The sequence below is a fragment of the Manis pentadactyla genome, chromosome 13 (assembly GCF_030020395.1).
Source record: "Manis pentadactyla isolate mManPen7 chromosome 13, mManPen7.hap1, whole genome shotgun sequence".
Lineage (NCBI taxonomy): Eukaryota > Metazoa > Chordata > Mammalia > Pholidota > Manidae > Manis > Manis pentadactyla.
The window spans coordinates 8,128,803-8,200,891 of NC_080031.1; the positions used below are offsets into that span (position 1 = coordinate 8,128,803).

Below are 72,089 nucleotides of genomic sequence, written 5' to 3' on the forward strand. Positions count from 1 at the left end.
CTACAGGGTCTTGGAACTGATAATATAGATGATTGATATTGGGAAAATACTCTGAGGCATGTGGTTTCTGTCTGCACCCACATACGTTCACATGCACCCACGTCCCAGGTGGTTTCCCCCACAAACACGTGCATATACCATTGGAGCACTCATAAGCACGTGCAGTGAAACTTCTAGAGTCCCCCAGGGAAAATGCCTTTACGGTATATCAACTGTTCTGCATTATAGCATGAATACAAAGTAGAAGACACCAAGAAATGAAGGAAAATCTGCCACTCACAAAGTGGGGACCTACTACATGCGATGTGTTGGGCCGAGCACGCCTTTATATTGAACACCGCCATTCGTTGAATTTGCAATCTGCTTTTAGCACCATGTTTTAAGACAGTGTACATCTGAAACAACCTCTTCTGGTAAACTGTCTTAGAGAGAGTCCATTTCTGTGTGAGAAGGCAGCTGTGAGGAGCTGGAAGGCCTGCAGCTGCAGACGGCTGGGGCGCCGGGGCTGTAACGGAATCCTCGGAGCAGTGAGCGCCGGCTCACAGGCTCTGAGGCTGCCTGTGGGAAGGCTCGTCAGCGCAGAGGCGCTGCTTCCGCATTTGCTTGTCCAAGGCTTCCTCTGCGTTTCTCATTTACCTGATAGGACGGAACCCATCAGTAGGACTCAAAGAACCAGACTGCCTGAGAACCAGAACACGTTTTTCCCAAGCCCTCATCCCAACCTTGCGGTAGATTCCCACGTGGAGTGTTGTGGCTTCACCCCGTGGCCCCTTCTGGCTTGTGGGATTATCTCACAAGATCTAGAAGATGCTCTCTGTGGGCTCCAGCAGAAATGGGGCAAAATCCTCAAAGCTAAAGGCAGTTCTGGAAGAATGTTGGTGCTGATCGCCCGTGAAATATTTACCCCAGGCATGAGAAGGGAACCTAGGCTCATTTCTCTCCATTCGGATTTTCTAGAGAATAAGAGCGCCTTGAGGTCTGAACACATTGCCTAGTGGTTTGGCCTCACGGGAATTCCCTCATCAGAAACATAAAAAACAGCACAGCCACAGAAAGCTCATAACCCTTTCCTGCATGAACTGTCTTCAGGCTCTGCTTTCGGAATTTGTCGTGAAGACTTATCATTGGCAATAGAAAATTCTCTTAAAAGCCTGTTCTGAGCAAGGAGAATACAGAGGCAATAGGTCACAAAATGACCGGAGGAGATGCTGCTCATTGGATGTGCATCTTGGTCCATGTGCTGGGTCTGTACACCAGCCTTGTCACCTAAGATGTGATGGAAAGTTCCTGCCACTCCCACTGCCAGAGTAGCACGCTGGAGGACAGAGGTCAGACATCAGTGATGGGGAGAATTTCAGAATACAGACAGGAATTGGGTCCAGGGGCGAGGGGCCAATGACATCAGCAGTAGGTCAGGAAGTAGACTGTGAAGTGGGCCCAAATCAAAGAGGCCCAGGATGTAAGCTGAGTATGTGGCAAGAGTGGGATATATATTCTGAAATTTTTAGGCATTGGCCACGTGTGTGTTGGGTCCCACCCAATTTTTTATCTTTTATACCAATGGAAATGATCTACTGACCAGAAATGGGGGGCAGGGTATATTAACGTTTTATATGTGATTTGTAGTTTACACATCATCTCATTGTGCCTTCAGCAACCCAACAAGGTAGGCAGAAGCAGTGGTATTGTTCCCATTCAACAGATACTGAAACTCAGACTAAGGGAGATGGGGTTCGCCCATGGTTGCTAAGGGCAGAGAAAGACCTAGAACTAGGGCTGGTGATGCCCAGTTCAATGCTCTATCTCCTATATCACATGACTTTGGTAGTTTCTTCAAACGGCAACATCATCAGAAAGAATTTATTTGTCCCATCTGGTCATGTGATTATCTTTGAGCTCAGAAGGCATCCTGTGATTGGCAGCTGTACATCAAGACAGACAAGGGCATTTCTCCCAAGAAGGCCTGCCTTAGCTCTCTCTAAGGGTTAGTGGAAGGTGCCAATGTGACCACATTGTGAAGCCCTGTACATATTCACCTGTGAAATGGGGAAAACAAAATATCTTCAGTGCCTACATTCTGCTAGATACCATGATAAGTGCTGGGCATGCAAAGATGAACAAAATATACACGAAGAGAGAAATTTTTGAGAAATGCGGTGGATACAAGCAACTTGCCTGGTTATTTCTCCCCACACTCGGCCCAAAGCTCCGGATGTAAGTCTTTTTATTCTTCACTACACTCCAAGGAAACAGTGATTATTTACAGATTTGCAGATGAGGCATGAGGTTAAGTAACCCACCCAAAGAAGGGGACACCTGGATTTGAAGCCTGGGATTTTCACTCCAAGGCTCTGGCCTCCGGAGATGAGCTATGAGAGAATCAGAGATGCAGGCCACAACCAAAGGGCAGTGATGAAGGAGCTGGGACAGGCTTTACAGAGAAGGGGTGTTTGAAGGTCAGTGAGGAATTTACCAGGAAGCAAAGCGATAGCTGGGGGTCCACTCCAGGCTGAAGGAAGAGCTTGTAAACTGGCATAAAGTAATTGTGGGCATGGGAACCAAGGAGAAGGAGCAGGCAACAAGAAGCTTCATTTTCTTGGTTCATTTCTTACAGCTTAATACCAGTGCATAGGAAACTTCTGCTTTGCTTTGCAGTGTTTGTCTTTCCATGGAGTAATCATTCCATGCAAGGAAAAGCCATTTTGGGTAGTAAAGAGGGTCACTATTTATTTATTTAAGATGTGGGCAAACCCTTAATCAAAACTCTTGCCATCATCTAAGCTGGTGTTTCCCCTCATGTGCTTTGTGAAAACTTCTGCCTGAGGCTTTCAGAGTTGATTTACTAGTGAAAATAATATAATATGGCAATCTCTGAGGCTTTGCATGCATGTGTGGTGGGTTTAAGTGGAACCTCCTGGAAGGCTTGGACACTCCGGTCCCAGCTTTAGAGCGACCTCCCCTTGGGAATGCATACTAGGATCCCATCCCTCTCTGTTTCCGTCTTTGACCTAGTGTCACTGTTTCCATCATCACTGCAGTCAGCATTTTCAGCCACAGGTTCTGTGGACCCCAGTTGTCCCTTTAGGACTGTGACTTATTCCCTCTGGGGGAAAACTGTTTGGAGTGTATATCAATATGGTCAAACAGAAATAGGTAGATATATATGCTGGATGCATAAATGAATTCAAGAAACGCTGACGTCAAGTTAGAAGGCGGAACATTTATAGGAGCTTAATTTGCAAGAGGCATTGGACGGGGCCGTGGGAAGTGGTGTTGATAGGGAAGCAAACTAGCAACATTGCATAATTCCTAGCCCCGCTTGAACTTCCACTGTTAATTTCATCTTTTAACTATTTAACATGCAAATCTACCATCTTTGGAAGAAATACTATGTACACCAAAGGTGCTTTATGCCTTGTAAAGTCCTGGTGAATGGTTTTTGGTTCCCACTTTTGGGACATAAGGCTTTTGTTTTGGGAGATGAGGCTTATGCTTGTCTTTTTCAGGCTCCAGAAATCAAATCTCAGGAGTTCAGCAGTTTGGACAGAATCACAGAAGAAATTAACAGAAAAGGATGGAACTAAAATTCAGTTCTTATGACTTTCCTTCCAGTGATTTTTATAAGAGGTCTTGCCACTGGTATAAGATTTTTATAAGAGATCTTGCTTTCATTGCGTAATATAGGATTTCAGGTAGAAATGTGATGGGCAGAACAGTTCCACTTGCAGAACATATTGACAAGACCAGACTCCTTCTTTTGGAGACCTGTGAGGAAAGTAATCTTGTGGATGGGACTTAGAAGAAGGCCTCCCTATCCTGAAGCAGGGGAATGTCTAAAAAGTTCTCACACATGACCTATGATCCTCATATTCTGTTGAGTAGGGTTTCTTTTCTTCACAATGATAAAGAAAACAGAGGAAAGCATAGCACCCAGCCATTCTTATGATCTCTATTTACCCAGGCAAAACGCTGACCTTGACCATTCCCCATTTCTTTCTATTGCCTCTACCAGTTGCATGTTCTTAATATTGTTGCATAAATGAGTCTAATTAGGAACATAAGTCTCAGAAAATCACTTCACTGCTCTCCATGAACACTGTGTTTTAAGGACACAGGATTAAAATGCAGCACAGTATCACAGGATTTGTTTCTTCTCTCTCTGTCCATCCTGCCCCCAACTTTCCTACCACAGTGATTCTCTTGATTCAGTATTTCTAACCCACATCTTGCCTGTTGGATTTTCATCCCAGCACATTCTTCTTTCACAGTCTTTTCCTGTGCCTTACAGAGAATGTGGAGCAGACATGTTCTAAAAGTCACTCTGCTTTGTGCGGTAAATCGTTTCCAGAGGCAAACTTTTCTTTTGTTCTGCAGGACTCCTTGTGTTCAGGTCTCATGTTGATCCTTCCATCCATCCATCTTAAGTAACAGTTTATCAAGAGCAGCTCCATTCAGACCAAGTGTTAAACAGCACGCAGGGAACGTGCTTTACACTTCACAGCCAACTCCCTCTGTGTCCAAGCTGGGGATGGGGAGCTGTGCTAAGTCTTCAGCTGAATGCACTATTAGGCTCTCCATAAATGCGCGATTTGTGGCCACATACTATCAATATTATCCTTTGTGGAGGCATAGCCAGCAGAAAGAGATTTTTTCAAAAGTGAATCCTTGTCTCTCTCTTAGGAGACTGATGTTTTCGGAAAATCATGAATCGATTTGAAATAGCGCATAATAAGCAATTGGATATTAAAACAGAGGCCTAAGAGGCTCTGCACATTTAGGGAAGTTTTGCATTGACCAAAGATAGCTCATTAAAGAATTAAGCTGGATTTTGAAAGTTGGGTACTATTGGGATTATTAAAGAGGAGGATGAAAGAAAATAATATGGAGAATGTACTACTTTCTATAATATGGCTCTAAGTGCTTGATATCTACATCTGTATTTATACCTATATCTACTCATTTAACTTCTATAGATACCTAGTTTGTGGGTGAGTGAACTGGAGAACAGAGAGGTTAAGTAACACAGCAGGGAATAGGCAGAGGTGGAGTTTGAACCAAGACAGATGACCTGCAGGGCACATGCTCTTAACCATCATGCAGTAAGACTCCGACAGGTAGACGTGATGGGTGGAGAAGGGAAGGCTAGACGGGAGAGGCCTGTGAAGACAGAATCATGGCTGAGTAAAGGACGGGGGGGTTAGTGTTCTTTACGTCACTAAATAGTTAAATAATTTCAAAGATTAAATAAAATCTCTCTGCCATCTCCCTGGGTTTTTAAAGGAAAACCTGGTGATCATCACAGGTTCAGCCCTGGGGAGTCACAACAATGAGTTAACTTTTCCCCTTGGTCTAAGTTTTATTTTTCCCCTGGTAAAAATAATATTTAATACAGAGCTCAGAGCATATAATTTATTGCCTGTTTGAAAAATCCTTTTCATCACTGTATATTTTACCAGTAAATATTTAATCCTTGGCACCAAATGCCACCCTGTTTATTAACTTTAGAGTTCATATTTTATAGTAAACCAAGTCCTAAAATATTCTATGAAGAGAAGGATTTTTCATCTCCATAGGCCACGGAGAAGTTCTGCCAAAGGCAGCCCCAAATAATACCGCTTGATCACCCCTTTAATTTTTGGAAAGCTTGGTCACTATAAAAACAAACTTTCCTTAATAATAATATCTATATTATATTACATTTGCTGTGGAACCCCAAGTTTTCATCCCGAACAATGGTCTTGTACCCAAACATATAACCAGAATAAATGGCCTGGCTGGAGGCGTTCACGCCTTTTGCATGGGTGGCCTCATGTGCCTGGTGATTCTGTTTTCTTGTCTTTGAGGCTTTGGTTTCAAAAGCTTAAAACCACCAGACTCTGAAAAGATCAATCTTTCTCAGTTGCCTCAGAAAATCTAAACCCAATAAAATTCACGTCGGTGGCTTTTGGAGAGAGTTCCTCATCAGTCGCTCAGGAATGGGCCTTTGGCCTCTCACTGTTCCCCGCCTCGACTGCTGGGGTTCTAAACGATTTCCCTGAGTTTCCTCTTCATTTTGTCCTTGTAATACCCTAGGCAGGCATTTGTTGTTTTCTTGTTTTTCCTTTCACAGTGCTTTGCAGATACTGTGTGTTTTTTTTTTTTTTGCAAATTGTCGGTTTGTACCCACCCTGTGCTGAGCAAGTCTATCAGAGCCATTTTTCCAACAGCATTTGCTCACTTTGTGTCTCTGTGTCACATTTTGGTAATTCTTGGAATCTTTCAGACTTTTTCACTATTGCTGTATTTGTTATGGTGGTCTTTGATGTTTCTATTGTTACTGTTTTGGGGTCATGACCTGCACCACTGTAAGATGGTGAACTCAACTGGTAAGTGTGTTGTTCTAACTGTTCCACTGACCGCTGGTCTGTCTCTCTCCCTCTTCTCAGCCTTCCTATTCTCTGAGACACAACAATATTGAAATTGGGCCAATTAATGGCCCTACAATAGCCTCTAAGTGGCCAAGAGAAAGGAAAAGTCGTGTATCTCTCACTTTAAATCAAAGGCCAGAAATGATTAAACTTAGTGAGGAAAGCAAGTCAAAAGCTGAGACAGGCTAAAAGCCTAGGCCTCTTGCACTAAACAGCCAAGTTGTGAATGCAAAGTTCTTGAAGGAAATTAGAAATGCTACTCCACTGAACACACAAATGATAATAAAACAAAACAGCCTTATTGCTGGTAATGGGGAAAATTATAATGGTCTGGATAGATGACCAAATCAGATATAATATTCCCTTAAACCAAAGCCTAGCAGGGCAAGGCCCTGACTCTTCTATTCCGTGAAGGCTGAGGGAGGTGACAAAGTTGAAGAAGAAAAGTTTGAAGCTAGTGATGTTGGTTCATGAGGTTTAAGGAAAGAAGCCATCTCCATAACATAAAAATGCAAAGTGAAGCAGCAAGTGCTAATGTAGAAGCTGTACTAAGTTATCCAGAAGATCTACCTGAAATATTTAAGAAGGGTGGCTAAACTAAACAGATATTCAGTGTATACCAAACAGCCTACACTGGAAGAAGATGCCCTCTAGGATTTTCATAGCTAGCGAGGAGAAGTCAATGCCCGGCTTCAAAGTTTCAAAGGATAGGCTGACCCTCTTGTTAGGGGCTAATGATTTTTAGTTGCAGCCAATGTTTGTTTACCATGCCAAAAATCCTAAGGCCCTTAAGAATTGTGCAAAACTTACTCTGCCTGTGCTTAAATGGACCAACAAAGCCTGGATGACAGCACATCCATTTACAACACAGCTTATTGAATATTTGAAACCCACTTTTGGGACCTGCTGCTCAGAAAAAAAGATCCCTTCTAAAATATTACTGCTCATTGACAAAGCATCTGGTCACCCAAGAGCTTTGAGGCAGATGGCTTGGGACGACAGCTCTGAACAGCAAGATTCATGTTGTTTTCATGCTTGCCAACACAACATTCATTCTGTAGCCCATAAATCAAGGAATAATTTCCACTTTCAAGTCTTATTATTTAATAAATGCATTTTGTAAGGCTATAGCTGCCATAGATAGTGATTTCTCTGATAGACCTGGCAAATAAAGATGAAAACTTTCTGGAAAGCAATCACCATTCCAGATACCATTCAGAACTTCCGTGATTCATGGGAAGGGATTAAAATATCAACATTAACAGAAATTGGGAAGACGTTTATTCCAACCCTCAAGGAAGACTTTGAGAGGTTCAAGACTTCAGTGGAGGAAGTAACTATAGATGTGGAGGAAACAGCAAGAGAACTAGAATTAGAAGTGGAGCCTGAAGATGGGACTCAGTTGCTGCCATCTTGTCATGAAACTTGCACAGAAGAGGAGCTGCTTCTTGTGGATGAGCAAAGAAAGTGGTTTCTTGAGATGGGATTTACACCTGCTGAGTTGCTTTGAAGGTTGTTGAAATGGCAACCAAAGAGTTAGAACATTACATACACTTAGTTGACAAAACAGTGGCAGGTTAGGATTAACTCCGTTTTGAAAGATGTTCTGGTTTGGGTGAACTGCTTCAAATAGCATCACATGCTACAGAGAAATCATTTGTGAAATGAAGATTCAATCAGTGGGGCAAACTTCATTGTCTTATTTTAAGAAATTGCTGCAATCATGCCATCTTCTGCAGCCACCACCCTGTGTGATCAGTCGGCAGCCATCCACCCAAATACCCACTCCACCACAAAGATTGTGACTCATGGAAAGCTCAGAGTAAAATATTTTTAATTAAAGTACGTACATTGGTTTTTTTAGACATAATGCTATTTCACACTTACCAGACTACAGTGGGAACATCACCTTTATATGTATTGGGAAGTCAAAAACTCATTTAACTCACTTTATTGCAATGGTCTGGAACTAAACCTATAATATTTCTGAGGTATGCCTGTGTTTTAGAATACACTTTATATTGCCTGTATTTTGTTTGTACCATTCACTTTGGAGGAACTTGCCTTTCATTCCCACCCTCCCCCTACTTTTGAAATGATAAATAACCACTATTTCACTTAAGTTTAATATCACTTAAAGCTTGCTCATCATTAATGAAGAGTTTCTGGTTTTAAGAAGTTAAATACATAGTCCCGTATACATATTTTAATTCTCAATACACTACCACATTTTTTGCCATTTCAATTCTTCTCATTTCTTTATACTTACTAGAAACTAAATTGTTTTGGTTTTTGAAATGGGGAAGATTTCCAGGAAATTGTATGGAGAAAGATTGAAGTTTTAAAGACACACCAATCCTCATAAAGTTAAGTAAAAAGAATGAGAAATAGCTGTAGTTTGTTACATTTAGTACACATATGAAAAAAGGATTTGCCAAGAGTGGTATGTTTGTGTTCCTGGAAGTGTATGTGCTAGCAAGTTGTAAAGTATAAAGAGTTTTACACAAGATATTTATTAATACTATTATGTATAGTAAGAGCTCTTTTCACACCTCTACCTAATTGAATTGTTGGGTTAATAAATATTCTTCATTCCCTCTGTTAGACATTCTGACTGCTGTCCCATAGCACAGTGAATACTCACAAATAGTAGGCTACTTTCTGGTAAGCCTATGTAATTCTGCTCAGGAAAATATGTGTTCACTAAGAGACAGTTTAGTTTATTCCCAAACCTACTTATTCTAATTGGAATTATAATTAGAAAATTAAATTTGATTTATATAAAGCAATAGACTATGAATGTGAAAACGTTTTTGAAAATGAAGTTAAAATATTTTCAGAAGACTCAATAAAGATGGATTATTTTAAGAGATTGTTATTGATTAGATGCAAGTGTGACAACTATAAAAACATTAACAAAAAAAAAAAAACCTAAAAATCTAGAATTCTGCATTTAGCTTTCTTTACAAACAACCTTAAGTTCTGGCTTCACATTAAAGAAACAAAAATGGGAGATTGTGGATGCTGCTTTAAAAGTGTATTGTTCTTCATTCAGCACAGAAGATTATACATTCTTCTCAAGTTCACATGGAACACTCACCAAATAGACCACATTCTGGGCCATAGAACAGCCATAACAAATTTAAAAGAACGGAAATCATATAATGTCTGTTCTCAGAACACAGTGGAATTAAATTAGAATTCAATAACAGAAAGGTAATTGGAAAATCCCCAAATATATGGAGATTAAACAACATGCTTCTAAATAATACATGGGTCAAAGTAGAAATCTCAAGAGAAGTTTAAAATACTTGCAATTAAATGAAAATGAAAACACTATCAATATTTGTTTTGATAAGGATGCATTGAAAGTACTCAAAGGAAAATTGATAGTACTGAATGCATATTTTAGAAAAGAAGAAAAATCTAAAATCAGTATTCTAAGTTCTACCTAGGTTCCAATTCCTTGGAAGACCCAATTTACCAAAACTGATACAAGAAGAAATGGACAATATGAATACCCTTATATCTATTAAATAAATTGAATCAATACTTAACAACCTTCTGAAACAGAAAACACCAGGCTCGTATGGGTTCAGTGGTGAATTCTATGAAACACGTAAGGAAGAAATCATACCATAACTCTAAAATCTCTCTCAGAGGATTGAAATAGAGGGTCTACTTCCTAACAAACTCTATGATGCCAGTATTACCCTAAATCCCAAAACAAAGACTTTACAAGAAAACTACAAATCAATGTCCCTTATGAACATAGATGCAAAAATCCTCAATAAAATATTAGTAAATAAAATTCAGCGATGTATAAAAAACTTATACACCATCAACAGTGGGATTTATCTCAGGTATGCAAAGCTGGTTCAACATTTGAAATCCATTACTGTAATCGATCATATCAATAAGATATAAAGGAAAAATTATGTGATCATATCAACAGATGCAGAAAACGCATGTGACAAAATCCAATGCTCATTTATGATAAAAATTTTTAGTAAACTAGGAATAGGGGGGAACTTCTTCACCTTGAAAAAGAATATCTACAAAAAATCCACAGCTAACATCATACTTATTGGTGAGAAATTTGAAGCTTTCTCACTAAGATCAGATATGAGGCAAGGATATCCTCTCTCACTGCTTCTTTTCAACATCGCACTGTAAGTTCTAGCCAATGGCACAAGACAAGAAAAGGGAATAAAAGGTGTACAAATTAGGAAGCAAGAAATAAAACTGTCTTTGTTTGCAGATGATATGATTTTCATCCAAAAGAACTGACAAAAAAACCTGGAACTAATAAGTGATTGGAGTGAGTTTGCAGGATACAAGGTTAATATGCAAAAATCAGTCATTTTCCTACATACCAGTGATGAGTAAGTGAAATTTGAAATTAAAAACACAATCTATATTAACACACCCCAAAAATGAAATACTTAGGTATAAATCTAATAAAATATGTGCAAAGTCTATATGAGGAAAACTGCAAAACTCTGATGAATGAAATCAAAGAACTAAGATGTTGTTCAGAATGTGTAGGGATAAATAAATTATATTACATCCTGAAAATGGAATATTATTCAGCACTAAAAAGAAATAGAGTTATCAAGCCATGAAAAGACAAGGAGGAACCCTAATTGCATATTACTAAGTAAAAGAGGCCAATTCGAAAAGGCTACTTACTGTCTCATTCCAACTATTTATTGCATAAATAAGACAATTTCTAAAATTAAGACATTGTTTAGAGCAATTTAAGGTTCATAACAAAATTGAGAAGGAAGTAGAGCAATTTCTCATATACTCCCTGCCCCGACACCTGCAGAGTGCATTATTTATGCAACAAACACTATGCAGAACTCTGATTAGCAGATCCCTACTCAACAAAAAAGTTGTGGTCCATATAAGATAGACAAGTAGGTTTACATTTCTATTGACTTTTAGTTAAAATTAGTATTTATGGTAATTTTTTGTTAAGTCCCCATTGATAAATCAGAATAACTGAGGTTTCTACTGGGGCATGTTTCTGATGAGCTCTCAGTGTTGGACAGAGCTTGGTCCTAATGAAGCCAATCCTGTCTGATACCTTCTGAACAATGACTCCTTAGGTACAGGAATATTTGGGCACTGGAGAGAAAAATCAAACAGTAACATATATTCTGAGAACAAAACCACAGGAAGTCTGTCTCTCTGGTGAAAGAGCCCTCTTTATATTCTGGCATATGGTATGGCTCCTGAGACCTAGTCTGGATCAAACCTAATGGAAGCTTTGGCAGCCTTCAGTGGTACTGTAGCCTAGGAGCCCAGATGTCAAGCCAAATCAGGTGAGATGTTGGCCCAGGGTTACTGGTGCCTCTGCAACTAGAGGAAAATATGAATCATAGTTGAAGAGAGAATCAAAGGTCATATCCAGGAAAGTTGTGCCAAATGTTGGTTCTTAGGGCTAAATGAGGTCATAAATGGAAAGATGAGTCAAAGGCACAGAACTTGCATGATTGGAAGCAGGATGAGAAGTTTTATGCGATTAGTCAGAGTGAAGGCTGTGATCAATGCAGGAGTTTGGGAGACCGGCTTTTCTTCCACTGGTCAATTTTAATTTAAGGACCAAGTATATGGAAAAAAACTGGGGGAGATTAAAATTTATAATCTTTTAGCACTTCCTTTATGTATGTCATTAATACATAATACATATGTACCCAATTTATTGATGAACTATATTTTGTTAGAGATGTAAATTTGAAAGGGTTCAATTTTTCTATAACTGTACCATGTCATGTTGAATTTGCTTTTCATCCTGGATAGCTGCCCATTTCATGATATCTTGACCTAGTTCTTTATCTTCTACTGCTTTTAGTTATTTGAATGGTTTGGTATCAGTATCTGAGCTTCATTTGGAGTGAGGAGGGCTGTGCAGCCTGGATCTCAGGTAGCTCTACCCTTTCTCTCTTCCTGGCAGTCGTTTCTCAGGTGTTGGGACAGGATGAAGAGAAAGAGAAGACAACTTTCCTTCAGGATAAAGAGAAAGAGAAGACAACTTTCCTTTATGACCCAGCAATGTTGCAGTCTCACCCTTAGATATTCATGAATGGCTGTTCTAGCTCATTGTCCATGAACTCTACATGGATGGTTGCTTTCACATGCCTTGCTGATGAGGAAATGTCCCCAGGGCAGCTTCCCTAGTCATTGGTGATGTCTTAAAAGATTTGGCCTTATCTTCCTGCAGACTCCCAGGAGGTGGTGTGAGGCTTCATTTGTCTGATGTGCCGTTCTCAACCTGCTGTGTCAGTTGTAGAGGGATTATAGCTCTTAATCTTTTCCACTCCTTGTGGCCTATACTTAGAATGTGGGCATGTGCGGCAGTATTTTCTGAATCCTGCTAAAATTGGAAATAAAGGATGTCACTCCTGACCCCACTCATCACTGGTAGTCTCTTGCTACGTCATCTCTCCCTAGTTCTTATTTCTGCTGCATCCAGTAGCCCAACAGATGTCTTCTGGTGAAGCAGATGTCCAGTTATGGAATGAAATACCAGTCTTTTCATGTTGCTGACGACACCCTCAAACCTTACCAAGTGATTCTTGAGTATGGGGAAAGAAATTCCACTACCATGAGGCAGGGAAGAGTTCCTTTTCACAAGCCCTGCAATGGCCCCAAACAACTTCTTTCAGCAAGTTCTCCCATCCTCATATTGACAGGGCTTAATAGGGGTGTGAGTTTGAGCTGGTAAAGCTCAAGAGGGTAGAGCTGGACCCTTGAATTGCTGCCTTTCAGTGAGCCTTAGGGTAGACATGCTCCTCTCCAATAATTCTCTGAAATTAGAAATGGGATGCTTGGCTTTTTTTTTTGTTCTTAACCTTGAATCTTTAACCTTAACTTGATTTTCTCTGACATATGCTTTGGTATCAGGGGTTTTGAATTAGTATCCTTTTTTTTATCTATTACCATTGGTGATATAAAGCTTTCTTGGTCCCAGATAATTTATTGGTTTTAAATAATTCAGATAATTTGGGGCCAGACATATATTTAATGAATTTCACTAACCCATCTGATAATAGGCAAGTATAAATTGTGCAACACCGAACCGTGCATTTTACCTTTCTTTGAACTTCATTTGGTACACTTTTATTGCTTTTCTATTGTATTCAAGTGCTCCAAGATGACAAAGAGTATGATCTATGCTTCAAGGTATCCTAAGCAGGTCAAAATACTTTTTCATAAATATATAAGGCATTGTTTTTAGAAAAGTCATTGGATAGGCAGTCAGGTGACTTCATCTTCTGTCAAGCCACAAATGTTGAGGCTGCATGACTTTCAGCAAGTTTCATGAGCTCCTTGCTTCAGCTTCCTTATTTCTAATACTAGAGTATTGGGCAAGTTGGTCTTTAAAGGCTCAATTGTGATATTCCTTTACAGTAGAACCATAGAGAGCTATTTCTAGTTATCCATTACTGTATGTGGAAATAAAATAGATTTGTTTGGATTAAACTGTAACCTTACTAAAATCACATATTTAGTTTAACAGGGTTTTTTTGGGGAGGGTGGGAAGGGTTGGTTATCATCTGTGAATAGAGGCAGTTTTATTTCTTCCTTCTAATATAGATACCTTTAAAAATTTTTCTTGCCTTATTGCAACTGGCACCTTCACTATGATGTTGAATAGTAATGAGAGAAGACATCCTTGTCTTGTCCCAGACTTAGGAGGAAAGCATTTAGTCTTTCACCTTGAAGGATAATGTTAACTGCAGGTTTTTGTGATGGATGCTCTTTCTTCAGGCTAAAGAAGTTTCCTTCTATTTTTAGTTTGTTGAGAATTTGTATCATGAAAGAATGTTGCATTTCATTAATGTCTTTTCTCCATATATTGAAATTATCATCTTTTTTCCTTTAATCTGTTGATATAGTGAATTGCATTGATTTATACTTGAATTTTGAGCCAGCCTTGTATTTCTAAGATAAATTTCTCTTAATCGTATGTGCTATCCTTTTTTTATATACTGCTATATTTGATTTCCTAATATTTTAAGAATTTTTGCAACTTATTCATGAATTGAGGAGACTTTTGTCTCATAAAATGCTTCAAGTTCTTTATTTTTAGTGCACCCAAGGCATCTTATATGGTAGACCACAGTTACTTGATTATTCACCTTTAGTTTTATATTTTCAAATTTTTCATGATAACTAACACTGTGTTGTATTTGTTTGCATATAAATCTCTGTGAAAATCTCTGATAATTTTTTCAATAAAATACCTTGAAGTAAGATTACTTGATCAAAGAGTGTGAGCATACGCAGCCCTCAACAAGTATTGCCAAGTGACTCTCCAATGAAGTGGCTCCAATTGTTATTTTCCAGCAACAAGGTCTGTTTCTGTTTAAGTAATCCTTACCAACATTGGTTATTATTCCTGAAAAGTATGTGTACTTACTCACTGAAAGGTGGAAAAATGGGTATTTTGTTGTTTTAATTCTAGTCTTAATTATCATGAATTTGAACATTTTGTCTAAGCTTATTAGCTACTGCAATTTCTCTCCAAGTGTCTATTTATGTCCTATGCTATTTCTAAATTTATAAGTTTATCATGTTCCTATTAACTTATTTCAATATTTTATAAATTCAGCATATAGATCCATTGGCTCTCATATAATTTTCAAATACTTGAATGCTTTATTTGCCTTTTAGATTGACTTCTAATACTTTATCATATATAGAAGTTTGTAATCAAGTTTCAGTAATAGTGATTGATTGTCAGGACATTCATTGTATAATTCATTACATCAATGATTTTTGAAGACCCAATATAGACAGAACAATCTTTAAAAGTAAGAACAAAGTTGGAGGACTTATACTTCTCAATTTCAAAGCTCATTTATTTTATATGTAATCAGGAGCGTTTTTTGTCTCACTTGAAGTATTTGGTCATACATAACTAAAAATGCTTTTATTTTCCTCCATCTATTATCTTCAACCATAGTTTAAAGTTTGTCATATCTGATGAAAATCTTCGTCATCTGGGACTGTAAATCAGCTAGAGTCACGCAAAAAAATCAAATTCAGTGGGGCATTTGATTCCTCTTTGTCTTCAGTGTGAGTTTCAGGCTGCCAATAGGAAGAAAACAGAATTTTAGCAATTGTTGATTATCTTTGAAGGATAGGATTATTGATGATTTTTACCTTTATGTTCAGAGATTTAAAAGGAAGTAGCATTCAAAATAGACGTAAAGCTAGCTCTTTTAGTAATAGTAATAGAAATTGCATGTATGGTAAAGTATGAAAACATTTTAACTTGAAGAGGAATGACATTTTGTATGCTTTGAAGTTGGGAGACGTCTTCTCTTTGGTGTCTTCTGAAGAGATTTTTGTGGATTGGGTCTTCTTAATTGGCATTCAAACTTTCACGAGTGTCTGGAGCAGCCTTTCATAGACCTGAGGTCTTGAGGAGGAAACTGCAGGGGAAACTTCTAATGCAACACAAGGGAGCAAAGCAGTGTTTTCTTGACTGAAGGGCTAGTGGATTGGAGAAGGCTGACATGTCCTTGAGAAGAGCCACAAAGCCAGCTTTTCTAGGCTTCTCTTCAGCAGGGTAAAAGGTGTGGCTGATTCGATGCACGAGCTGGCAAGACTAGGCACATGAAGTTAGGAGAGGAAGGGCTGAGGACACTGAAAACACTTGATCTTTCCCCACTGCCTACTCATCTCCTGTGGACGGACTCCCTAATGTGAGGGTCACTTCCAGGCTTCTTTTTCAAGCCTTGTGATCCACGCTGAGGGGTGCTGGAGGAAAGACACAGCCGACGGACTGACGTAAGAGGGCTAAAAGAGGATGACATGTCAGCGACACAAACAGTTTCTGCATCTGACTGGCTCTGAGTGTGAAAATGTCGGAGCTGGGCTCTGCCCTGAGAAGCTGAGGAGGTGTGATGTTAATGCTGATGACACAGATGGAGGCGGCAAGAAGCTTTGGCAGCAGCTTTTCCAGCACAGCTCCTGTCTTCTTCTGTGGGCCTATGATGGCTTGAGTAGCTGTTACAGAAACGTCTGAACACAGTTTCACCTCTAATCTTGTGGTTTCCAGTTGCTGCTCCAACTGTTCAAGGAGCTGGTGTGAGCTGATTCCTGAAGTTAGAATTTGTCCAACTCTTCGAGAGAGTGTTGGGTTGTGGTGAGGAAAGTGCTCAACTCTAAATTAGAATATTCTGATCACCTCACCATCTCCTTCAGCACACTGTGGATTCCGTGAGGCGAGAATAGCATTCACTTGTCTTGATATCACACAGCACAAAGTAAGGGATCAGTAACAGCTAAAAAAAAAGAGTGAGCAAACTCCTTTTAGGATAGCACTGGTTGCAAAGTTAGCTCTAAAATGTATTCTATGTAGTGTCAGTGATATCTGTATTTTCTTTTTCTTCTTTGACCACCTCTTGGGGTAGTCATTTGGTGTTATCAACATTTGGCGGAAAAAGTAATATCTTTTGACCTTCTGTGCAGTCATCAGAGTCAGAAAATTGCCTTGTAGCAAGAATGAGTATTGGCTTTTTTTCATTGACAACATGAGGGGTGGGCCTGTTCATCAGTTTTAGCCTAGTAATAAAGCCAGGCATTCCAGTCTGTCCACATTAATGTGTATTTAGAAGTTGGATTCAGAGAATTTTCCACTGGGGGAATTTCAAAGCTGTGACTTTTATCAGCCAAGAAAGTATCCAGTGGTATTGGAGAGAATAAAAGTAATGCCTCTGGGCTGATGTCACTTTGTACACCTCTGCTCTATTCCTAAGGGTTGGAAGTAAACACTTCCTGAGGGACAAAAAAAAAAAGAAAAAAGAAAAAAAAAGAATATCTTTATGGGAGGAAAGCATCAATAATATTGATTAGGAGAAATGCCTCCCTTCTTCCTCCTGCTGTGATCAACTTTGGAAATGAGTTTATTTTCTCATTGTTAATAATATTGTTCTATGGTTTCTTAGGAATGCTAAGGACTAGCACGCCTAGGTAGGGTAGTCAGCAATTCATATCTTTGGTCTCAAAGGGGTCCTCACCCTAGAGAGACAAAGTATATGAATTTTGTTATAGAATTTGATCCTTTAACTGTACCTGGTTACAAAGGGATACTGGTTAGAGATGATGAAGACCCAGGGGAAGAGATGCAACAGGTCCAAAACAGTGGATGAAATCTCAGAAACAAAGGTGTCACGGGGAAAAGAACATGCCAGGTCTTGGAGATTTAAATGAGATACTCCTCTGTTTTACTGGTCTTCCTGGGTCAATACTGAAGCGTTGTCCTCTAGACATTTCATGATGGTCAGGAAAATGCATGCTTTTAATCCAGGAAACCAACTCTTAGCCTGAGTCAATTTGTGGGGATGAAATGGATTTTAGAGGTAAAACACTATAGCTATATTTTAAAGCAGTGGAACAGATAGATTTTAAATGACTTACCCACTACTTAGTGCCCAAGTTATGATCAGAATCTAGTTTTCCAGTCCATTACTTCATTCATGGTACTTGCTGAGTTTCCACTTCACAAAGAGTTTATAATGTCACATAGATTTAAAAACATCTCTTAAAAGGAGGAGGAAGCATGACAGGAAGGCAGTGGGGTGGCTAAACACGGGTTTGCTAGCCTCGGTTTATGCCGGTGCCTAGCCGCATATAATCTCAGGTAAAATTTTAATTCTCTTCAAACGTAAGTTTCCTTTTCTGTGAAATGGGGGTAATCAGTGCACCTGCCTCAGGGTTATGAGATTTAAGTAGACAATGTGTGCAAAATGCCAAGCAGAGAGTCATTATTTTGTGTGCTTGTAGGAGATGATGACTTAGCACCCCTTGATTTATGCATTTGCTTCTGCGTCACTGGCATGCCTGCAACGGCTCTCTCCTTGGCTCAGCACTGGTTAGGTGCCCTCTTTTAACAAATTCATGATAATGGGACAACTGATAGGAAAGCTGAGTGATGACTTCAGTTATTTAATGATAAAATCATCAACACTTGGAACTTTAGAATTGGAGTGGTCCTTAGAGGGTATATAGCTCAGTGCTCTCTGAGGTAGAAATGCCTCCTGCATAAGACTCCAAAGTTAAAAACAAATCAAGCAATAAAAACAACCCATCTGGGTGTCTCATTCCCCTTTTTCACTTCCGTGCAACCTTGTTTATGTCACAGCTAGCGTTTAGTGAATGCGCCCTGTGTCCCAGGCACTGTGTTCTATGCTTGATGTATGTGGTCTCAGTTAACGGTCATGATAATCTTATAAATTTATATTTTCATCTGGTTTTTACAGTTCACAGAAATTCACAGAAACTAAGCAATATGCCTTTGAACACAGTGAAAGCACTGTGATTTTGAAGACTATTTGATAGACCAAGAATAAAGCAGGAATCATCCCTTCTAGAGCATGTATAGGTTCATTTTCCTCAAAATGCCTGTTTCTGATCAAACTGATGGATGAGATTGTACTAAGGTAATTTTAAGGAAGTTTCTCGCACAGTGCTTCACTATAACGCTTCCTTTAACCTGTGGATCGCCCTAACTTTGGTTCATGGTATGACATAAAGTTAAAGAAAAAAAGAGAAACACAATTTTGCTTTTTTACTATATATTTACATTTTTCGTACTTCTTTCCTCTCTGAGATGATGACTATAAGGGAGATGATGCCAAAGTGTTTGGGCAGAAACTCAAAGAATCTCGTCAATTATTTTGATTTCTGTAATTCTCCAAATATTTGATCTGATGTAACCCAAACATCTAGATAATTAACCAAAGCTGTGTCTACCCACATGGTAACCAAACTGTTCCTGAGCCATTTCAGCCAAACTGGTCAGCTCTGGATCCAAAATGACTATAATTTTTTGACCCTCGCCAATTCTGTCGTGGTTTGGTTGGAGCCAAAGGGCCCATCCGCCTGACTTAGTTCACTTCACCTTCTGAAGAAGCCTTGCTTCTCTCCTCGGGTTATTGTGTTCTGCTGTTTTGCCTACAAGTACTATCTAAATTTTAATATCTCCGTCTAGGAGTTTGGGCGAGGCGACCACGGTGAGCAGCCCCTGTGCGGGGCTTCTGCTGACCCCGCCACTGGGAAGGCTGCTTCCTCGGCACGGGATATTCAGACAGTCCATCTCCCACCCCCTGGCCTGAGATTTAAACACTTTCCCTCACATTCCCCTTCAGCCCCATTTTTTCATGCTATGAACATTGTTTAATCCCCTTCTACGCAGCACTCTTCGCTGCCTTGCCTTTTATCTACTCGTCAGTTTATCTCTTTTCTCTTCTTTGTGATTTTTTATCCTTGACATTAGGGTGAAGATTTTTTTTTTTTCTTTGAAAACGTCTTCTGGCAATCCTCTGCCCTTTCGTTCTGCTTGGATCGGAGCACCCTGTCATTTCTTTGTGGTCCTTTGTTTTATTTTTGCTTTGGCATCACTAGAAATGACGGTGTCTCACTTGGTAATGTGTGCCATGAAGTTCTCACGAGCTGCTGTATCCTTCTCCTGGCCACGGACAGAAGAAACTCAAATTCCTCTGACGTTGCTGCATTGGGGCTGATCCCTGCCCCAGTCAAGGTTACTGACCAGATTTCAGCAATGATCCCTCTCCATGCTTTTCCCGACAAAGCTTTGCATGCATTTTACTTCACCTGGATAGGGGTCTTGTGGCTCTTTGTATTGTGGTTTAACATTCTTCAGTAACTATTCAATTGCTCTTGAATACTTACAGCCAGCTCAGCCTTTCTTAGGTGACCCTTGTGGGTCCCTCGTCCTGACCCATCGCTCCCCCGCCACACCCACCCCAGCCCAGCCCCTACACCATGCTTTTCTTCCCTCCCATGAGTTTGTAGCATGGAATCATGGTGCAGTAAAAGGAACATTAGCTGGGTTAGAAGGAAGAGAGCCTTCAAGCTCTGCCTTGTATGTGTGACACCGGGCAAATTGTAGCACTTCCTTGGGCTTTTGCTTCTTCCTTCTAAACTCATGGACTAGATCAGATTCACTGAGGGGCCTTCCCTGCTGGGGAGACATATAGTAAAATGTTAGGGTTGTCAAAGCCCCGGAGTATGCTGCCCAGTAGAAAGTTAGCCGAGTCAGTTTGTAGTATTCCATGATGACACAGTTACAATCACCTTGACTTTCGACCAAGTAGACTGATGATTTTTCTACAACACCCTTGTCAAGACTACGCTAAGGGACAGTGAAATGATTTAACCAATTTTTCTTATGACCATTTCCAACAATTTTTTATTGTTCGGCCCATCCCTGACTAATGAAAAAGAGCTTCTTTTAAGAAGTCATTCATTCACTCATTCCCTAATTTGTTCACCAAAGGACTATGCTAGACATTTTCCGTATCCTCAAAAGAACTTACACTCAAGTTAACTTCATTTTTATCAATTAAAGTCTATTTAGAAAACAGGATAAAAAGTAACAGTCCTTATGTTATTTTAGAAAGCAGATTATTTTTTTAAAACCTTATAAAATAGTCATTTAATTTGGAATGATTCCTTCAGGCTGGCTCTAGATTCCCATGTAATTGGTATAATTCAGTTCATTGGGATCAATATGATGGGTTTACTTGGAAATACTGACCTCACTAGAATCTCAATATACTTGGAGAAAGTTACTTTTTATTATTGATAGGATGAAGAATTGGCTAAATAGGTGTATAATTATGACACTAAGGATTATAAGAGATTTTATGTTTAAGGTAGATTTTTCTTAGACCTCTTTATAAGTAGAAAGGAGAATTCAGTCGAGACTGTATGCAAAATTTTCACTGATGGTAAGGCATCATTACTATTACCACCTAGGTGCTGAGATTTGGTGGTATGTGTGGGAGGAATAAAACTGTCAGATTTGCCTGCAGAGTACTAGATAATCAACTTTTCAATTATTGGGACAGAAGTCTCACCCATGCATGCAACACCTGATACAGAAGGCATCCTTCCTTCCTTGGATAAAGGAGAGCTACTTACATACATAGTATTGTAGAATTAGAGAGCCAGGAGTGATTTTAATGGGCCAATGGCACATTTTCAGGACATAAAACTGGCTTTGAAAGGAAATGATCCAAATAAGAGAGAGAAAAGAAGTAAGATCATCAGAAAGATATCAGGTGAAAAGATTCCTTGCCTAAGTGGAGAGTAACTAAATAACCATAAGATCATTATATTTGACAGTACTTTCAAAAATAAAGCAAAATTAAGCCCCACATGGCTCTCTTTCTGCCACTCACCCCCAACTGCCCCCTGCATGCTTGCTGCACCATACTCTCTCTCAGGCGAGGATCCCCCCACTCCAGCGAGACACACCCACAGCTTTTTTGCTGACTCCTGCTTCTGAGCCTACGTCCTCATCTTTTCTCACCAGCTTGAATGTTCTCATTTCTAACTGGGTCTCTACAACTCACCCTTTCCTATAAATACCCTTGCAGAGTATTCCTTTATTTGGATTTTTAAACATCCTTCCCAGATATTCATCTCATCATGCCCACTAGACCTCAAGTCCTGGGGGACACAGAATCAGCCCCCCTCTTCAGTTTTATTGCCACCTTTACTTTTACGTGTCCTGTCTTCTGAGCAGTTGGTGGGCAGTATTTTGCACAGAGAAGCAAAGTTACGAGGAAAGCAGTTAAGTTTCAGCAAGATGAAACCCCAGGCTGTTTGACACCTTACAATGCCTGCTAGTAGAAAGGAAAACATATTTGGGGGTGACATTTGATCCCCTCATATACTAGAAATACAAGGGAGGCTAAATGTCTACCAAGTTGTAGGTTTACTTACAGACAAGCTTTCCATGGCCGTGATTTGTGCTTTGTCTCATAAAGAATTCATTTGTAAGATGCTGATGGTCTCAGCTCTGGCTGGTGGCCAGCTCCAGGAAGTGTGGTTCACAAGCCGTCAAGGACCGTGCATACTCCACATTCCATGGGTAATGCAATTCTGGACCCAAATCGATTCCAGAAGTCTGGTCTTCCAAGAGGGCCAATGCTCTGAGATGGTTGCACGGTCCCCTCCTGGCTCCCCCCTGCCCACCACCCCAGTCAGCCTGGAAGGGTTAAACAGCCAATCAAGAAGCTAAGCGAGCAGTTTGGTGAGACCAAAGGTACAGAGATCTGAACAAGTTGATGAGCTTGGCAGCTTGTGTTTGAAGAATTTGTTTCATGTTTTGGATCAAGTCTGGGAATTTATCCTTCAAAATTCCTTAGATTTAGTAACATGTCAATGCACTGTGTTAATGCAAGGAGTTTTCTTTTTCTTTTTTCTTTTCTTTCCTTTCTTCCTTTTTTTTTAAGGTTAAAAGCCGCCTTCCTTTTTAAGTATGAGTAATCCATCCAAATCCTGCCTAAGGGAACAAAAGGGGTGCTGGTAATTTTCTCTTTCATGAAATGCAGAGACTTCCTCTCTGTCCTCTCCAAGTACTATTCTATGAACTGAAGGGAAATAACACTCGTCGCCACTGAAAAGGAGATTATGCAAAATGAGAAGGTAAAGCCAATCACCATAATACACATACAAATACCAGCTTAATTCCTTGCACTGGAGAGCCCTGTGCCTTTTCTTTCCAGATGTGGGTGTACATCCACACCTACCTTATTTTTTTTCTTTTTTAATTCCATTCTCTGGTATTTTGAAGAGCTCACAGAGAATCCCCAGGAGGAGCGTCATGCACGCCAGCTATGTGCTTCAGGTCTTATTAAACTCTCCTCTGTCCCTTAAATATGGAGCATCTTCACTAAATCACCTCACAGGGAACACCAAAACCCACAAGATTTTTCTGTTTTTTGTGTTTTTTTTGGTGAAAATTAACCAAACAGAAAAGGATGAGAAGCAGAGGCTGAGAAGAACATCCCAAACAGAAGAAATAGTTGGGCCACACTGTGTTTGGAGAATTACAGGCAGCTCCGTGTGACAAAATATCTAACGTCATTACCGCTCACAAAATACTCTATGCCAAGCACTGGGCAATGTACACTGTGGACATTATTTCTTCTTATTACCTCATAGCTTCTGTGAAGAAAGTTTATCTCTAGTTTATAAATATGGACCCTGAAATTGGGAGTGGTAAATCATTTGCTCCAGGTCAGACATTCAGTGAGGGAGAGATAGGGTATTCAAATCCAGGTATATCTTGTTTCAGTGCTCCTGGGGGTGAGGAATGGTAGGATAAGGGGCTGTGCCTGTGTAGCTCTGTGGGAGTCAGATGCCAGACAAAGGAATGTGCAATTTATCCTGTAGGCGATATGTGATGGGAAAAGAGTAAAGGCTTTGTGGAGGATATGATTAGATTAGCATTTTCGAAAGATTACTTTGTTGGCCATGTGGCAGATAAACCAGAAGAGGTGTGATTCCATTTTTTAATTTAATATTCATCTCATTCTACTTTATATGAAAGTCAGTAGTTTTTGCAATTATTTGTCTGGGGAATAGAGACTGTGTTTAATTCTTTATCACTCTCGTAGCTTATGAGAATGAATGAATGAATGAATGATATTAATTTAGGAAGTTTCTCTGTATAGCAAGGACACCAAATAACCACTTACCTGATTCCATTTGCCGGCCCCTAAAAGATATATCTTCAAAGAAATGAAAAATGGGCACTAACTTTGGGAAGAAGTCTTATGACTTGTGAAAATACAGCTAATACTAAGAGATAGATCGCTGAAGTGAAAAAACTCTAGAATTTAGGAGACGTGGATTTGAAGGACAGCTCTCTCACCTGTTAGGTGTGCTGCAGCAAATCTCTTTGCCTTTCTAAGCTAGAATTTTCTCATCTCTATGGTGAGAATAATCTTTGACCAGGACACTAGTGATTCAGAGAAAGCTTAGTGGGGAGATTCTGGGTACTAGTAATGTTAGATTTCTTGATCTGGACAATGGCTATATGGGTGCATTCATCCTGTGAAAAGTCATCAATTACAAATTTATGTGTACGCTGTTTCTGTATAAGTTTTATATTTCAGTAAGAAAGTTTGTTAAGGAAAATCAAATAAGGGAAACCGGATCTAACTTCATTTAGGGTGTTTCTGGTTTGGGTACCCAATGCCAGACATTTAGTGGTCATTATTATTGGTCATATGAAAGACCTTGAGAAGGGTATGAAAAGACAGGTCACAGAAGGTGGAGTTCATAATGTACTGTATCTTGACTGTGCAGTTACATGGGTGATTTATTTGTTGAAAGCCATAGAGTTGCATACTTTAAAGGCACATTTTACTGTTTGTAAAATACCTCAATAAAGTTGATTTGAAAAGAAAAAAGTTATAAAACAAAAAATGATGACTCTACCTCAAAGTTAATTATTATTATTCCATCAAGGACACTATAAACAAAATCAACAGAACGACACCTAGGATCAGATGGGTAATAGGCTGGGAAAGATATTTCAATGCCAAAAATGAAATGATAAAGTTAATGTCTAGAATAGTCGAAGAACTTTGCTCATCAACAATATAAATGGCAAACTCAATAAAAAATGGGAACGGTAGTGAGTTTGAAATTCACAGAGGGGAAAATTCAACTAACTAACAAATATATATGGAAATCCTCACCCTCACTAGTAATTAGAAAAAATAAAAATCAAACTAGCAATGCAATAATAGTTTATATCCATCAGAGTGGTAAAAATTAGAAAGTAATTCAATACCTAATATTTGACTGGAATGAGGGAGTGAGAATCTCCACAATCCTCATAGTAATAAAGACTGATACAGTCATTCTAGAGATGAATCTGGCAGTATTTCAATCCATAAATATTTGAGTGCTAACAATGGGCCAGAAACTCCCTGAGATGCTGGGGAAATATGCAGTGAGTGAAAAAAGCATATAAAAATATTTGCCTTCAGCAAGCCTATGGTCTCCTGAGGAGAAAAGACAACAAACACAATTAAAAAGTAAAAATAAGGATTGTCAGGTGGTGACAAACAGTTTGGAGAAAAGAAAGACAGTACAAGAGGGTAGAGCATGGCTTGAGGGAAAAGGAGCAGCTATAATTTTTAATTTGGCGGCTCAGGAAGATTTCATCGAGAAGAAGATGCTTGAGCAAAAACCTGTGAGAGATAAACCATGTCAACCTGGAGAAGAGAGGCCCAGGCAGAGTGAAGGGCGACCACGACCACTGGAATTAGAGCAATGATGCCTAAGATGTTCAAAGAACAGAAGGTTGTTGTGGCTTGATCTAAGGAATTTAAGGAGAAAATAAGAGGAGATGAGCTAAAAGAGATAAATGGGAACAGAAAACAAGGGCATGTGATGTATTTGAAGACTTTGAATTTCTGAACAGGATGGGAAGCCGTCCCAAGGTTTTGTGCACGACGTCTTTATGGAAATGAGGTACGTGTATAGCCTAAGATTTAGCAATCCCACTACTGGCTAAATTCCACAGGAAAACCAGTACACAGATGCATAAGACATATACAAGAAATTGAAAAAAATTTTTAAAAAGCTTTACAATGTATGTATATATGTATATATATATATATATATATACACACATATATATTTTTTACATACATAATATAGCAAAGGCAATACTATCTTGCAAAGATACATAAATATCTGAGGATGTGGACTGCTTAGAGTGGGTGTCCTTGAGGAGGTAGTGAGAATGAGGTGAAGATTGGGTATGTAAGAGAAAAATAAATCAATTTCAGAAAGAGAAAAAAGGCTTTTGGAGAGGCTAAAAGAACCACATCTGCAATATTATATTCCCTCAGACAGAACTAGTAACATATTCTTCCTCTTTAAAAGAAGAAAAAAAGAACTTATTTTTTAATTATAGGGAATTTTGAATAATACAGCAAATCACCGTGTAGCCATCATCCAGCCCCCAAATCACCAACTTATGACCAATCTAGGCCCATTCGCACCCTTATCCACTTTCCTCCATTTGTTTTTATTTATATTTCGAACATTTTATATAAACTTTTCTTGAGCTGTAATTTACATTTTATGTGTACATTTTGATGAGTCTTGAATATAACCACCACTTCACATTATAGAATGTTACATCACTCAAAAAAAAAATCCTTGAAGCCCATTCCAGTCGATCTTCCATCAACACCACTAGGTAGGCAACCGCTGATCTGTCTTCTGTTGCTACAGATGAGGTTTGTCTTTTCTAGACTTATGTCCACAAAGAACATGAAGTTTCCTTTAAATTCTTGAATGTATTTCTTTTTTGTAAAGCTTTTTTTTTGCTAATTTCAATATATATGCCATTTGTAGATATATTTTTAATGCCTCATTTTATTCCTAGCTAGAGGGCCACATTTTTTTCTGCTTTTTCATATGTCTAGTAATTCTTGACTGGATTGAGACATTTAGTGCTACTTGTCGAGTGTCTAGATTTTGTTGGCATTGTTTAAACAGCACTGGGCTTTATTCTGGCAGGCACCTAATTTACTTCTGTATCAGCTTGGTCCTTCAGGGCTTGTTTTTAAGCTTTGTGAAGGTGGTTTTGGAGTCTTTAGGTTGATTTTAACCCCACTATTAAGACATGAACTTTGTGTGTCTCTATGGAATTCCCTAAGTGTTTAATGAGATCTTTTTACTTCTCTGGATGAAATTGGAATGTCTCCCAGTTCTGAGTAACCTCTGGTAGCCTTTCAGCTTATTGTTTCCTGGTAACTGATCATTCCTTAGTGGTTGTTCTTTACCAAGCTTCGTGTAGTCTCATCCTATGCATGCATAGCTTAGTCTCAATACAAAATTCAAGGAGACCCTTTTCCAGATTTCTGGAATTCTTTCTCATCATAGCAGCCTGCTCTGAGGTCCTTGAACTTGCATATTCCAGGTACTTCAGACTCCCAAGCCTCAAAGCTCTATCTTCTCAGCTCAGCAAGAGCTCTGCTAACGAACCTGCCTCCTGGCTCTCTATTCTGGAATATGTCTCCAGTCAGAAAGCAAAAGCAATTATTGGGCTTACCGTGCTTTTATCTTTTCTCTTAGGGTCATAGTCTGTATTTGTTTCCTATAGTTTGAATATAGGAATACTCAAAATTTCATATATTTTGAGTATAGAATAGTTATCTATCGATTAAAGTGAGAAAGCTAGTCTGATATCACTTACTTTATCATTGCCCAAAGAAGAAATACCAGAAATCTTGTATACCAAGCTTTTTAAAAGACAAATTGAGTCTGTAGCAAGGGTGACTGGTATATGTTCTTCTGTTTTCAGTTCTTTCTACCTGATTAGAACTAACAGTAATTTAGAGTTGTGTCATGGTTTAATCTTCTCTTATAGCATTTTGAAGCAAATCTCAGGCATATTTTATATGTAAATATTTTACAAATATAAAATGTGTACCTTTAAAAGATCAGGAACTAAAAAAATAACCACAATTCAACTAGCATAGCTAAAAAAAACAAAACAGTAATTCTTAATCAAATCCAATGTTGACTGCTTAAAATTTTAAATTAAAAATTTATAATAATCAAACAAATCAAGATTCACAAATTGTTATTGTAATGTCTTTTATGTTTTTTTATTTTTATTTATTTTTGTTAAAATGTTTTCCTTTTTATTGAAATATAGTTGATTATTGAATAGAATATTATATTGTTTTCAAGTATTTGATAGTTATCCACCTTATTAAATGCTCACCCCAAATAGTATAGTTACTATCTGTCAACATAGAAGATATTACAGTATTATTGACATTCTCTATATTGTACTTCCATTCCCATGATTTTTTCTAAATGTTCATTTTAATTCTTCATTTTTTGTATGCCCCACTTGAAATATATTGTTCTGGAAAAATCTGAGTGTCCTGTAGGCCACAACACAGTTTGTATTTTGTTGATTGCATCTCTATGTGCCATGTTCCTTTATTAAATGTCCACATTGGTAGGTGGAGAGGGAAGTGACAATTTTTAATAATTTATGTTCCCGTTCATGAAGACATTGTCCCTCATCATTTTTTTAACTTCTACTTCCTATCATCTTCTGTAAAGTTTTGTTGTCATTGTTTTCAGTTAATAAATTGGACATTTCTTGCTTCCTCTTTGGTTCTTTATAGTTTTTCTCTTGCTGTTATATTTAGCCTACAGTTTAACTTCCTCTAGTTAGTTTGCTGTTGGCTTTGGAATTATTGGGCAAATCTCACTGTGCAGATTCTTTTGCATGGTACTAAGGAACGGCCATCTGATACATTGGATACACTGTTTATAAAATGGAAATGCTTTTGGAAGCACCTCCCAATAAACACAGCACATATGTTGCAGGTGTCTTTTTTGTGCATGCACATGTGACCTTTACTTGGGATATGTTATTCTGTTAAGGCTTGTTAGTTTTCCTTTAGTTGCTTAGATACACAGAATTAGTATGTTCAGTTTAAGAGTCCAAGAGGCCTTTTTAAAGATTCGTTTGAGTTTTAAGCCAACCCAGTGCACCTGTGAGAGCCCTGGATTTCAGTCAGAAACCCCGGAGTCAGGGTCTGGCTCTCATAGGCTTGGTGAGCCACAACTATCTGAACCTTTGTTTCCACATCTTTAAAACAGGGATAATACTACTTGTTTTGACCAGCTCATGGTGTTATTGAGAAGAACAAAAGGGTATTTTTGAAATAGCTCTATAACAGTGCTGTCTGGAAGAAATAAAATGTGAGCCACAAAAGTAATTTGAATTTTTCTAACCCACATTAAATAAAAGTAAGAAGAGTCCAGTGAGCTTAATTTTAACGATATATTTCATTCAACCCAACATAACCAAAATATCATTTCAACATGTGATCAATATGAAAAATTTAAGAAAATATTTTACATTTTTAAACATACTAAATTTATGAATCCAGTATATTTTACATTTACAAAACATCTCAATTTGGATGTTAAAATTTAATCAGAAATGCTTGATATGTATTTAGATTACATAATATTTATAGTTGATTAAGTAGATTCATATCCCCCAATTTTCTCATATATAAAAAGCTTTTCAGTAACTGAATCAACTACAGTTGACTCTTAAACAACATGAGGGCTATGGGGGCTGGTCCCCAGTCAGTCAAAAATCCACATATAACTTTCAAGTCCACCAAAACTTAATTACTAATAACCTATTGTTGATCAAATGCTTTACTGGTAACACAGTTAACACACATTTTGTATGTTATATGTATTATATACTATATTCTTGCAATAAAGTAAAGTCAAACCTATCAAAAAAGTTTTTCTAATTATTGCAAATCTCCAAAAATTTTTCCAATATATTTATTGAAAAAAAATCTGCATGTAAATAAAGGCCATACATGACAAACCCACAGCCAACATCATACTTAATAGTGAGAAGCTGAAAGCCTTTTCTTTAAGATTAGGAACAAGACAAGGATGCCCACTCACTCCACTTTTATTCAGCATAGTTCTGGAGTTCCTCACCATAGCAGTCAGACAACACAAAGAAATAAAAGGCATCCAGATTGGTAAAGAGGAAGTTAAACTGTCCTGTTTGCAGTTGACATGATATTGTACATAAAAAACCCTAAAGAATCCATTCCAAAACTACTAGATCTAATATCTGAATTCAGCAAAGTTGCAGGATACAAAATTAATATACAAAAATCTGTTGCATTACTATACACTAATGATGAACTAGCAGAAAGAGATATCAGGAAAAATATTCCATTGACAACTGCATCAAAAAGAATAAAATACCTAGGAATAAACCTAACCAAGGGAGTGAAAGACCTATGCTCTGAAAAACTATAAGACACTCATAAGAGAAATTTAAAAAGATACCAATAAATGGAAACACATCCTGTGCTCATGGATAGGAAGAATTAATATTGTCAAAATGGCCATCCTGCCTAAAGCAATCTACAGATTCAATGCAATCCCTATCAAAATAAAAACAGCATTCTTCAGTGACCTAGAACAAATAGTTCAAAAATTCATATGGAACCACAAAGGACCCCAAATAGCCAAAGCAATCCTGAGAAGGAAGAATAAAGCTGGGAGGATTACACTCCCTGACTTCAAGCTCTACTACAAAGCCACAGTAATCAAGACAATTTGGTACTGGCACAAGAACAGACCCATAGACCAATGGAATAGACTAAAGAGCCCATATATAAACCCAAGCATATATGGTAAATTAATATATGATAAAGGAGCCATGGACATTCAATGGGGAAATGACAGCCACTTCAACAGCTGGTATTGGCAAAACTGGACAGCTACATGCAAGAGAATGAAACTGGATTATTGTCTAACCCCATACACAAAAGTAAACTCAAAATGGATCAAAGACCTGAATATAAGTCATGAAACCATAAAATTCTTAGAAGACAACATAGGCAAAAATCTCCTGAATATAAACATGAGCAACTTCTTCCTGAACGCATCTCCTCGAACAAGGGAAACAAAAGCAAAAAAAGAACACATGGGACTATATCAAGATAAAAAGCTTCTGTACAGCAAAGGACACCATTAGCAGAACAAAAAGACATCTTACAGTATGGGAGAATATATTTGTAAATGACATATCCGATAAGGGGTTAACGTACAAAATATATAAAGAACTCACACGCCTCAACAACCAAAAAGCAAATAACAGACAATTCTCCAAAGAAGAAATTCAAATGGCCACAGGCACATGAAAAGATGCTTCACATTGCTAATTATCAGGGAAATGCAAATTAAAACCACAATGAGATATCACCTCACAGCAGTCAGGATGGCCAGCATTGAAAAGACTAAGAACAGCAAATGCTGGTGAGGATGCAGAGAAAGGGGAACCCTCCTACACTGCTGGTGGGAAAGTTAGCTAGTTCAACCATTGTGGGAAGCAATATGGAGGTTCCTCAAAAAACTAAAAGTAGAAATAACATTTGACCTGGGAATCCCACTCCTAGGAATTTACCCAAAGAATGCAAGTTCTCAGATTTGGAAAGACATATGCACCCCTATGTTTATTGCAGCACTACTTACAATAGCCAAGATATGGAAGCAACCTAAGTGTCCATCAAAAGATGAATGGATAAAAAAGATGTAGTATGTATACACAATGGAATACTATTCAGCCATAAGAAAGAAACAAATCCTTCCATTTGCAACAATATGGATGGAGCTGGAGGATATTATGCTCAGTGAAATAAGCCAGGCGGAGAAGGACAAGTACCAAATGATTTCCCTCATTTGTGGAGTATAACAACGAAGCAAAACTGAAGGAACAAAACAGCAGCAGACTCACAGACTCCAAGAAGGGACTAGTGGTTACCAAAGGGGAGGGGAGGGGTGGGGGTTGGGGAGGGAGATGGGGATTGAGGGGTATTATGATTGGCACACATGGTGTGGGGGGATCATGGAGAAGACAGCATAGCACAGAAAAGGCAAATAGTGAATCTGTGGCATCTGACTACACTGATGGACAGTGACTGCAATGGGGTATGGGTGGGGACTTGATAATATGGGTGAGTGTAGTAACCACATTGTTTTTCATGTTAAACTTTCATAAGAGTGTATATCAATAATACCTTAATAAAAAAATCTGCATGTAAATGGGTTAGTGCAGTTAAACCTGTGTTATTCAAGAGCCAACAGTATTGGTTTTTAAATTAAAATTAGTTAAAATTAAATAAAACTAGAAATGTACTACCTTAATCACGTCAGCTGCATTTCAAGTGCTTTATGTGGCTAGTGGCTACCATATTGGGTAGTGCCTCTGTGTAAACTGTTGAGCTCCACAGATCTGACTGCTTTTACAGAAGTTCTTAAATCTCAGTTGGATGTTACACTGTTTCAGTTTGGGTCTGCATGTTAGAGAAATGAGTTTCTTTTTCTCTGACCTACAAAAGAATTTCCGAGGGAAAACCTACCAGCTTTCCCAACAACTGGACAACAGATTGCTTCCATTTCAGTAATCAGAATTTGTTTTGTTTAAGAGTCACTACACATTCTGGGAAATAAATACATCTCTAAGAGTGGGGGAAAGATGACCAAAATAGACTGTTTTAAAAGAGCTGAAAAATCGATTCCTGGTAGTAATGTAATCTGGAATACACGAAACCATTAGCACAGGATGCCCACAGCGAGGTCAGGATCTATTCTGAGCCATGGAGAATCGAGCTCCCATGTGACTTCAGTGCATTACCAAGAACAGACTCTAATTCCGGGTAAGGCCAAGCCCATCATCTCAGGGTAAGGAGCATCACAAGGGGGTCACCTCACGTGTCTAGGATCTGCTGGCAAAGGAGAGTTAGGGCATTGGAGCAGTGATAAAAGACACTCTACCCCAAGCATCTTTTTCACAAATTCATTACAGAATTTGATACTAAGGTATTTTTCTCCTTCTTCTTATTTGAGTAACAGAATGAGAACTCTTCAAGTTTTTTATCTGCTTCTGCAGAGAATCTTTGATCTGACAGTACCTACTGCACTCAGTCAGACTGGACTGTTTTCACAAACACTTATCACACAAACCTTGTCAAAGACATTGTTCTAAGCACTTTACCTATATTAACTAATTTAGTTCTCTCAACAAGTTTTTGAGGTAGAGAATGTTATAATCTGTACTTTACAGATGAGAAAACCAAGGCAGAGAGGGGTTAAATGACTTGCAGAAAGTCATACTGCTAGTAGGCGATGGGGATGGGATATGCACCCAGTCCGTCCCAGTTTCTGAGCAATCAGTAAACTCCGTGGCCTATGGTCCTACTGGATACAGATATGAGGCTAGACTTCCAAGCCCATCCCGGAGTGTGAACCTTGCACTCAGTCTCTAGAAAGTCAAGTGCCTTCCCTAATTAACTAGTGACCTCAGAAGGGAGCTCAGAAACCCATCTGCATCTTTGACGATGTCCTGTTCCTCTAGAATGCCCTCCATCTCCATGGCCTCTATCAAAATTCTACTATCCTTCAAAGCTCAGTGCAAAACAAATCTTCTCCATTGGGTTTCCTAAATCTCTAGAGTCAAAATTACCTCCTTTCTCATCTCTCTAAACCTTTAACTGCTTCATGTTGATTATTGCAGATGGCAGTTTTTTGAAAGCTGCCCCTCAATACAGTGCTGTCTCTCCTCCCAGGCTATGAGCCCCTAGAGGATGGGAAGTGCATTGTGTTCATTTTTGTATCCCGCATTGTGCACAGCATGGAGCCTTTTGCCTTCCAGCGCTCAGTAAGCATTCATTATTAATCCACTACTACTTTAATATTTCTAATTTGAATAGAAACATAATATATTGGAAAATTCATTCCAGTGGGTTTGAAGAAACTCAAATCTAAATTTAAGTTTGTCGCCAAGTAGCTACATACATTTGGGCAATTTATTTCACTTCTCTGAGCCTTAGGTCTTCTTGGTTATCATTGGATGAGATAATCTCTAAGGCCTCATGACATTTATGGAATAGGCTATTATTTTCTCTGAATTTATGTACACAATAGATTTTTAAATAAGTCCCTAAAGGCCATTTCATATATTCTGAGACCACTCCTGGGCTACTGGGGTGAGGGATTTCTAAACAGGAACACTAGAGAGGGGTCAGCAGAAGCAGCCCCTGGAGATGGGTCAAGGCTGTTTGGCTGACTGTGCTTTAAAATGTCAGCCTGGTTAAAAGCCTACATCTTTAAGGAAGGGGCTCTATGTGAAGTGGTAGATATGGTAAAAGACAATTTCAGGAAACAGAAGAGATGGTTCTGTCCTCAGTGTGCCTAATGTGTAGTGGGGATCACTGATTGGCTAGGCTTCCCTCAAGAAGACCCTAGAAATAGCGTGCAGGTAAGAAAGGATGCACAGGAGAAAAGGCGGTCAAAGCCCAAAAGATGTCAAGTGCTGGTGAGGATGTGGGGAAACTGTAACACTTCTACCTTGTTGAAGGCTCTGTTAAGTGGTGCGATTGCCATGGGAAGCAGTATGGAGGTTCTTCAAAAAATTACAAATAGAACTACTATACGACCCAGCAATTCCACTTCTGGGTGGATATCCTAGAGAACTGAAATCAGGATCTTGAAGAGATACCTGCACACCCATGCTCACTGCAGCATTAGTCAAAATATCCAAGAAATGGAAACAACCCAAATGTCCATTGATAGGTAAATGGATAAAGAAAATATGGTATAGTCACACAGTGGAATATTATTCAGCCTTTCAAAAAAGGAAATCTTAGCCTTTACAATAACAGAGATGAACCTGGAGGGCATTATGTTAGGTGAGATAGGGCAGCCACAGAAGAACAGATGCTGGGTGAATCATTTGTAGGAGATACCTAAAATAATCAAACCCGTAGAAGCAGAGAATAGAATGGTGGTTACTGGGACATGGAGTTGGGAAAAATGGGGAATTATTATTCAATTGGCATAAAGTTTCAGTTATACAAGATTAATAAGCTCTAGAGATAGTGCCTATAGTTAGCAATATTGTATGGCGCACTCAAAAACTCGTTAAAAGGGAAGATCTCACATTAAATGTTCTTACCACAAAAAAACGAAAGGATGCAAGGAAACTTTTGTAGATGATGGAAATGGTGATGGTTTCATGCGTATAACCAAACTCATCAAATTGCATACATTAAATATATGCAGTTTTCTTATATTATTTATACCTCAATAAAATAGGAAGCAAAATTAAAAAGTAAGGATTTATAATCTTTGCAACATAAGCATAAACATATCTTCAAACCATAAAAGAAAAGGTTGGTTCTGGTTGGATCCCTTACCATTCAACTTTAAGAACAAGTGAGGAGGGTTTGAAGGCAGGAAATAGTGGATTAGGAGATGAAATATTTGCCTGGGTCAAATAGTCTCCAAGTTCCTAAATGTCAAATATAAATGTTCAGGTTGTGAAATATTGGATTTAAAACAGTTTACCTGTTTGGGGATTACTTCTTAGTGATTTATTCTAATTATCTAACCCCTAGAGTAGAGGTAGGTCTCACATTCCTCCTCTCACTGCAGAGAGCAAGACCAGAGAAGTTGTGTTTTGTTTCTGTGCTCGTTCCTCTACCAGCATATACGGTGGGGCAAACCCTAGTCTCCGAACCACGGGATCTAAACTCCAGTCCTTACTCAGCCAGTGGGGAGGCAGAACTGGGATACAGTACTTCATCTTGCTGGATCTTAGTAACAGCATCTGTAAAATGAAGAGCTTTATAGTAAATGAACTTTAAAAGTCCTTGCCGGTTGTCAAGGGGTCTATGATGGATATCTTTCTCCACCAGACTACAGACACCTGGAACTGTAGTTTTTGCACATCCCTGTAGCCCTAGGTGCACATGTTAGGGGCTCAATAAATGTTGGTTGAATTGAACTGAATTGAATGTATGAGGAAGCAGGAGATGAGAGCCAGACAGCTAAAAACATAGAAACAGGCCTTTCCTTCTTTCAAGGGGCGAAAGCTACATGGAGACCACTTTGCTAATAGGTAAGAACCTGACCAAAGAAAAATGGAAGGAACTTTCCATCACCTGGGGCAGGAGAAGCCCCTGGGAGTGTGAATGTCTTGGGGAAGGTTGTTGAATATAAAGTGAGAGAATGCTGCTAAGTTACAAAGGATAAATCTAATTAAAATGGCTGCATGAAGTTAAGCCGTGATATGCAATATTATATTAAAAATTAATGGAAAAACTCCCAAATTGTTGCTTAGATTTTCAAAACATGAGTAATTATTTTTGAGTAGGTATACATGCACAGAGAATGCCACTGAAAAGATTTTTAAAGCTTTTATTGGAAATACTAGTCTGTCTTTGTATAGGTCTTTAGATATTTGAATTAAAAGCCTAGTTCCTTTTAAGCAAGCATGGAGGGGAAATACCAGTGACACCATCTGACACTCTGCTACCTGGGACTGAAGGCCAAACCCTCCGTACAGGTGTGCAGCTTGATGGCAGGTGGAATTTCAGCATCTTAATGCTGAACCAATGGGTGACATTGTCATTCCATTGTACAGAATGGGAACCTGAGGCCTAGAAAGAAGACATTATTTAGACAAGGTCACTTACAGGGACACTGGCAGAATACAGTTTGGAAAGCCAGCTAACTTTGCTCTGCCCATTCACTGGGTGCTTTATCTACCTTCTCATCTTCCTGTCCAGGCCAGTTTCTTTGAAAGGGAAGCACATCGCAGTTCTGAGGTCAGGACAGGCTCCCCGACTGCTCAGTGCCTGCCGCAGAGGTAAGAATGTGTCTCTGGCCGAAGCCTACAACAGTTTCAGGAGAGAGTCAGGTTCCCTTTGGAGAGGAGCACATTGGAATCTTTGTTCCCAAACAGGTCACATTTCCTCATGTTTATTGAGTTCTCTCAATCACAGACTCGATCTCTGGGTCCCAGGAAAGGGGTTGGGGCTGCTACCCAGAGAACACGCAAAGCTGAGCTTTATTTACTTTTGATAAGAGAATCAAAAAGGAAGTTAACTTTTTACTCATTCTCTTTTCAAAGCCTTCAAAAGAATTATGAAATCTTTTCAAGATCAAACACTGAGGTTCTCCACAAAGGTTGTCACAATGCATTAATCTGCAGATCATTCACCCTTCTTTCCCGCTGAGCAAAGATGAGGGGACAGCTCCTCTCCTCTCTGCGTTGGCGTTACAGGGCTCTGCACCCCTTCTCCCAGCTCTCCTCGTCTCCACCACTTCGGTCTCCTCAGTAACTGTCCCATCTGCAGAGTGAAGGACCAAAGCCCAAAACACAGGTGTAGAGACCATCCTGTCCTATCCTGTCCAAATAAGAGGCTGCAAAGACCATTTGATGGCATAAATTTTGCGGTTGTAATTCTGGAGAAAGGCATCAGTCTCCCTGTAGGCTGAGTTCACTTCCCTAACTTCTTCTTCCTTCCATCGTAGAACTGCCTCTACGCATTGAATACATTGTCTTTATTGTTCGTGCTCCCGACTTGCTTCAATCAAAACATTTTTTAACCCCTTTAAAACAAGCTTGTTAGAGCTATCTACCATGCCATGAGGTTCTAACTTCCTCTGATTAATTAGGAGGCTTAGAAATGTGTGAGCATGTTTCAGAAACTGCGCTGTGGGTGACCGTAGCACTGAGCATGTTCACTTATTTAATATTTGATGCTGAGATATTTTCTACTCTGTAGGTAGATTGGGGGGAGGGGCTGCGTGCTAGCCGTGAACATGTATTTTCATCTCTACTCTTTTTGGCGTGTGTTGCTAACCTACTTGGCTGCTTCCACCTTTAGCCAAATAAAGAAGTGAAAACAGGCAGCCCCATGGGAGAGTCATTATTCTTCAGGCCCGCACCGAAGGGAGGAATTACTAAAATTATCCATGCCACTTGGGTCCTCCGCTGCCTTTGGAGAGGAAAGCTTTGAGGATATGTGCCATGGTGACTCACTATAGGCGGCAAAATTATTTGTTATCCAATGCCCTGCTGAGTTTTCTGCTCCCTGTTTTGCAGAACGAAGGCCAAAGGCCAGGACATACTGGTGAACCCGTTCTGGGATGAGGTGTCTCTCCATCCTCCTAACCACCCATTTGCTGTCAAGCAACTCATCTAATCTGCTTTGTTTTGCATCTTATAATTTCATTATTGGATGTCTGGAACTGTCATCCCCCTGAACCTTCTCCACTTCCCTCTTTACAGTTCACTGATTCATTTACTCAGTAAATATTTATTTGTAGTCTCTGTGCTGGGTGTTGGGTGTCCGAGGATGAATCCCCCTCATACCTTTGGAGAGTATAGTTTAACTTGAAAGATGATCATTGAACAAGAAGTCGCAAATATGATTAGCATTGTACTGATATGCAGTCAGTTAAGGGAACATATCAGAAGAGACTTGACTTAGAATGTGGATGGGTCAGGAACTGCCTCCCTGACAATGTGCCATTTAACTTGAGACCTGAAGGAAGAGAACGGGCAAGGAAGATTCCAGGTATGTTGTAGGTAACAGAAGGCCAGTGTGGCTGAAACATAATAATAGTCAGTGTTAATTTGGCATTTTATGTACCTGGCAATGATCAAAGCAGTTCACATGCATTAATTTATTTAATCTTCCCATGAGTCTAGGATGAGGAAACCGAGAACACAGAAGAGTTAAGTAACTTGCCCAGGGTCACACAGCTAGGACAGTTTGTAGCTGGGACATGAGCCAAGACAGTTTGGCCCCAAATCCTCCCATCTGAATGCAGCACCAAACTTCAGAGACAGCAAAGGGGGACCAGAAGAGGAGCACATCACCCAACTCAGGAAGAGAAGGGGGAAGATCACTTAATTAAGTCAACATAGACCACATGGAAAGTTAAATACAGCATCCAGGTCTTCTAAATACCAACCTCAATTTCCTTCTTCATACGGAAAATCGGGGGAGCGCATTGAGATTCTAGCTCTACACTGGGACCAGAGAAAAACAAGAAGCAGGCAAATTAGTTCTCAAAGGGCTGATACGGTCCTCATGACTTTGAGGGAAAGAAGAGGTTCAGGTGGGGTGGTGAGCTGAGGGTTTCATGGGCTCCTACGAATGACCTGGAGGAGTCACTGGGCCCTAGACTGATGGAAGCAATACCATGGTTTTCGAAACCGTGTCCATTCCCTTTTCATTATTTCATTTTTTTCAGCACGTACTTATTATGTGTCTTCTATATGCTTGGTTTTCTGCTAGGAGTCTGAGCAGTAAATTGGATGAATGAAGTAGAATCCAGCCTGAGCACAGGCACAAGAGTGGGAAAGCCTGTGACTGTGGGTGATTTGGCACCCAGGGGCCACGTGAAGAGGACATGGGGCTCAGGAACTTAGGAGGGGAAATGAAGAGGGATAAAGCCATTGATTGTTCAAGGATCTAATTATTAGGATCAAGAGTGAAATTTTTTTTTTTCTGACAAATAATGAGAAGCCATTGGTAGTTTTTGCATGGGAAAGAAAAACAATTAGTTTCTAGAATGTTCTGCCTGACAGCTGGGCAGTGAGAGCTGTGTGTTAGTTGTATGTTAAGACAGGTCAGAGAAGGATCAAGGAACAGAAAAGTAGGTCTCAAAGTCATTATAATAGCATATATCAACTCTATTTCAATAAAAAAAATTGAGAAGTCATTTATTCTTATTTCTCACTTGCCTTGCCTATGTTTTAAAGTGAAAAATGAAGTGGAAGTTGTATATGTGTGTACTCTCATTCTTGAAGATCAGTGTTGAACCAGTTCCTCTTGGTCTCTAAAGTAGACAGGATTCCTGGCGGATAGATAGCTTGGTCCTGTTTAATTAACCAACAACTACCTTCAAACTTGGCACCTCTTCAGCCAGAAACAAACATATTATTCACCCTGAACTGCCCTGACAGGGGTAAGAGTAATGAACGCAATTTAAGGAGACGGTCCTAAATTAAGGGAGCCACTTGGTAAATTACAATGGCGGCTTTGTTTTGGCTAGGCCTTTTATTTTGATTCTTTCCATACTTTTCCAAATCTTAACTTGTTGGAAAGTCTATCGCATTTGGCTTTTATCTGGTAAAGTTGTATTGAATCTGCACGGATGCTGTGTCGGGGTTGACTCGGATTCAGGATTGGGGTCTTAGCACCAAAGCACGCAGAGGATGGGTGGTGCTGAGGAGTGAATGCAGCCCATTGTGTGGCTCCAAGTTCTCAGGACGACTATGAGGTGTCCTGGCATCTCAGTGCAGCCAAAGGGGTGAAGTGAGAGGCTTTCTTTTCATTTTTAGGGCTTGCCTCTTCCAACGCGCCTCTTTGAGTGGGCTTCTCTGCCCTCCACGTATGTTATTTTCACTGTGAACCTAACGTTACCTTTTGCTTGCTGGCATTATTTAATGCGTGGGTCAAGGTGCTAAAGCAGGGAGTGCCCATTGTCAAATAAATCAAGCAAGAATGATGGCAGCGTTTTAGTAAATACTCTGAATTGCCCATTTGCTGTTGCAAAGCTAAGGGGATGTACAGTGCACACCCACACACACTCACTCTGCTTGTAACCTCAACATTTTTTTTCCATAGCACCTCAGAACTCTGAAACTGATACGAACTTTATAGATGGTAAAGTTTATCTCTGTTATTTACAGGCAAGGAAATTGAGACCTAGACAGGACAGGGGCACGAATGCCAAAGGCCACAGAGCTAGTTAGGAAGCACAGGGGTCAGACTACAGGTTTCCAGACTCTACTCTGGCGCTGTCTGTCCACCTTACCACCTAAAGTTCTACTACTTTATGCACAAAGAATAGTGGACTTGCAGGATTGGCAACCCATAGTGTTAAAAAGCAACTTGCATAGATACCCAGGTCTCTGAACTCCCAGACTGGGATCTTTCTACAGTAAAGGGAGTTGGGTGCTGTTTGGATGCACTTGGAAATACAGAGGTGGAATGAAAAAGTTAAAAAATCCTCTGAGTCCTTGCTCTCTAAGTCTTGAGCCCCTCAAGCGCTGACCCAATCCTTCCCAGCAAGACTGCTGGCCTTATCTTTCTTAAAAATGTCCAGGGACTGCAGAGAGCATGGCTCAGAGGGTGCTGAGACAGCCCACTCGGTAGATATTCCAACATAACACTTCCAGTCACCATAGTTAATTACTTCAAATGTGCAGCTTAAGTGCAGCCCGTGAATCAGATCAGAACCAGTTCCTGGAAATCGGGCTATAATACCCAGAGCTTTGGGAGGCAAGAGGCAGAGTGAGGGCGAAGCAGCACAGGGGATTCCAGTCCCTTGGTGCCGCAGTGCCGTGGCCAGGGTGAGCTGGGAGAGAAGCGGGTGTCTGGAGCCTACTACCCCTGACCCCTCTCATTGCTCAGCCGTACAGCCCCTCTAAGCAGGAGCGGCCCCGGGCTGCCCGCTCCAGCCTCTTGTTCTCACCTGCCTTCTCCTGGCGGCACTCGGTGCACTGAAATCTTCCTCCCTATCTACTCTCAACACCCCTTCTTCTAGCTAAACTGGCCTGTGTTGAGTTCCAGCACTGTCTCCTGCCTTCTTTGGTGATTGCCAAGGGTCTCATTCCTTGGCCTTTTGAAGGACATTACTGTTAGTACGGAGAATTTATATTTTGTGGGATTTGCCCCCATATTAGTTAGCTAGAGCTGCCATAATAACATATCATGGTCTAGGAGTATGAAACCACAGAAATTTGCTTTCTCACAGTTCTGGAAGCCGGAAGTCCAAGATTAAGTTTGCTGGCTGGGTGGGCTTCTCCTGAGGCCTCTCTCCTGAACTTGCAGAAGGCCGCCTTCTTGCAGCATCACCACATGGCTCAACTTTGTGCACTGTATCCCTGGTGCCTGTCTGGTTTTGTAGGGACACCCACCTTATTGGACCAGGGCTGCACCCTTATGACCTCATCTAACCTAAAGTACCTCCCTGAAGGCCCCATCTCCAAATGCGGGTAAGGGCTTCAACGGATGAATGTGGCAGGGAGGCACACAGTCTATCCACAACAAGACCATGTGTGGTTCCTTAATAAAGATACTTACAGCCTTATCTCAGCCCAGGAACTCTCTAGGAGTGGTAATGTAAGGCTCCTCCACGTGCAAATGAGGGAGGTGCTTTGGACAGGCTTCTCTTCCTCCACACACACCTCCTAGGCTGCCTACAAATAAAGCTGGATTTGAACAATTAAAGATTTCTGTCCCCAGCCTCCATGCTGTGGCTGGGCTATACGATCCCCAGGATCGTAACTCCAGAAGCTGCGCAGATGGCACTTTGAGTAGGGTGCGAGGATTTATCAAGCGATGCATCTACATTCCTCAGGAGCCAGTCATTTCATTTTGTTTGATGACATGAATTTTTAAATATTTCATTTCAGAAAGTAGGACGATGTATATGATTATCTATATTACATACAAATAAGTGTGTGCATGTTATGTATGTATGGAAAGATTTTCTTCCACTATGAGCTTTGAGAAGGTTATGGAAAGTTCATGAATTAGATCAGAGTGCTAGAGAGAAAGGTCATCACAGGTAAGGAGCTAGATTATGGACCGTGAGGCCATGCTCTTGTGACACTGAGCCAGGCATTCCTGAATTGGCTCCTGGATGACCGTAATGTCTAACATTTAATGAACAGTTACTTCAGTCATTTTTCACTGAAACTCTATGTGGTGTTATATTATCCACATTTTATAGAGAGGAAACTGAGGCATAGCTTGCTCAAGGCCATAGAGCTACTAAGTGGGGAAGGGATATTGGTTTGCTATAAAAATTCAGATGCATTCATGGTCAGTCTGAGCAGACAAAACAGAAACACCTAGAAATGAAAAAGAAGGGGCTAACCTGGGAAGCTGACTTAGGGCCAACCTGGGTGGTTGAAGAAAAATGAGGTGATCTATTTGAGAATCTGTGAAAGAGATATTACCTGAATCAAGCCTTGAATCATAGGTAGAATTTAGACAGGGACAGCAGTGGGGAGAAGAGTGTATATAAAACTGGAGAAAGAAATGGCAAATTTCTGGAGTGCAGGAAAGCAAGAAAATTGTCAGGCCTTCCTTAGAGGCTTTGTAAGTAAGAACGAGAAGGAAGGATGTGTTCATATTTGCCAGGATTGGTGCTGGACTCAATCTTGAAGGGCAAGCAACACTCGAGCTGTCTTAAAAGGTGGGTTAGATTTAGAACCGGTAAATTTTCATGGACGGTAGTTTCCCTAGATCCTAGAAGTGAGCTTGAGTCAACTGGTAGAAATTAGTATGTCGAAGCTATTTTAATAGCAATAGCCATCAGCCCTTCTGAGTCCTGAAAATAATCATTAAATGTCAGGAAAGTAGAAGAAAAAAAATCAATCTTGACATTTTTTTGTAGCTTTGCTCTCTCTTGGGTACAGATGGACTTGCACAGAATCATTCTTATTTATGATGGGGCCACAGTCTGAGTGAAACTGTGAGTCACAGTTCTACATCTTTGAGCCAGAAAAAAACTTTCTGCACAATCAATCATCTTATGTTCTCACTTGAAAACATGTTCAACATTGTCGGCCCATTGTCAGACTTTGAGACTCCTATTACGCATGCCGAATCACCTTGACGTCATTTAACTCCCACCCACAAAGTGAAGATGTGTATGAGGATGACCTCAGAATCAATGACTTCCCAGCACACTGTGACCTCTTCTTCATGGGTTTACACGATTCACCACTTTACTCCTGTCACTGGATGTACCTGTATATCGTTTCCAACCAAAGGCAGCTTCTTATATGTGTCCAGATCTGTATAAATCCACTGGTCACATTGTCTTTTCTCCTCTGCTCTAGATTTCTCTTCTCTTAAGAGATCAAGTATGAGAAGGGAATGGAGGGCTTAGGTGAGAACTTTTGTCACATGGTAATTTTGAACCCAATAAATTGCTTCACTGAGGTGTTCCCAGAAGTGTCAGAGTCCATCATGTTGGGAGGGAGAGGGCACTGACATTATCCTGGATGTGGGCAGTATGGACAGTCCAGGGACGGAATGCTGGCTGGGATGTCCTCAACATTCCAATCCCTAGGGTACATCTTCAATGTCGAGTGCTTAGAGATTCCTACGGTTTGTGACTTTACTAAGATGGAGTCACACAAATTCAGCACATTATCAACCTGTCATCCTATAAAATTGACAAAACCCAACTTATCATGGCATCTTCGACAGACATTTTCTGAGCATCTCTTCCTGTGCCAGGGATGGGAAATATCAAGAAAGATCATAGTTCCAGTCCAGGCTAGGCCCAACTCACAAAACAAGTCCCGCACCACACATGGCGATGCATAGTAAGCCCTCAACGATCACACAGAGTCCAGTGGTTCTCTAATAATGTTGTGCATCGGCATCAACTGTGACTCGTGGAAGTAGAGATAGTCAGCCTTTATTTCTGGAAATTCAGAGTTTGGGCCTTTGCATCCAGGTCTTTTAATAGGCTCCAAGTCCAGTAAAGAACTGTCGGTGAGGACATTAATGACAGAAGGGACCATCAGTAAGCAATGGGACATAGGGGAAATTCCCAACACTGAGCACAGAGGTGAAAGAGGCCCGTTCAAGGGAGCTGAGGTAGACATCGGGGTGGAGGGAGGGATTTTCACAGGAGGTGGTGGGCACTGGGTAAATGCCTGGGTGCCCTGTGGATTAGTTCCATCCTGCAAGAGCATGAAAATAAGAATGGGTTAGTTCCTGCCAGCAGAGACCCGGATGGAGACGGTGCTGAGTCAGGGAGGCAGGTGCAGGGGAGAGGGAAGTAGGTCCTGGGCCTTCCGTCAGGCACTTGGCCCGTGAGGCTCTCAGAAGGAAGGGAGAGGCGTGTGGGTGTCTATGTTCTCTCCCCCTGCCCGTCTGCTCAGTAAAGCCAGCTGATTTCTAGCACAGTGCAGGGCGCATTTTAAACAAAACACTAAGATTAGCGAATCCACTTACCTCCCCCAGAGGAGCTCACTCACCCAGAGGAAGCCTGACAAATGATCGTGTAAAATATGATGCTTTTAAGAAGGTCCCTTCTCTCTCTCAGAGAGTCAATAGAGTCCATTATGTCAGTTCCTATCCACTGGCTTCTTTCTCAGCTATTTATATTTCCATTTAGTTGAGTCTTGGGCAAAGCTCGCCAAGGCCCAGAAAATTAGAGGTATTGGAGACTCGTGAGTTATCTTTCCTGAAACCATCCCTTTTTCATTCCACCCACACAGAGCCTGGCCGTCTGTCCCTTGCTTCTTGCTCCCTTCTGAGCCTTTCTGATGTGAGATCTTACTTTTCCAATGTTGCCACTCCTGTTCTTCTGACAGTATCTTTTCCCCCACTGGTCTTCCTTCCTGACTTTGTTTTCTTTCCGGGGAAGAGGGCAGAATGAGGAACTGGAGGAGGGGAAAGAGCTGGCATGCTCTGGTTCTCCTGCCCTCTCTCATTCGACTTTTCTCTTGTACCATTCTGCTTATGTTCTATGCGCTGCCAGGCCAATCCTTAAACACCGGAATCATAGGAGAGATGAGACGGGGGTGTATTGACTCAGAGATAAACCGACAGTGCCTTGAAAGATAAAATTAGGGTGTAAGAAGAAGTGCTGAGAAAGGAATGGAAAGGCCAGTATAATAATCATAACAACATCGATTACTATGTATTAAGTACCTAATAGGTGCCAGATGGTGAGATAGCATAAGCCACTTAATCTTCACAACTCTCCTTTGACTGGAGGTGATTTCTTCATTTGTAAAATAGGGATGAGAAGACTCAAAGAGCTTAACCGTATTTCATATGGTCAGAGTGCTGGTAGCTGGAATTCAAACGTAGTTTTTCTCTACTAAGTCATAAAGAAGTAAACAGGAAATTTTTATTTTTTAAGATTTAAGCTCAAGATACGTTTTTAGGCAACAGTTTCCAAGATAGAAATATTTTAAAATCTAGATAATTGCATACCCCTCTATACTCATAAAGACATATATACACAAATACACAAAGCAAGAGTAAAAGTTATTTATTTAGTTCAGTAATATTCTTTCATTTTATCTCATAATATTACAGTTGGAAGGAACCACAGGATTCTTTAAGTCCAATGGCAGGAATCCTCCAATATTCCTTATTCTTACCTCTTCTTAACTTTTTTTCAGAGAAAAGATAACTTTTCATCAAAAGGCTCTTCCTTTGTTGGATAGTTTAGATGTTTGTATAATTTTCCTCCTAAGGTGCTGTGTGGATATCTCAGAATTGTCCAATTGTGAAGTAACACAAAATACATCAAATTGTTCTTTTGCAAAATAGCTCTTTGTGTGTGTGCATGTGTTGCTGAGAATTTCTACATACACGTGCACACACATGTGCATATACCTGCCCATGTACACAAACATAGTGAACTTTAGAGTCTCCTCTTTTCCAGCTAATCGCCTCTAACTCCTGCAACTATGATTCACAGGACATGATTTTCATCTTGCTTATTGTCTTCTTGACCAGCCATGGTCATAAAATTGAGAACAGAACTCAAGGATATGGTAAGACCAGCACAATCGAGAGAAGGGGACTTTTTCTTCCTGTTATTGAGCACCATGTTTTGTGGAGACAGCCTAGGCTGCATCGGCATTTTGAAAGCCAGTGACACAGTGATTCATATTGTATTTGTCGTCAGCCAAGACCTACAGGCTTTCACTCTAAGTTAAGGATTTTAGAAGTATCTCTATCAGTTTTATTCTTGTTAGTTTGGCCCTTGTTCTGTTCCAGCAGGATCTTTCTAGATTGTGATTCTTTCATCAGTGGTTCTCTGTAGCTTTGTGTAATGTGCCATTTGGTAAGAATATTTTCCATTTTTCTCACAATATATTGTTGAGTATAAATAATAAATTTTATAGTTTTATAGAGTGATTTTTTAAATTTAAAATACCTATTATTTGCATGAAAATGATTCTGGAGATACACCAAAATGTTAACTGCCTTAATCTCTGAAAGATCATGTGACTTAATAGTTTTTCATATTTGGTTATATATATTTTTTTCTGATTTAATAAATGAATGTTATTTCTTTTAAAGACTGTTTATTCCACTCTTTTTGTTTTGAACATATACTGTCTTTACTATTTCTTAATTGCCATGCCTGTCTTGGTTCCTCAATTTGGTTCAGAACTGCTTGAGGACAGGGCGGTCGTGTATCCGATAGCTCTCATGGCGACTGACACAGCGCTGGAATAGTTTTGGTAAGAGGAATATCAGTGAGTCCTCCAAGTAATGACTTAATGAGACCCACACTATGATAAGAATTCCTGCACACGGAGAAGATGTGACTTTTGATTTCAAGGTGCTTATAGCATCGTTGAGGTGATAAGACTGAAGAACAAAAGGTGGTTAGGTTGCGTATTGGGATGTTGGTTGCTGTTTGATACTGTCTCAAGTTCTTTACATTTCTCTCGTCTACAGAGCATTTGGTTCAGGGAAGTTGGGGTGGGGGTAGGACTAGGGCCTCCCATTGTAACCACTGGAACATAATAAACTAACATACACAGAAAAGCTATTCATATAAAGTTTCTCTATATCGTCTATGCATTTGCTTTACAAAAACGTGGAATCTACAAATGTTCTGTAAGGTGGAAATAATTTACCCCGGCCAAATAATCTTCCCCCTCCTTAACCTCCCTTGCCCTCCATGTGGTATTATCCTTCACTATCCATGAGGTCCACTTAGTGGCCACGGCCCTTCCTTCTTCCACTGTCGCCCAAGGCAACCTGCCTCATTTATCTGGGGTCTCAGGAAACATGGACCAAGCAGATCCTTCATCCATCCATGACCACATGCAGATTACGTGGAAAATGTGGTTGTGATAAAGCTCCATGTGCCCACAAAGGGCAAATGCCATGAGGAGGTACTACGAAGTCATGAAATTTCTACGTAATTAACTTTTGGCCCACTTGTTAATTTAAATGCTTCACTATTAAAGTTTGGCCACCCCTCCTTGGATAAGATTCCCTTCTTCATTCCTATCAATTATTCTCATTCCTGGAAAGCTTAAACTGGTTTAGAAAACAAATTACTCTCTCCCTCTCCCTTTCTCTCTCTCTCTCTCCTTCCCTCTTAGATTATCTTAGCATTCTGTTTTAATCATCTAAACAATAAAGAGAAATAATGATTACCTTCTCTTGAGAGATGACAAATCTGTAACTCAAAGAGAAGAAATTTTCCCAAGTCACACAACTAATGAGGGGCAGAGGCAGGGATGAAAGGGAAATCTTTACATGCCAAAGCCAGCATCCATCCGTTAGCAAAGCAGTGGGTGACTGGAGGACAGGTACTGGGACTTCCTCTCTGTTTCTCTAGCACCTGGTATAGGTATTGGCACAAAGTGCTCGCTAACCGATTTTCTTTGGATTGAATCTTGGGTTAGATTTTGGAACCCTGAGTTCTGAAGAGCCTCAGAAGTCACTCAGAGCCTTGTTCCGGTAAGACAGGAACCCACATGACAACCTGGGAAGGGTGGGTTCCAGGGACATCCATCCCCAACCCTCTGTTTCTCCCACCATCCCCACTCAGCTCTTCCGGCCGGCTTCCCATGCGGTACAACAACTGTTTATTTTTGTAACTAACTAAAAACAAAATTAGTATATCTTTACTGTAGAAAATGTAAAAAAACCTACTCATTAAAAACAAAATTAAAAACCACACATGATCCCACTAACAAGAGAGAATTAATTGCTGTTCTCTCTGCTTTTGCTCCCAGTGTTTTTTCTATCCAGGTATTTTTTAAATGGAAAACTGCAATCATATCGTGCAAACTTTTATAACCAACTTCTGTTTTCCTCAACAATGTAGTGTAAAGGTCTTGCAATGTCAGTGATGATAGATGAACCATCCCCTTCAGTAACTCTACGACTTGTCCTGGGCTGGGCAGAAGGATGCATAGCTTATCATTCATCAGCTAGTTTCCTGAAAGTCAACATTTGGATCACAACTCTTTTAAAACTTTCAAATCAATGTTTTCTTGATGATGTCATTTATGTAGACATTTGCTAGGAGTGCAGGAGTCACTGCCTTTGCCTTCCATACCCAGCCTCAACTCATAGGGAAAGAAGGGGCCCTGTTGCTCGATCCTGCAAAGATCAGGTCCGCATGTGCTCTGTCATTACGGCATGTGAAGGCGGGAGCAGGGTGCACTGCAGAGCTGGAGGGTCTGGCTCCAGTCAACAGGCTCAGCCTCTCCCGTGTGTGCTTTCCTTTCCCCACCCCACCCTCTACTTCCAGGCCTCAAGAGAGTGAGTCCAGGCCTGAGCCTGGGCGAGGCATAGAGCTCTCAGAGGAGGCTAACAGGCCCCAGACTTTGGACTCCAGCGTCTGAATCCTTCACCTCTTCCACCCTGATCCATACCCCAAACCGCATAGCAGGGATGATGTTAAAGAGCCCTCATTTAACTCTGAATGACCAGTGTCCCAAGACAACCACACACAACTCCCACGACACGGCCAACAGGGAGAGCTGGGGGCAATGAGTTGGTCAGTCAAAGACTTTGCACCAAGCTAAGATGTTTATAAACTGAGCACTGGGGAAGGAAGTAGGAAGGCAGAAAAGAAATACAGCTATTCTCCCAGCTTTGCAAACTCTTATGTGGCCTTTGAAAGAATGAATGACTGCCTCTGAAGTCTCAATCCATTCGTTTTTTTCATTTGCTGCATATTGAGGGCCTGTTATATGTCATTTACTCTGTTGGGTCCTGGGGACACAGTGGTGAGTAATCACTGCAGAAAGAGCTATAACACAAGCAGAAACTACCCCTGTCCCCAAATTCTGTGAGATGTGTCCAAGCAGGTTCTCCTCCAGACACTTGAACAACTATGATGTAAAGGCAAATCCATTTCAAAGGTAGCTATACTGAAGCCTAGAGAGAATTGCTGACTTGCCAAGTTCACATTGGGAACTAAACACTCTGAGGGCCCTGAGCTCAGTCTCCTAAGCGTGTGCTGCCTCTCTCTTCCTCATTCTCTCTCACTCCATATCCCCAGAGGCGTGGTATGTTTGCTGGGGTGTGATCACAAGCATCTTTATTGCTGACATATCGACCAGTGGCAAGAGTCATTGATCTGCAAGCCTTGGGATGAAATACCCCATCTGTATAGCTGATGCCTTCGAAAGTCCATGTAGAACAGACACTTCTGGCCAACACGAATCCTTTCACGCTGTGTGTGTCATGCATTCTGGAGCCTCTGCCTGGAGTAACCAAGGGGAGGTTGCGGACACTTCTCCCTGGAACAGACCCTTCAGCTCCGAGCATGGTGGGCAGTGACAGGTAGCCCCTTCAGCAGCAATAGAGTCTTACCCTTATTGGTAGAGGCCCAGGAGGGAGTTCCTGTTATTATTATGATTCTCTTCCCCTGGGTCCTGTGGCAGCCGATTTGGTGGCTTCATCGTGTGTCCCAGAAAGCTCTGGGCTGAGATGTTCCCCAAGACCCCATCACTCACCATCTGCGCCAGGCTTCAGGTGCCAAGGAGAGATCCTTGGTTGAATATCTGCTTCCTCACTCTGATTCTGTTCCTCCGTCAGGGACCCAGGCCCGGTGATAACGGTAAACCTCGTCATGGGCAGGGTCCTGGGCAAATGCTACAGTTTAAACATGTGGAGCTCAACTTTTAAGACTTTCTCATGACTGGGCACGGAGGAGATGTGGAAGACAAGGTGGTTCTGGTTAACATTCTCCTTGAAACATCAAAGCATATCGCCAGTGAAAGGCTATTGTTCACCCCTTTGGCATGGACCCTCTCCCAGAGGTCCCTCCGGAAGCTGGATGGGAATGAGGGTGTGTCTTGCATGACACAGCTCCTCACTGGGAACAGATGTTCTATATCCAACTCCTCCTTCAGCCAGGCCCACCTGCTGTCAGCAAGTGCCACCAGGCCACAGGGCAGCAGGGCTCTGGCTGAGCACCAGCGAGGGCAGCCACCCTTGCGCCGGCCGCATGCCCTGTGGGAGCTCAAGCCTTTTTGCACAGATCTCAGAAATGAATGAATAAACACATGAGTAAAGAACTGTATTCATCTTGTCCTCGCCCAGAAAATATGCCCTTGCTTATGTCAACTTCACTAAAGGATTCTCAGTCCTATTTCTTCCTAAAACCTTCTCTGCTGTGTCTTCCCACTTCCCATGATCACAGTGACAAAGAGGAGCCACTGAATCACAAAATCCTGTAGGAATTCAAAGGAGGGAAAAACATTATGTCAAGACTTTGAAAATACATGGAACTTGAAGGGAATGTTGATTTTGACGGCAGAAAGCTTGGGTGAAATTTTTCCAGGCAGGAAGAAGAACAGTAACAAAGGCCTGGAAGTGAGAAAGAACACGTTAGTGTGAAGGATAGGAAACCAGCTTGACTGAAGCACGTAGTGTCAGAAACCATGAGAGCAAAGTTTGTGCAGGGAATATTCTGGATGGATGGAGGGTCTTCAAGTTAGATTCAGGCTATGTCATTTAATTTTGTATCTTCAGTGCTTCACCCAGAACCTGACAGAGAAGAGGCATTTAGTAAATGCTTATTGAGTGAACAAATGAATACATGAGTGGGTGAATGAATACATAGATAAAAATGAATAAATGTGATGAAAGGGGAAGTGGACAAGTTGAAACTCATGAGCCTGCAAGGGGAGCCATGGTATTGAGGAAAACAGGAAGTATAGGTATGGTAAGTTAGAGATAATAGTTGAATCTTCAAGTGGAATTTTCCACAGGAAGCTATTTGGAATTAAGACGACAGTACGTCTTGGTATGGCATTTGTGAACGGTACTTACAATGGTAACTGAAACCCCATCTGAATATCTTGAGGGCCATTAATATAAAAGTTGAAAAGCACAAGGTAAGGACTAGGCAGTGGGTTTTACACCTTAGGCAGTGGCAGAAAAAGTAGAGGAGAAACCATGGACTTTGGAGACCAGGAGAGTGACATCAAAGAATCCAAGGTAGAGAAGCATTTTTTTTAAAGAAGAAATGTGGATGGTGACTGCGAGCCTATGGGGCAAAGCTCAGAGAGTGAGTAGGCTGGAATACCAGGGCTCATTCCTTAGACAAGGACAGTGCAGATGAAAGTGGTGGGATCTGGCTGGGGGCATTCTGCTGGCACGCCTCCAGGACGCAGGGAGAGGACAGGACCCTGGCAGCTGGGACCGAGGATATCGCTCTGAGTGGGGGAGAGCCTCAGCAGAGCGGAAGCTGACCCTCTCAGTCAGAGAGATGACCAGGAGCAAAGGAATGAAGAAATGCAGAACTAACTCGTACTTGGGGCGCAGTTTCTGAGTTAGGCTTAACCCAGGCCTAAGAATCTCACCCTGGCAACTCTCTCGAGTTGAGTCAATCTCAGCTCTAATGTTAGGAGCCAAGTCACTTTAGAAAGGACACGAGACACCGTCTAGAAAGGGAATCACTAAAAAACACAATAAAACAAATTACAAAGGCATCAAGTCATCATCCTGTTTGACGGATCCATGACTATAGACACCCTGAAGGATTTCCAAATGCATTAGGGTATGCATTGTTTTTTCCCTGGGATGGTGGTCGTTTGGAGCAATAGCAGGAAGGAAGGAGCCAAGGAGCCTACTCGGCTTGATTGACAGCCCCAGGAGGCAGAAGATAGACGTGTGTTTAAAAGGATGGCAGGGATAGCCGAGATTCATTGAGGCCGGCAGGAAGTCAGGAAGGATGGGTAGAAACCAGTGGAGGATCAAAGAACTGAAAGTCAGTCATCCATCTTTGCAAAGGAGACCAGCGACAAAGCCAGGGTTGGGGATAACAGTGGTTAAGTTCAGGGTTTCAGAGTCCTACAGACCCAGATGCAAATTCTGCCATTTCTACTCATCAGCTCTGCCCTCTTGGACAAATTGCATAATCTCCACGTCTTCTTACTTATTATATAATAACAATAAGAACAACAACAATAATAGAATCTACTTCTTAGAGTTTTGTGAGGATTAAATAAAATAACCTGCCTAAATAGGACTTGACATTCAATAAATGGTAAGTTTTAGAAAAGTGGGTTCTTAACAGGAATATATTCCTCTTCAGGTCCCAATGGTTCTATTGGATAAACAGTAGCTCCAGCATGCATTTACCTAATCTAGGCTGCTAAACAGACTCTGGGCACTAGAATATTCTCCATGCCAAGCCATGAGAAGGGTATGTCAGTTGTTTTCCAGGATGGTAGGCAATCTATGGGGTGCCATTTAAAGCCAAGACACTCAAATGAGACCCAAAGGAGAGAAATCTGCTAATGAGCCCATCAAGATAAAGAGGTAAGAGTGTCAGTTTCTGACCATCTGTCTTGTTCTGGCAGCTCATGCTGTCCAGACCCCACCCCCTGCACCTCATCCAAAACTTGCCAAGGCCATTGATTTGTATTAACCCGACTGAGCATTCATTATCCCAAGTACCAACCTGTCACTGTTTGCTTAGCTTGCATGAAATCAGAGCTACACAAAAATCAATGTGTGAAATCTTTGTATCAACATATAAGAAATGAAAAGGGGTATGCTGGCAGATGCAGGTTTTTAGACAGATTAGAACTGACAAATTGGCATGATCCACTATGAAGGCAATGATGAGGTGCAGTGAAATGTCAAAGGTTTTGGAAATGGCATGCTGAGCAAAGAAATGCCTTGCGGTCGGGGGTGGGGGGTGGGGAAAGAGAAGGAGGGTGGGTTGTTTATAATAAAGATCTTGGGTTTGCATAAGTACTGATGGCTTTCGTGAAGAACTTACTTGTTTTCAGAAGGGCTGGTATGGTGTTATTATCCCCTCAGAACCAGTAAGAAAGACAAGGGGTTAGTGACTTCTGCAAGGTCACAGTGTGCGGTGGCAGTGCCAGGACAGAATAAAGGAGCCCGGACCTCCACTTCCCACCATCACTGAACCCTCCGACTTTCAGAGGGAGAGGCTGTCTGTCAGCTCTCACCCTTTGTACAACTTCGCCCTCCAAGACATGCCTGCAGGAACCCCTCCCATTCAAACGATTGCAAGCCTCTGACAATTCTAATGTCGACTGATCAGGGCAGACATCTGCATGTTTTCCCACAACTAATGCTGTGCCCTGCACTTCAACTTACGAGACACTCATGCACTGGGGCAAAATGTCTTAGCTTTGATTGAAAGGACACCTTTAATAAGGATGATGGCCAACTTAATAAGGAAGAAAATACCACTTCTGTTTATGACATACCTTGCAGACTATGAAAGTATATACAAAGCACCATAAACACTTCCATAACACTTTTAATTTTGATTCCCCATGTCTCACAGCATACTTGTAGACCATCTGCTTCCAACACCACTGGATTGTGTGTGCTTCAGGAATGCAAATTCTTTTTTTTTTAAGAAATAGTAGCCAAGAAAGGTAAATATACTACTGCTGAAGGAAAAAGGAATCTACTCCAAACAATTCAAAAACTATTAGCAGCACACATGTGCAAAACCCAAAGAGAAATCATCTCGGCAAATCTGGGGGTGATGCAGGAAAAAGAGACTGAGCACTGGAATCAGACTTGAGTTTGAGTCTTGCCACTACCACTCATCGGTGTGTGATTTTAAAAAAAATCAATTTTCTTGAACTTTTTCCCTCTGAAATGGAAGTGAGATACTGTAGAAGTTTTATGAGGATTATGTGAGAAAAGGATTATAAAATACCTAACATCATGCCTAAAACATAGCAAACTCTCAATGCAGGTTTATTCTCCATAGGATCATGCATTCCAATCATTCATCATTCCACTATGGATGATTAACTGCATTTCTACCTCTGTCCATCAAAGTGGATACTGTAGAAATGCTGTGATTGGTACTTTGTTATCTGGTTACCAGTGGATGCACAAATATTTCCCAGCTGTAAAATGTTCACCCCTCAGAGCGATAGAAACACAATAAAATTGACCTTTGTTACCGTTTGGCCGGGATTCATCTTCCATTGGCTTGTTTGTTCTGGTTATCTACTCTTGCATACCGAATTACCCAAAACATAACAACTTAAAACAACAACCGTCATTCATTTTGCTCACAAATTTGTCATTTGGGCAGGGCTCAGTCTGGAAGGCATGTTTCTGCTCCATGTGGCACCACCTGGGGCAACGTAAACTGGGGGCTGAAGGACGTGCTCCCAGGACGACTCACTCACACGGCTGGTAAGTTGGTGATCGGTGTTGGCAGCGAGTTCAGCTGGGGCCGATGCTGGGGGCCTCAGTTTCTCTCCATATGAGCCTCATATGAGCACAAAGGCTGGCTTCCCGAGAGCGAGAACCAGGTGGAAGCTACATCACTGTTGATGACCCAGCCTTGGAAGTCACACGCCTTCTGTCATCCTCTAGTTGAGGCACAAAGGGCTGCCCAGGTACACGGGGAGAGGTTATAGACTGTGTCTCTTCATGGGGAGTGACAAGTTTCTGGAAGAGTGTGTGAAACAGGAAATATTGCTATGGCCATTTTTGAAAAGCATAATCGGCCACACTTTTCTTCCCTATGTCATTTGATTACCATCCCAGTTGAAAGCTTTATTACTAATTTTGCAGAGCCAGGACTGTTCTCCTCATTTCTTCTTGCTTTTCCATTTGGTCTCTCCTTACTTTCTTCTATAGTGAGTTACACTCTGTAAGAGTAGGAAGGAAAATTCTGATTCTTTCCCACCCTCACCCCTATTCTAAAAGCACCTTTGACTTCCCACTGCCTATGGAATAATTTTCAAAAGTGTTCACATGTTACCCGATCTGGTGACTGCATGTCCTTCATGATCTGGGTACAACTTTGCAGCCCCAGCTCATTCTAGTTCAATACATACAGCCTAACATCTCAGTGAAATTAACCAGTCTTCCATTCTGAGGCAACCTGTGAGGTAGACTTTGGAGTCAGACAGACCTGGGTTCAAATCCCAGCTCTGCTGCTAGGCTATGTCATTGTAAAACAAGGCTGGTAATTCTTATCCTATGGAATTGCTGGGTGGGTGAAATTAAAAATATAGGTAGAGTGGCATAGGACAGATTTTAAATAAATGTGATTTTCTTTCTCTCTCTCCACTTTCATCCAACTGTCTTATTTCAATCCTTGTTTGTGAGGAGTGTCCTTCCAAAGCAGGTTGTGGACTTGGTTCCCAGACCAAAGCTTCTCTCCGTGTTGCTAGCAGCCCCAGCAGGAATCACATGCAGACAAGTGTGGCCTGTGAAGCTCCCTGGCTTCATTCACGAGTCACTGAAACCCACAACATGAGTTGATGGCACTGGTGCTGGATTGACTTCCCACAATCTTGCAGTCTGGGCACCTTCAGCAGCTTGTCATACGCAGACAGAAATGCATCCTGATTTACACGCCTTGAGAGAGAGTTGTGGTGGTGTGGTTTGTATTCCACAAATCCACACAGGACTAGGCAAATGTCAAAAGCAGTGTCACCACAATTCCTAAGAGCATCCAGTAATTTCCCTCTCTGTCTCTTTATTCTCTGGAGCCTGTTTATAAGTCTCCAATCAATTACGGCACGTTTTTTTGGTTACTTCTAACATTTTGCCTCATCAGTCCACATATTAATTGCATTAAATGTATACCTTTCAAATTAGATTTCCATTTAGCAGATGATTTACTTAGCCAATCAATAGGAAAGTTCCAAGAATTCCCATCTCCCTACTTCCAGTCATTGGCGGAGTCTTGGAGAGGTTCTCTCTTTCATCTATAACAGAAGAAACAGATATAGGGCAAGCAAGCCAAGCTGTTAGACTTAACCTTTTATGAAGTTATCCACACTAAGAATAGCTCAACATTACAGCACACTCAATTTTTAATGGAGTCACAGTGAAACTATTCTTCATTCTGGGATAGAATTTGCTTTAATGCTGGCATGTCCCTCTCCTGTAGGTCATCCATCCACAGCCTCTCTTATGATATTCTGCCATTTTACTCTTCCACAATGTGTTTAAAAATCTGAAAGTCCATGGAGACAGTCAGTTTTGGCATCCGCCTTCAAAGACGGAATTATTTATGCTTATGGGAGGCTGAGGACAGAGAGATGATGCCCTCTCTTGTCTTCTTCTCCAAGCCCCAATTCTGCTCTCAAATGCCTATTGCATTTTTACTTCCTCCATGAAACCTTTCTTAATTTAACTCCATTTAGTTTCATTGCTCTATTCACTCCATAATATGAATAGTTGCTATTTAAACATTTATTTAACTTTTCCAATCTGTCAGACCCTATGCGAAGCACTTTATATTAATTATCTCATTTACTCCTCAAAAGAACCCTGTGAAAGAGGTATCATTATTCTCATTTCATACATGATGAAACTGAAGCCCAGAGGCGAGAGACCCTGTCCTGTGTTACAGTGAACCTTGCATGTGTTAGAAGTGGGTCTGGGAACCAGGTCTGTCTGCCTCCAAAGCCCCGCCCCCGCCCCCCACCCCTTAGCCACCCTGCAATGCTGTCTGCAGTCACATGCTCTCCTGCCATCCACCCACCATCAATTCCACAGTTCTTGTGACTGAAGACTTGACATGTGTTCAGTTTTCAATGAGTCTGTATGCCTATTTCCTTGTGTATCTGCCTCTTTGTTCTTAGATAAAGAATTTGCAAAAACAAGAAATATGTGATCAGTGGTCTTGCAGTATATTTCCTCTGGTGCCGTGGAAAGAGCGCTGAACTTGGTGCACCATGATTTGAGGGCCAACAGTTGGCTTCACTTCTTAGCTCCAAACATTGGTGAAGCCACTCTTGATGAATCCCTTCCTTTATTTTACAAATAACGGTTATTATACCTATGTGGAACTTGCGTGTACACAAATGTTAGGTAAAACACCACAAAAATGTAAAGCATTCTTTTATGTCATCTCTCAAATCCCTCACAGAGACTTGTTCCTAGAAGGTGACAAGTGTAACTCTGGGGGAGGAAAAAAAAATTCCCAGTCGGGGGCAAATTACCTTTGAAGCCGAAATCAGTCGAAGGGAGAAATAAAGTGGAAGAAATCCGTTTATTGCTACAAGTAGTCGTCCACTTCTGCTCGCCCGTGTTTCTCACAATCTGGCTGTAAAAATGGGCCCCACCAAAACTCTGGTCCAAATACACCCTCACTCCCCCCACCCTTGTAATCACCTATTGATATGGAGATGGTACGTCTTTCCACCCCGTGGAAACACCTATTGATATGGAGATGCACTAAGGCTAGTTGAGAGATTCCGCAAGTATTGCACTTTTACCCACATAAGTCACTTGTGATAATTTTAGAGTCCTGGGAGAACAGTGCTCCCATTATGCAAAGTAACCTGTCCTGGGAGGAGCCTGGAGTTCAGATCTGGGCTCCTGCTGGGTGGTGGTGAGCCAGTCAACAAATGCCCAGAGCTGTTTCTTCCCCTGAACAATAGGAACATGGAATGGTGTGACTGGCAAGGGGCCAGGCAGCTGTTCTTTGAGTCCGTGGAGGATAGCAATGATCTCCCATTGTAGGGAAAGGGATTTAAGTTAAACCTGAGGAAGTATTTCCTGAGTCTAGGCACTGTGAGACTCTGGAATGCAAGGTTAAGGAAAGCCAGAATGTCCTTCTTTGGAAATGAACAAAAAAAATCAATCTATTTGAATGTTGCATTGCTTGGAGGCAGAAGAATGCATTAGTTCCTTTCAGACCAAAGAGTTAATTTTGAGAAAAGAGATCTGCTTCTTGTCTCCTCTCACCTTGCTAATAGAAAACTTCTCTTCAATGTTTGTAAGAAGTGACACATGTATTATACTCTGATAATCATCCCCACACTTCCCCCTTTCTGTGAACATCTGGTCCAGCTATCAACATTGTTTCATACAAGGGGGCTGACTCCATGTCCATGGAATTTTTCAGAAAGCACATGCTCCCAGGAGCAAGATCCTAACACCTAAGAAAACGTCAAGAATCCAAATACACCAATGAATACACCATGTGAGTGCAGGAGCCACCTTCCCAAGCTTGTTTTCATAGGTAGCATTTAACTGTGCATTTTACTTTGCAGCCACAACTTGAAGCTTTCCACCAATCAATCAGCAACCAATGAATACACAGTGTTGGTTTTGTGAGCAAGAATGCACAAAACCTTTTCCCTTTATTGTCTCATTCCTGCCAACAGAGAATATACTTAATTAAAGTCCTTGGGAAATGCTCCAAACAGAAGAGAAACGAAGCTTTTGAAAGGTGCAACATGTGTGAGATCTGGACCCATAAAATTATTAATCTTTAGTATCCGAGGAATTGCCAACACAATGGTGAAGAGTGTGGGGTTTCTCCACACATCAAAGAAATATGTAGCCCTGCAAAATAATGTCCAGGGCTGCCTCACTTTCTCCCCAGGGTTTTTAACCTTCTCAGTGTCAGACATAGTTGGTCCAGGTAGCTGATGAGGGCAGTGTGTGGTGCTACAATTTAAAATAAAAATCTCTATTTCTAAGGCTTGACTTCTTTTCCATAAGGCCAGACTAATTTAACCTGTTTTAGTCCACTGACAGGTACCATTTGCTTGGTCCTCAAAAACAACATTAAAGCAGGGGATTTTCACTTTGGCATCTCTGGATGGGTTGTAGGAGTCTTTGAACCTGTTAAAATTAGTCCAAAATTTTGGGGCTATGTGCTCTTTTCTGAAGGAGATGGTCTAAACCTTTCTTTGTATTCTTTTGGGGGTTTGTGATTGTAAAAAAAAAAAAAGCTGCTATATTTAAGGCAAACTCTCTTCAACCGCTGCTCTGTTACATAGGTCTCTAGACAACTAGGTGCTGAGGGAGGTCCTTCCCCCTGATGGTGTGACCCAAGCAGAGGCAGTTATACTGTGCATCACGCAAGCCAGGGGCATTTGTCAGCAGATGCAGCAGAGGTAGAGAGAGTCTAAATGATCCCAAGGGTCTCTTCCAGTTCCAAGGTTCTAGGACTCAATGAACTGTGACCCGTAAATGAGAACCTTGGGACCCCATAATAGGCATGTTAGTCCTGCTTTTCTTTTAAGGGAAATTGTCATCCTCGTTGTCTCCCTGCTCCTCGGGATTGGATCTGACAAGCAGAGAGGGAGATGGAGTGTGTGGGCTGTAGGGAGGGTTCTCAACCAGTACATTTGGAAAGTGGGTGGATAGATGAGGTGCCCAAGAAGCAACGCAATGGTCTTAGAACATGTGGGTGCTGCTGTGTGACATCTCTGGCAGGAAAATGTGCCTGGTCTAACTGTGTTTGGAAAGGGTCTGTGTGAGATTCTTGGTATCTCCAGAACCACCTTTCAATAGCTGATGGTCCTGTTGCCTTCCCTCTTCTCTTCATCGAGTGGAGCTAAGATCTAATTTGGCTCTAGTCCTCCACCTGCCCTTCCTGGTCCTGCTTGGCTTTAGTAGGAACAGATATTCCAAAACAAAATCAGCACCAATAAAGTATTATGGTGTGGTCACTCCATCTGCCTCCAAACCTTCGTTAAATTCTGGGCTCCCACGTCTGACCACGGAGGCAGCAGGCGCCCTAGCAATGACTGTAGCCGCAGCTCAGCCACCACAGGCAGAGGAGATCCCTGGAAGGTTACAGCAAATCCCCGCTGCTCAGTGGAATAAAGAACAAAAGCCTAGCATGAAAGAGACAGAAGGTGGAGTAACTTAATTATTAATTAATTAATTTGTTCAAAAAACCTTAATGCTCTTACCATGTAGATAGCTCTGCAGCACCACATGAGCCACTGTGGGAGACTCTGTCCTCCAGGAACTTGTAAGCCACTTACACAAACTGTGATACTTCGAAAGCTGAAGTGCAAAGAGCCCAATTAACTAACTGGGGACAGACCGTACCTGCTGTGGGAATTCAGAGAAGGGAAAGATCCCTCCACGGAGCATGATCAAGGAAGGCTTCATGGAGGTGGTAAGAATAGAAGTGACGTTAGAACATGGATAAGGTATGGTGAGGAGAGGTGATAGGGAAAATTCCAGGTTGGGGGGAAAAGATGAACATAGTTGTAGAGTATGAAAGTATCAGGTGATATTTTTGATCCATATCAAAATTCCAAGCATCAGGTGATGTATACTGAAAGTACCAGTGAGCTAGCCTGAAGACACGGTGGAAGACCTTGAATGGCATGCGAAAGGGTTTAGATTTTATGTTGCAGGAAAGTGATTCCAAAACTGTTAAATGTAAGCAACCCTTTACAATGTTTTTCTTTTTTGTGTCTCCCTTTCTCTTTTCTCCCCTCTCCTTCCCTTCTTTCTCTTTCTCCCTGTCTTTTTTATTTTTCCTATTTTTTCTAAATTTAATTTTTTCCATAATTATGATTATGTATATTTCATTCATGGTCGAGCCATGCAGTGTACCGGGGGCTACATCCCTCCACCCTGGAATTAATAATTGCACAATTTTAAAATTCATTTTCTGTGTGCTTCCCACTAATTGACTTCCGGACTTCACTTAAGGGCTAAATCTCTCAGGACATCTGTCCAAAACCCACCAGGTACTCTCTGTTTCAAGTTTTCTCGGAGACACATTTCTGCAGCCCTCTAGGTCCCTGCTTCCATCCGGACTGGAGGCTTCGTAGTCCTGCTGCCCAATGTCTGAATCCTTCTGAATACTCCTTTGCCCCCTCTTCTGAGCTGGATACCCTGTTTCTTGGACCTTGTCTTCCCATTTCTTGTTCATTTTCTCATTTTGGTAGAGGACACCCTCTAGTCTCTGAAGAATGAGTGCAGAGAAAACACTTTTTTGAGACCTTGCTTGTCTGAAAATATCTTTACTTGGACTCTTTGTTGATGGTGGGTAAACAATTCTGAACTGGACATAATTTCCCTCAGAATTTTGAAGGTATTTTTCTGTCTTCTAGCTTCCAAAGTTGCTGTGAGAAGTCCTATGCTAGGAGGACCTGCCTGCCTTTGTGGTTTCCTGGTTTCTGTCTATCGCAGGATGTTCTTTTTGACCGTGGTAATCAAGTTTGCCCTGTACTTAAAGTCTTTTCATCTGGAAACTCATGTCTTTCCATTCTGGACATTTTTCTTGAACTATGCCGTTGATAATTTTCTCTCCTTGATTTTCTCTTCTCTTTCTATCTGGAATTCTTCTTATTCGGGTGCCACGAATCCTCCAATTTTAGTACGTTTTCCATTTTCTTCCTCTGTCTTTTTGTTCTGCCTTCTATGATATATCCTCAGGTGTATTTTCCATTTCTTACTTTCAATCTCTATCTCTATTATCTTCTATAGTCTTTCTGAGGGTCTTAATTATAGTTTTCTTTCTGCTGCTCCTCTTCCTCCCTTTATGCCTCCTGGCATTGTCTCTCCTTCTCTTACTTACTAATTTGAATAGGTCTCTGACTTTTCAGTTGGACGTTTTCTTCAAGTATATGGTTGTCCCTGACTCTCTTTTTCTTGAGGAAATCAACCTCAAAACACCTGTTGGAAGCTCTTTACACTTAGGAAGTTCTTGTCCATTGGTAAGCTTCACTGTAGGTCAGCACATGTGGGAGACCCTGATGGTCAAATCTCTGTCTTTTCTTCATGAGATGGTAACTTATGTCTTTTCTATATTTATTTTTATTTTTAAGAGAGAAATCTTCCTAATTCTTGACTGGTTTGAGGGACGGGTAGGTGGGCCAAAACCTATCTGGTAGCGTTCATGAGCCTAATAGGGAAGATGCCCGGGGATCTCAGTGTTTCATGTGTAGATGTTTATTTTATTCCTTCTGTTTTCAGTGACCTATTCTGTCCGCTCCCCTGCGGCCCCCTGTCCAGAGTTCTCCTGGGGAATCAATCTTCAGTCTTCTGCCAGGGGGAGGAGGGACAACTACTGCTTCTTACATAGACTTTCAATTAGTTTTAATTTTTCAACTCCACTTTCTCCCTTGATTTGAAAGGCATTTGGTATTTCCACTTCCTGAGCCCTAATGAAGTTCTTTGGAAAAAATAAGCTTTAACTTTGTGAGTCATCTAAGTCAGCTACTGCTCTCCACTGGCTTTCCAGCTTCCAAATTTTCTGAGGTTGCATCTCTTTTTCCAGTCTCTTAGGGATTTACGTCCTTTCTAGCCTTCTGCTATTGGGTTTGAGGAACTACAGAAGGGAGCAGAAGTAAACCTAATGTTTTAATCGATCACTGTGGACCAGAACTCAGGGCAACTTCTAGAAATAAAACAAGCTGCACGTTTGAAAGATAGCAACACATCTATGTGCCAGACATGCTCTTCTCTCAGTCTGGAGGTAAGCTGAAGCTATACATGGATATAGTCACAATAACGCTGCAACATCAGCAGCTGGGATCTGCTGAAGGCCTTTAAAAATGAGTCAAGAAAAGCAGGGGATTTTGGAAGATGGGTCTTCAGAAAATGAGTCCAAGGATAAATTGGATGTAGGAAAGGCTAAAGAGAAAGAGAAAAGAATAGAAACTTTTTCAATAACTAAACATCAGATAGTAAGTTCTACACAAGAGGTTGAGGGTAATTCATTCAGTCAGCCATGTATATTTATAGAGAGACCATTAAATGCCAGGCATTTTGCCAGACCCTAGGTTTATAACTGTGGTAGGTTGTATTTTCCAGAGATGGCCACATGGATACATCTTATGCTACATGCTCTTCTTATAATGTGACTTGACCTTTCTCATCGGGTTTGAGAGATGGGTTATATTCCACTGAATCTGGATGGCCTGGGACTGTGGTAAAGAGGCACTATCTGATTGGGCTCAGTGACAAAAGGCACAACAGCTCCTGTCTAGTTCACTGTCTCATGGATGCTTGTCTTTGGAGCCATGAGTGGCCACGTACTATGTGCAGCTGCCCTGAAGCTGCCATGAAGGGGGGAGAGATACCCCAAAGGCCCTAACCATTCGAGTTTTCCCAGCTTAGGCACCAGCCATGTGCGTGATGAACCCTTGGTGATGCTCTCAGCCCCAGTCCTCGCTACACTGGTACCCCTACCTGCTCGGAGAGTAGGTGCGGAGAGACCCTGGGTGGGAATCGATGAGCTGAGCCAGTTAGACTCCGGAACCACGACAGATAACAATAATAACAACTGTTGTTGTCTTAAGCCACTAAGTTTTGAGGTGGCTTGTCATGCAGCCATAAAGGAGGGTAAATAAATAATTACAGTGCAATGTGATAACTCTCATAATATCTCAAAATACTGTGCTATTGAAGGAAGGAAGGGAGTGCCTGATTCTGCCAGCACAGGGTGGGAGGGAGGTGGTAAGGTCAGGGAAGTGTTTACAGGAGAGATGAAGTATGAGCTGCAACTTTAAGGATGAGTAGATGTGTGTCAAGGAGTGCTGGAAATGGAGAGAAAGACAATACAGGCAGGAAACAAAAGGATCCTGTGACTGGCTGGCTATGGGGCAGAAAATAAAGGAAGGGGTAAACTATAAAGGGCCAAGGGGGCTTTATTCTCTTCTTCTTGTTCATTGCAAGATATTCTAGTACCAGTGGCTACTCTCTACATATCTTCTTTATGACTGACTTAAATTAAGTTTACCTGAATTGGATTAAAATACATAGGGCTCAAAAAAGAAAAGTCTTTATTGGTAGAAACAAGGCAAAACCTGGAATCTAGAGGTGTCATAGGAATAGCCTCTAATAACTAGTGTGTGACCACCTCTCTCTATGCTTGATTAAAGGATTCACTGCAGTGATCACGAAGCCCGGCATGACCGTGTCTATGACTCATGCTCTGAGCATCTTTTTTGCACCTGCCAGGAACTCAGGCCATGCTCCTCCCCTGGTACACACACACACCGAGATAAAGTCTCCCTCCCCAGTCTCCCTCCCCAGTCTCTTGGCTTATTTATCTCTGGGCACTCGCCATTGCTAAATGACATGTTGCCAGTGAGGAAGCTGGGTGGGTGCGGAGGAGACAGGAGGAGAAATAAGCATTTTCCTGGAAAAAGATTTCTTGGTATCCTTTTCTGATCAAGAGTGCGGAAGGCAACTTAATTAGGAGACAGTGCTTAGTGACAAGGGAGGAAAATGTTCCTTATCTTGTAGATTCCTCGGCTAGTGGAATCTTCCAGCTCACCCTGGCTAGGTCGCTTGCCTGTGCTGGAGAGATTCACAGCCGTGGGAGCCCTAATGTGAATTGCATGATGGGACCCCAGACGGTACGGGCGCACACTTCACCACCCCATCTTTTGGGGTAGGCCTCTACTAGGGAAACATACCTGCAAACCTGCCTCTGGGACTTTCCTGGAAAATGGAGGCATTTTGTATGATCTCACTTCCTTTCAGCCGCATGCATGGGGCATATTTGTTCCTGAAGCATAGCACACACGTTTATCTTTCATAGCTGCTTTTGTCTTGTTATTTCTGCCTGGATATCTCTTCCCTCCCTTTCTCATCTAATAAACCCCTTTCTCCTCCTTGGAGGAAGACTTCAGTGGCATCTTCTTTGGAAAAGAGGTAGAATTGACTGCTTCTGCTTGATGCTGCCTTAGCCCATTGGGACTAAAGCACACAAGCTATGCCTATAGACACTGGGGTCAAGTAGACATGGCTTCAAATCCTGACTCTGGAAATGACTAATTCTGTGATTTGGGGGAAAAGCAGTTGTATTAATTTTCTAGGGTTAATATAACAAAATATCATAAGCTGGGATGGCTTAAGATGACAGAAATGTATCGTCTTATAGAAGTTCAAAAATCAAGGTGCTGACAGGCCATGACCCTTCTGACGGATCTGGGAGCAAGACCCCCTTCTTGTCTCTCCTAGTTCCTGGCGTTTATCTGTAATTCCTGGCATTCCTTGTCTTGTTGAGGCCCCACTCCGATCTCTCTGCCTCCGTTTCACATGGCCATCTTCTCTCTGTGCGTCTCTGTGTTGTTTCACCCCTGTGCACATCTATCTCCTTGCCCGAATCACACCCCTTCTTATAACCACACCCATCATATTGGATTAGGGCCCACTCCAATGACCCCATCTGAACTTGCATATATCTATAGAGACCCTACTTCCAAATAAGGTCATGCTCATGAGTACTGAGGATTAGGACTTCAGCATAAATTTGGGGTGACACAATCCAACCCATAACAGCAGTTAATTTTCTCAGCAATAGTTTCCTCATCTGAAAAGTGAAGGAATACAACAGTATCAAAGTCAAAGAGATACTGGGGGGGATACATGTGAATGTTAGATATGATGCTTCACAAATAGCTCTCAATAGAAGGTGGCCCTTACTAAGGGGAACAACCACATAGTGAGGAGCAGGTTGGCCTTCTCCACTCCTATTGTCTAAAATGCATTTTCACTTTACGTTTTTTCATGAAAACCACTGCAGCCGCCCTATGTACAGAAATCCTCCTGAGGCCTGGCTGGTGGGCACAGTGCTAGTTAGTAAAAGATTGGCAAAGGGTAAGTGACTTTCATAGAAAAGAAGTTGAGGCATGGTCTGACTTTTTCTTTCATCTCAAACTATAGCTGATTCAAGTTTGATTTCATGAACGGAGCTGGCAAGTCTCCTTGTACTGAACACAGGTGCCATTAGAACAAGAAGCCACCAGCTTGACTTTATTTCCTTCTTGTGTGACTCACGGAAAGACTTATTGTTTTAGAGGCTTCTCAGAAACCACCTTGACTCTCATGCTGAAGGTCCCCAAGATTTCAGCACCTGCGGCCCTGAACAGCGGTCTGGCTGTGCCAAGCCTTCCCCTGTGTGCCTAGTGCTTGAGCCCAGACTCAGTGATACTGCCCAGCACATGGGAAGAAGTGCTGAAGGCAAAAAACAGACACATGACCAGCATCCTTCCCGGCCCCAAGGAAGCATCCCAGAGCCCTAACAATCACATCACTGCTCAAATGAAAGCCATCAGCAAAGATTTATTTCCTCTGGGGAGCCCCTCTGGCCCAGGCTGTGTTGCCTTTGCTACATGATCATTCCTAGGCCTTCAAAACCAGTAATAGTCAAAGAAATAGAGACTAATTTTATGCTCTAGAACCTGACAGTGAAAAATATTTTAGGTGATGGTCTGTGACTCGTTGATTTAGGGAACCACCAAACCTGACAGCGGAACATAACGCGGCTCTACAGGAGCGATGGGAAGATCGTTATGTTCTGTTTTGCTCCATGCAAGACGATTGAAATGCCATTAAGCAGATCAAGCATACCTCTTGTTGGCTTCTGCTCTCTCTCTTTCAGAAAATAAACATTGCAAACTGTTTCCACTCTCTCCCCTTATATAGGTCTCATTTTTAAGATACTATAGTTGAGTTTTGCCATTAAGAGTATGGGTTTTTGATTCTGAATGCCTGAGTTCAGGTGCGATGCTCAGCTGTTTGCTGACTATGTGGCCTTGGGCTGATTACTTATTACACTGATGTGTCTGTTTCTCCAGCTGTAAAATGGAGATAATAATAGTACCTACCACAGAGGGCTTGTGTAAAGGTAAGTTTAAGAAAGAAACTTAGCACAGCACCTGGCCCAGAATAAATGCTCAGTGTTACCTCTTTTATTCTTCCCTCCCTCCTTCCTTCCCTTTCTTTTTCCATACATTTATAAAATACATACAAGACAGGGAGTATAAAGATTAATCAGACATGATTTCTGCTCTTGAGAGATTAGCGGAATATAGGAAGACAACTTGTGAATAAGAAGGATAGTTAGATGGACCAATGGGTGGATGGATAGATAGATGATAGATAGACAGATAATAAATTATAGATAGATAGATAGATAGATATAGATAAAGAGAGAGAGAGAGAGATACATAGACAGATATAGATAGATAGATAGGTAGATAGATAGGTAGATAGGTAGATAGATAGATAGATAGATAGGTAGATAGATAGATAGATAGATAGATAGATAGATAGATAGATAGATAGATAGGTATAGATAGATAGATGATAGACAGATCCTGAGACAGAAGTACATACTGTCCACTGTGGAGGCATAAAGGAAAGTTATGCAGCAAAATTAGTTCAAGGTTCTGCATAGCATGTCATTCTGATGCAAGGTGTGGAATAGAGCTCCATCCACAATTACTCACTCTGAGGGAGGCAGTGTCATGAACTGAAATCAAGAACACATATTGAGTATGAGGTACTATAATATATCCAAGCAGAAACATTCAGATGGTACAGGCCTACAGTCTGGGACACAGCAGAACCGAGCTGAAGATATAACACAGACGTGATAGTTGAGGTCAGACTTGAGATCAGCCTGGGCAGTATGTGTAGGTAAAGAAAAAAATACATCCAAAAGAGGAGCTGTGGAGAAGTGCAACACTTCAGCGGCAAACGGAAGGGAAGAGAAGTCAGAAAGACAGGAGGAAAAACAGAATAGTGTCCCAAGAGTCAAACAGGAAAGTCTGAAAAGAGAAGAAACCAGAAAGTCAATTAAAAACTGCAGAGTAAGAGGATTTTAAAGAGACCATTGAAGTTGGCCTCCAGAAGAGGGGTTTTAGTGGAGGAGTGGAAATCGCAATCTGAGTACAGTAGTTTTGGAGTACAGGGAAATCTGGCAGTGGGAAGACAGAATGTAGGCTGGTTCTGGAAGCCTGACTGTGAAGACAGGAAGCTAGGAGCTAGCTGGGGGGGCATTATCAGTTGCTGTCCCATCCTGTTTCCTGACTCGTACTTACCTTTCCAGCCTACTTCTTCCATGACTCTGAAGGGGGATGGCTTGCATACCCCCAAAATTCATATATTGAAATCCTTATCCCTAGAATATGACTGTATTTGGAGACAGGGACTTTAAAGAGGTAATTAAATTGAAAGTGAGGTTATTAGGACACTAATATAATAGACTGGTATCCTTATAAGAAAAGGAGATTAGATATACTAACAATGAACAATCCAAACAAGAAATTAAGAGATTAATTCTATTTACAATAGCATAAAAAAGAACAAAATACTTAAGAATAAATTTAACCAAGGAGGTGAAAGTTCTGTAAACAAGTTAAAAACAAACTAGTTAAACTTAAAAGTTTCTGTATGACAAAGGAAACATATAACAAAATGAAAAGGCCACCTGCGGAATGGGAGGAAATGTTTTCAAGCTATGTAACTGTAACTGATAAAGGGTTAATATCAAAATGTATAAGGAACTCATACAACTCAAGAGCAAAATAAAGTAAGACAACTTGATTAAAAAATGGACAAAGGACATTAATAGACATTTTTCCAAAGAAGACATAGAAATGACTAGCTAGTATAAGAAAAGATGCTCAAGATTACTAATCATTAGGGAAATGCTAGTTAAAACCACAATGAGATATCACTTCATGCTATTAGGATGGTTATTATCAAAAGACAAGAGATAACAAGTGTTGATGAGGATGTAGAGAAAAGAGAACCCTTGCATGTTGTTGGTAGGAATGTAAATTGGTACAGCCATTATGGAAAATAGAATGGAGAGCATCAGAAATATTAAAAATAGAATTACCCTATGACCCAGCAATGCCACTTCTTGCTATATACCCAAAAGAAATAAAAGCAGTATCTCAAAGAGATATCTACATTCCCACATGCATTGCAGCATTATTCACAATAGTTGAAATATGGAAACAGATGCATGTTTGTCAACAGATGAATGGATAAAGAAAATGTGGTATGTATATACAATGGGATATTATTTAGCTATAGAAAGAAGGAAATCCTGCCATTTGTGACAACACAATGTTGTCACAAAGGATCTAGATGACATTTCACTAACTGAAATAAGCCAGACACAGAAAAACAAATATGATTTCTCTTGCATTGTACTTACAAGTGGAATCTAAAAAAGTCAAACTCATTAAAATAGAGGATAGAATAGTGGTTTCCAGGAGCTGGGGGTGGTGGGAGATGTTGGTCAAAGGGTACAAATTTCCAGCAGGGTGACTCTAGTTAGTAATACTGTGTTGTGAACTTGAAATTTGCTAAGAGGGTAGATGTTAAGTGTTCTCACCTGTGGCACTGAACAGAGGTCTGGCTGTGCCAAGACTTCCCCTGTGTGCCTAGTGCCTGAGCCCAGACTCAGTGATATGGCCCAGCACATGAGAAGAAATGTGGTGTTCTCACCACACACACACACAAAAGTATGTAAAGTGATGGATGTGTTAATTAACTTGATTATGAAAATCATTTCACAAGTATATGTAGACTAAATCATCATGTTGTACATCCTAAAAAATAAAATGAAACTAATAAATAAACAAGCCCTTGTTGTCCAAAGCTGGGAAAAAGAATAGCTTTTTACTGCTTGCTAAAAAAAAAAAGAGGAAATTAGGATGCACTAAAAGAAAGAAAGACCATGTGAAAACACAGGGAGTAGATAGCCATCTACAAGCCTAAGAGAGAATCTGCAGAAGAAACCAACCTTACCAAAACCTTAACTTTGGACTTCTAACTTCCAGAATTGTGAGAAAACAATTCCTGTTGTTTAAGCCACCCAGTCAGTGGTACTTCGTTAAGGCAGTCCTATCGAATTAACACACACAGTATGGAATATAACTGTTCAGAGTGAGCTGCTCTGATTTTGGAAAACGTGCTTTTGCTTATGCAGTTTCTTCTACTTAGTGTCCTTTTTTAGCCAATATTTATCTTTGAAAATATTTTATCTATTTCTCAAGGTATTTCTCAAAATTCTATGCCCATCAAAGCTAGATGTAATTTTCCCTTCCTTTATGTTTCTTTTGTATTTTGCTTTTACTTCTAATAAAACCACCACCACATCATATTTCTATTTTTCCTGTAAAATTTTGCCATTCCTAGAACACAAGACCAGAGCAGCAACAATATTAAAGTCATCTATGACGGTTGCTTACGATCATATAATGACAATGCTGGTAGAAGTGTGAGAAAAAAGATAGAATTGATGGAACTTGGTAGTTTATTAATTTTAGGAGGTCAAGGTAAAAGTCTAGATGAATGATGATTCTAGATTTCTGACTTGGACAACCTGATGAATGGTGATTCCAGTAGCTGTAGACAGGAAGTTCTAGAAGAGAAGTCACCTTGGGAGACACTAAATTAGTTCAGCATTGCACATAGTATCTATGGAACCCAGGAGGTTGTGTTCTCCAGGCAGGTGGATGTTCAAAAGGCTGTGGTTCTGGAAAGAGATGTGTTGAAAATCTGGCCTTATAATATCCATTAACTCTTCTTTTCACTAGCTATGGATCCTGGGGCACAGTTTTCGATTAGCTTCAATTATGTGCATAAAAGGACTTTGTCTTAGATTTCTGCAATTCTCACAAAAACTAGTACAGTGCTCTCGATAAATGCTTGATGATTGGTTAGGTAAACGTATGTGTGTTTGTTTTATTTTTAAAAATAACTTTCATTTATTTTTCTTGTTATATTGCACTAGTTAGCATTTCCAGCGATGTTGGATAGGAGAGATAAGAGAGGACAAATATGTATTTTTAAAATAAATGTATGTATATAACTACAGGATGAGTTAGCATAATCTGACATAATTGACTAATGAGATTGCCTTAAACTGGGATAATATGGTAGTAGTTGTTCTCTAATACCCCTTGTCCCTTTATTTCATTGTAATAGGATTTTAGCTGAGTATGTGCTCTCCCAGAACAATGACTATTTTTCCCATTTCCTTTATAGATATGCTCAGGACATTGGGGGTATAAACCAAAATGTGAGGCAGCTTCTAGGGATTTTTCACAGAGGTGGCTAGCCCATAGCCCTCCCTCAGATCTTCTCTGTCCTTTTCTCCTTCCTGCATCCCAGAACGGGGATGCTGCCACCTTGGGCCATAATATATGAGGGTAAGGGTGGACCTATGACCTGCAAGGAGCCTGGGGGCTTTGTTGACAGAATCACCATCTTAGCCCTGGACTGTCAGCCTGGGGTGGCTTCTATATGAGACCAAAATAAACTATTTGTATCAGCCTCTATCATTTTTTTCACTTTCTGTCAATATAATCCTAACCCACAGAGTAAACAACAAAGTGTTAGTGGCCTCACATTTCCTGACAGTTCCTATCTCTTTCTCTTTTTCCACAAAACATCATACTCTTGCCCAAAGAGAATCTTAAAACACTACACAACCACTGGATCATCTCTGTGTTCCTAAAGTCCAGCGCTATGGGAAATTTGGCCATGGGGTGCTAGGGGAGCTCTGAGATGAGGACATCTAAATAGGAAGATATTGGACAAAAGCCATTCGGGGTGATAGAAATAGCAAGTTGAAGGCACAGAGGATGTGAATTGCAAGGAGTTCGGAATGGCTGCAGTATCACGTGTACAGCTGAGGTTAAAGCCAAAGAGGTAGACAGGAGCCTGACACCAAAAGGTCTCACAGGCTATGCTAAAATCTTGACTCTCTCATGCTCCCTTAGAAAGTCCTTCCCAAAGAAAGACAAGAAGAGAAAAGTACCTTGGCCGTCCACTTCCTTGTCTAAGCTCAGAGTCTAATAGCACCTACCCCTTGGCACATCTTGGGAAACCGAAAATAAGGGCAGTTCTAAGGAGGTGGGGCTAGAGAAGGACATAAAAATATCAGATCCAAGCCTACAAATAA

The 72,089-nt window shown here is 40.9% G+C and overlaps 1 long non-coding RNA gene across 3 annotated transcripts; it reads right to left on the reverse strand.

The window, feature by feature from the left end:
* Nucleotides 1–15,436: 15,436 nt before the first annotated feature.
* LOC130680345 (uncharacterized) lies at nt 15,437–23,235 on the reverse strand. Of its 3 annotated transcripts, none has more exons than XR_008993322.1 (3): nt 22,991–23,234; nt 22,182–22,743; nt 15,437–15,509 (listed from the first exon to the last, which is right to left on the reverse strand). It is a non-coding gene; the product is annotated as an uncharacterized LOC130680345 (long non-coding RNA). The 3 variants fall into 3 exon arrangements; XR_008993323.1 differs by lacking the exon at nt 15,437–15,509 and adding an exon at nt 20,231–22,081 and having other exon boundaries at nt 22,991–23,235; XR_008993321.1 differs by lacking the exon at nt 15,437–15,509 and adding an exon at nt 20,231–22,078.
* Between the last annotated feature and the right edge of the window lie 48,854 nt (nt 23,236–72,089).